At 32.5% G+C, this 72,089-nt stretch overlaps 2 protein-coding genes and 1 long non-coding RNA gene across 3 annotated transcripts; all 3 read right to left on the bottom strand.

Annotated features, from left to right (window-relative positions):
• Positions 1 to 33,722: 33,722 nt before the first annotated feature.
• Positions 33,723 to 40,171, bottom strand: LOC143078629 (putative methyltransferase YdaC). The gene is made up of 3 exons (XM_076253479.1): positions 40,081 to 40,171; positions 35,366 to 35,498; positions 33,723 to 34,159 (listed from the first exon to the last, which is right to left on the bottom strand). The coding sequence occupies exons 1-3, from the start codon at positions 40,084 to 40,086 to the stop codon at positions 33,738 to 33,740; spliced, it is 561 nt and encodes a 186-aa protein (XP_076109594.1). The 5' UTR covers positions 40,087 to 40,171; the 3' UTR covers positions 33,723 to 33,737.
• Positions 40,172 to 58,676: 18,505 nt separating this feature from the next.
• On the bottom strand, positions 58,677 to 63,973 carry LOC143079961 (uncharacterized). Its single transcript, XM_076255593.1, has 4 exons — positions 63,789 to 63,973; positions 63,023 to 63,173; positions 61,500 to 61,685; positions 58,677 to 60,227 (listed from the first exon to the last, which is right to left on the bottom strand). The coding sequence occupies exons 1-4, from the start codon at positions 63,944 to 63,946 to the stop codon at positions 60,057 to 60,059; spliced, it is 666 nt and encodes a 221-aa protein (XP_076111708.1). The 5' UTR covers positions 63,947 to 63,973; the 3' UTR covers positions 58,677 to 60,056.
• Positions 63,974 to 64,354: 381 nt separating this feature from the next.
• LOC143079960 (uncharacterized) lies at positions 64,355 to 66,237 on the bottom strand. Its single transcript, XR_012979562.1, has 3 exons — positions 65,770 to 66,237; positions 65,116 to 65,280; positions 64,355 to 64,500 (listed from the first exon to the last, which is right to left on the bottom strand). It is a non-coding gene; the product is annotated as an uncharacterized LOC143079960 (long non-coding RNA).
• Positions 66,238 to 72,089: the final 5,852 nt, after the last annotated feature.

Raw genomic sequence — 72,089 nt, 5'->3', positions numbered from 1 at the left:
CGGACGGAGAACATATTAATCTATTAGTTCTAAAAAATGGGTAACAATTGTATCGAAAAGAGAAAATCGAGTGCACCTTTTTATGTTAGGGTGTGTTTGAGTTGAATATTTAGTCTTGAAAATGTACAAAGCAAGGATATTTGAAACATCATCTCGCTTCAGATTCTAATATTTTATATATTAAAGCTACAGGTTGACTTAATAACATAAAAAAAATCACAGTACTAAAAGATGAAATATATGGGTCAAGTGAAATACCTATCTAATGAGTCATAAAAACAGAGAAGGTGTGTTCGAATAGCTGGGTTTTTTTTTTACTAAAAGTACTTGACGACAGTCTTTCAAGTTGGATGATGAAAATGCATATCTTCGAAAAAAAAATCAACTTTTTGTGTGTGATAACTAAGGTTTATAGTCTTCAACCACTAAAAAAATCTAGTCTGGCCTTCCACAAAATATTTAAGGCGAAGTGTACGTAATTAACCTACACAATGGTTTTTTTTTAAATTTCACATATGAATTCTGCTTGTAAAATTACACCAGAAATAAAATAAAAAAAGGGGGTAACCGTTTTCGTTTTTGAGATACGAGCCGTTGAAATTAATAGCATGTTACGCCACAAATACAAAGGATATATAGGGAAAATCATTAAAATTAGCAGATATTTTTACTTCATCAAAATTTTCTATTTTGTTGGTCAATAGAATTTTTTTTTAAATTGATATACGTTTCAAAAATGAATGACGAATCCATCGGTGCAAAGAAAGTCCTTAGCAACCGTGCTAGTTTTTACGCTACTCCTTGTTGAAGTTTGTTTTTTTTTTTGGCCGGTGTTAGCCATTCTTCCCCCATGCCAGTTTTTCCTCCGGGGGAAAGACTGGCATGAGCCAATATTTCCCCCGGGGAAATTTTGGATCATTGCCATTCTTCCCCCACGGAAATTTGACAATACGTATACATATAGTAACTTTTCCCCCATGCCAAACTTTCCCCCTATATTATAGATTTCTCTACATGTACTTAGATACACGTCTGAAATTTAACCGAACAGTGTTAGAAAAAGGTTTATTTATACAAAATTTTAGTTCTTTTGCAATAACACAGGTATGTCTACATGTCTATCAGTCTGTCTATGTGTCAACTATTAAATCTGTCTTTCTTTGTGTCCCCTAGTCATTCTACATTCTCAATTGCAGGCCTGTCTATATGTCGACAAGTCTGTCTATAAACTACCGTTTATTGTGCACCGTACCAACATTTTTAGGGAAGCCAATTGTAACGGATATTTTACAGGTTTTTTTTTTCATGCGTTGTGCTGTCCTCGGTTGGGTTCATTTGGGAGGGTTGAGTTTATGCCCAGCACATTGTTTATGTGCCAATGCCCATTCCAAAGCCATGCTCATGTAGTACAGTGGCTGTTGTTCATGGTTCATGTCTTTCGATTTGTTTTTCGTAAATTATTTTGTTATCAATAGAACGAAATTCATAACAGTGTGGTCGACAGTAAAACGTTTATTAGTAATTGTACTGAAAAGTTTACCTTTAACTTGTTTGTCGTGGGCGATGATTTTATGCTCACTCAGTCTATCGGAGGCCTTCAAGTGGGGATTTAAATAATCATTTGTTACACATTTTGATACATAAAATGAAACTTTCTTTTCACATATCATTTAAGGAATTTATTTTAAATAATTGTTATACCATCACTTACAACAGTTTCACTTTTAAGAATATTAATGTCCAGAGCTGATATCAATAAATAATAATAAAAAAAAAAATTTATTCATGGTAAAAAAAAACAAAAAAACTTTTAAGTTAATAGGGACCCGCGTTATTTCAGAAAATATGTTATTGATTAAGAGAACAAAAACTTCTACGTTGTGATCATTTAAGAGTGGCCTTCTATTTATTCAATGCTAACCATGTGGGCTTTGTTTTTTTTTATATACCATAAATCGATTCGTTCATTCAGATATTTGTCAGTTTGTCTTGGCTCTTCAAGTCCAACACACAACTTCTCACGAAATTGGTATTTTTCTTACAAAAATTACATCCATGTGATGTATTCTTTTCATGGAGAATGAATGTTGCACCTTATTTTATTTGTTATCGTTTTTTTTTTTTTTTGTGTGTATCATTGACGTATAAGACAACCTGAATCTTCTTCATTCAAATTTAAAACATACGAGATGGCATTTATGACACAAAATAACTAAATTAAACTTACAGCAGAAGAAAGATAATGAACATCGCTTTTATAGTCTTCTAAATATCGAAGACGCGTGGTCTTTTTAAAAATGATGTAAATTTATAAAGGAAACAACAAACAAAATAGTTCAAATATTTATATTGGAAAAAGTAACGGTGTGTAAATCATAACAATTATTTTATTTCAATGAAAATCAAACTGTTGAATTTTTTCCGCTGCGGGCAAATTTTTAATTTTGGTCGCATTTTGAAAATCAATAAATCTTGTATTCTTGTTGGAAGCTGCACTGTGTAGTTTATACCCGTTTTTTTCAATGCCACACAAATCCAACACAGACAAAAAAAATGGTATGTTCAAGAAATAATTGATGCAAACTATACTTTATTGTAGTTTTAACATGGGTAGGCATTATATTCGTGATTATTTTTGCCCGAGCGATATCGAAAAACTATTATAAAAAGTGTCCTAGTTCAGTGAAAATGTACGTCATACTTATTTCCTAAACAAATAAATAAACAAACATTAATTAACATACAACACTACCAAAGGCCAGAGACTCCTTACTTGTATGATTTTGTAAAACAAATGCATCTTTTTAAAACAGTCGAAAACAAAATTGTCTGTCCAATGGAAAAGTCGAAGCCCAAAAAAGATGAACAGTGCATTATAGAAACATAGAAGCTGGTTGCAAAAGTTGACGACAAGATCTATTTTATAACTTGAGTATGGCCTAATACTATTAACCTGAAATAAATATATTTATAGCAATTCCCTTGATACGAAAGATCTACATGTTGCCTTGGGCTTTTTTTTTTTTCTTTTTTTTTTTTTGCTCTTTGGTTGGGTTTTTGTCTCAATGACAATTCAATTTTCATTCTTATCATAGATATAACTGCATGTTAAAATAAAAATATGAAGTGTGATAGGCAATCAGACACATTCTTTGCAGGGACCAACAGGCGTTATCAAGCTATAGGTCCCCGTATGGCCTTCGACCATTAGCAAAATACACACTTTATAGAATGAAAGCTCCAAGAGGTCTTGAGATGAAAAAAACAAACATAAAAGATGAGCGAGAAAAAAAATAGGGATACCGCATGGAAATTGGAAAATGGTCCGCAACATTAATTTAGTCAACTCACTTAGTTGAAATTAAAGACCTGGCGAATTTTAGCCTTTTGCAATGGATGTGATGTATGTTTTAAAAAAAAATCATGGTTTGTTTGGACATTTTTATCAATCAAGTCTTGTTTTTAAATTATTTGCAAGTAAGTTTTAAGTCATGAACAAATAATCACTCACAGAAAGACGTCAAATCCATCAACAAAAGAAAAAAATTAATAGACGACCGACAACGCACAGAATATCATGTATGTGTTCCGGACTATATGAGTATTTGGACCATACGCATATATCATGACCATAAGGGTATACTAATATGGTCCAACCACACACGTATGGTCCAAATACTCATAAGGTCCGGAACATATTTTATTTGCGATCACAAATGCACGAAGACGTCCATTTCTATGTAAATTGGGTCGATTTTTTTATATAGATAAGATGAATGCGTTTCTGTTGCCAAGTGTTTTTCACAAGTATAGTAGCAGTATAGCAGAACGGTTTAAGTTTCCTATATACACCAAATGATACATTTTGCCAATACAATAACGTAAATGCATGCAAATTTCACAAGGTTTAATCCAAATAGCTTTCTTACTATCCAAGAACTTTCAAGTACGAAAAAGACAGGGCAGAAGTATATTTTGTCTTTATGTTTCGTATTTGCACAACTTTTGAAAGTGGATTATGCATTCGTTCTAAAATAAAATTAGACCAGATAAAAGTTAAATGATTACATAACTCGACAATCGCAATTGTAAAATCCGAAAAAGATAATCAATCAATACATGCATTCAGTAAGTCATTCTTTTTTCTGAAAGAACATGGCTTTGACGTTAAGCACGATATTGCGTCTCAAATGGTAACGTCAATTTCTTACGTTTTACGGCGATTAATGATTATTTGGGATAAGTTTTTTTATTTTGCTTGTAATTTTTGTTTTGCATATCAATATGGATACTTCTTAATGATTAGTTGTACTGAATATGCATGAAATATTTCCCACTGAAAGTAACGTAAGCAACAAACAACAAAATATATCGTATTTGGGTAATGCATAAATCTATATGAAATGAGAAGATATATACGGTATGATGAGTGCCAATGAGACAACTCTCTACCAGAGACCAATTGACATAAAACTTGATAAAATACAATGTTTCCCAATTTAGATCCGAAAAGGAGGAAGATATATATTTTGCTTTACTATAAAAAGTTTGTCGGGAATTACAAGTTAAACGTGTCTTGCTTATAAAATTCCATTTACTAATAGCGGTACAATTAGATTAAAAAATGAAACGATTGTCAGAAATAAAAGGCTATTTATAATTCATCTCATGTACATTATTTACAAGCTTTGTATGATGTGGAGAGGTGTATATAGCCAATGGCCCGCTTTAGGCCCAATTTCATTTTTACTTTCAAGTTCCATACATATAAATCTTATTGCAGAGAAATTTTAAAAAAATCGAAGTTTTACGCTTCCCAAATTTGAAAATTTGAAAAAGAGGATTTTTTTATCCTCTCGTGATACTAATTTTTTCACAACTTAAGAACCTCATCTAAACGAACAACCCCAGTCATCGGATTTTTTTTAATACTTTGTGGTCCTATTGATAGTATCTGACCATCAAGACAATTCTGTCTCAGGAAATATACAGACGGCGATCCACCATAAATAGCGTACCCCGAATAGACAATTAACGTTGAAAACGTATGAAAATCGTCCAGTGGACAAACTTGCAAGACATTTCATTTCTTTGAAAACAAAGTCGTTTTGACTACGCAAATTATTAAAAACTATGTAGCTGTTTTGCAAAGTTAAAGCACAATTACGGAAAAGCACTATGTAGCATGCAACTAATCTAATTTTTCAATGAATAGCGTCGCAAATGCCAATTTATTTGTAAAAAGCGGCAAAATCCGACATTGGACATCTTGCAAGACATTTGCCAGAAGCCGTTGCATTTTTATATGAAGTGTGAGTGCTGCAAAAATTCGATTCTGATATGGTCTGTGTATGTACATTTGTCAGCATAATTTTCACAAACGAAATATCATATAATCTTATATTTTAAAACCTATAAATTTTGATAACTTAACGTTTTCCAAAATCTGACCATAATGACCACTATTTGTTTTTACCAAAAAATAGCGTTGATCGTTACAGGAACGCATATTCAGTAATATTGTAATACTTTATATATAAAGCATATCATTCATTTGAATTTTCGTGGATATAACACTGTTTTGAAGAACACAAACACCCCTGCTAAAGTTATTATGCGTATAGTCTGTTACGTCTGACACGCATATTTTTGACGTTTTGTCAATATGTTGTCCTTATTTTAGACTATAGTAAAGTATGATAAAACAATTTGCACTTTTTTTTAAATAGTATTTACCTGTCTAGTCTATGGATATAAGTTTTATATATCTTAACTGTTATGATTTTATAGAAAAGCTGTTTATTAGTGTGGACTTGTTGAATACACAGTATTGACGCAATAACGTGCGTAACGTCTTTGCGATATCTTATTATGAAAATTGATTGTCGAAACATAACAAAAACACAAGTAAAGGACGTTTAATTAATCAATATAAATCAAAACACAAATTCCTGATTAGTATTTCGAATTATTTTATATAGGCGTTGAGAACCTTTGGTGACCCCACGGTTTAAATGTTTATATTAAGGACGTCGTGAGCAATGGGCGTTATAGACGAACGTTCACCTAATCTGTCCCAGTCAATGGGATATTAAAGTGCGCCAATCAATGTCCATAGCCACACTGTTATGAATTCGATACTAAGGTCCTTAGTTTTGTTTGAATTGTTTTCAAATTTTTATGGTCGGGGCATTTTATAGCCAACTATATGTGGGGTTTTTTTTATTGTTGGAGGCTGTATGGTGGCCTTTAATTACTTACTACCACGTCAATGTAACTCTGGTGGATATTTATATCATTATAGTGCTAGATCGTGGTCGATCCTATGCACCTTTAGGGCAGGCGGGATATATTTGTAGATCTTGTACAGCTCACACTAATGGGGATAGTTCCTGTACTTTCACGTCTACCATGCTGGTTACGGAGAGGGTGTACATATCTCCTCTAGGTTTGATGAAGTTTCATCCGTCTGAATGAAAACTTTAAGGCGACGATCAGAATTTTTCTCTACCCATGCCTTTAATGGGTTCTTTTACTTTGTGGTACAAACATGATTTATCATGTAAAGTCATTTCATTACAGTATGTTAGAGACCTCAAAGACGCCTGTCGAGGAAAAATCTTCAAACTGACCAGAAATGGTTTAAGTAATTGTATTAATTTGGTCAATGATACCAAGGGTTAACGAGAGAGAATGGATCTGATGATGCTGATCACCACATCAGAATGTGGTTCGTGTGTATAAATATAACATGAATGCACATGTATATGATATCAAATGTATATTAATACAGTCCCTGTAACGTAAAAGTTAACACTTTTTTCGTTCGGGAATCGTACGTACAGCGTTCGGTAATCGTTCGTATAGAGATCGGTCATCGTCCGTACAACGTTCGGTCAGCGTTCGTTCATCGTTCGTTCATCGTATGGTAAATGTCACCGTTGAGGGTTTTGTATAACGTATGCTTCATGGTATCGTTAATCGTTTTATTTGTCGTATGGTTTATGGTATCGTTTAGCGTTTAGCGTTTCGTTTATCGTATGGTATGTAATATCGTTTAGCGTTTCATCAATCGTATGGTATATCGTTTTGTTAAGCGTCTGATATACAAGTATGTTAGGGTTTTATTTCAGAAAGTTATTTCAATTATTATAGTTTTGAGTTAAAATGATTTAATATAAAAAGATACGAGATAAAAAAAAACAATTATTAGTTTGGATTGGATTAAATCTCTAACTAATATCATTATGGAATATATATAAAACGAAGGGGAAACGTTTCCTCCCATCACATTTTGACATGAATAACAAGAGACCAAATACCGCGATATAAGTCTATATGTCTTTCTCTCTCCTCCACCAAATATTTCTCTGATCCAAATATTTCCTTGACACAATAAATTATATATAATGTTATATAAATGAGGCTTTATATGAAGTAAACGTTTTATATCTAAATGTATTAGAAAAAAAGACAACACATCCATGGTATTTGTTCTCCTCAATGTCAGAGTCTGATATATACCGAAAACTGCCAGGGATATATAAAAATTCGTTGAAGATATCTATGGAACCAGCGTCGCTTGTGATTCCTGCTGTCGGTGTTAAAACTGTTTTTTTTTTACTGTTAAAAGTGCTTAAGTCCATGTATGAGTAAAATACAGAATTAAAAAATAACTCTACCTTTTTTATATTTCTTTATCATAGAGGTAAGCTTCTGGCCAAGTTTCACTTATTCTGTCGCAAATCATTTACCTTAAATAACCAATCAAAATATTCTAAAAGAAGTTGATTTGTTCTTTGTACGAATACATGAAATATTTGTCACTGGGCGTTATGTTTGCAATCGATGATCAAATACAAATCTACAGGTATTTACATGAAAGAGACTAAATAATATATTTTTTTATTATTATTTTACACATATTTGAAGGATCGAAATGATCAGTTCTACAAATGGATGTTATTTAAAGACTTGAAATTTTACAATTATCACATGCATCTATGAAATTTTTTGTCGACGCACCAAACTTTTTCCTTTCATCGTGCATAGCTCATTTTCCGATTCGCTGAAGGTTTCTAACGATCTTCTTACAAGTTCATTACATTCTAAAATTGAAATCCTACACAAATTGCAAAAACTTTTATTCTCCGGCTAGATTGCGTAAAAGATGAATACTGTTTCGTTTGTGTACACACAATGTTTTGAAGGTCGATATCCAGTTTCGCTAAAAAAGAATTAATTTGCGCCACAACTTAATTACGCCAATTCTTTTTTTGCATCACTTTATTGTAAAAACTGCAGCATTCATTTGCGCCAATAAAACAATCATTTAATTGCGCAAATGTTATAGACTTGTTTTCAAATGTTTGTTCTTAGAGCACCGATGAGGTCCTTTCCGGTATTAAAAGTACAAGAAGAAATACCGCAAAGCGCCTCCTTAGTGCATGCACTTAGGACAAAATAGTGCATTAAGGACCTGATGGAATGATAGAATTGACACAAAAAACATGGCATACAGAAGGAGACTTTCTTAAAGTACATAATTTCAAATTTTAGTAATTTTAGTAATTATAAAGTTATTTAACAGTTGAAGTCAGTATTCTAATGTTACATGAAGGTGTAAATAGGTTAATCGTTTCGAGGTTATTATAACACAGTTAATAAAATAGAGAATGGAAATGGGGAATGTGTCAAATTTCATTTATTGGCGCAATTCATATTATAAAAAAAGAAGAGACGAGCCGATTCAAACCTTTACAATATGAGAAATTACACTTAAACGTTTAGACACACCAGTAAATTCTTCGTCCGGGGATATACACCTGACATTAATCTTCCTTCAGTAACTTTACAATACCCAGCTGTGTCATTTCCGTATATTGTACATGTAGATAGCACGTGTGATACATGTATATACACCAGAAATACCCATTCAAATGATTTATATTTTTAGAAGAACTCCATATCGGGTAACATTAAATATACATAAACATAAAATTACCGGTCTCTAAAAACACCGCAAAGGACCTCCTTTGTGCACAAAGGAGCACTAAGGACATCAAAGAAGTTTAATAAGAGCACAAAGGACCTTAATTTCCCTTTAAAGCATTAAAATATTATAATTCCTGAAGAAAAATGTAAAAAAATTAAAATAGTTTCAATAAAAATTGCGATTTTTATGATGTACGATTTGGTATAATCACCGGTATCGGTTTGGAACCGACTTTATATCCGGGCTATATGATACGCTCATGTATATGTGAATTTTTAAATAGTTTTAATATGATATTAATGATAAAAACGTCATTTATTATTTTTAATATTTTGTTGTAATATTTTTTAAGAAAAAAAATATGTATTAAGTTAAATTGGTATTAAAGTTGAAGATATACGAACTGCACAGTCATGTGTTCTGTAATGGGTACGGATATGCATAATATTACGACCCTTTTCTATAAGATTTTACTTAGTAATACATTCATGAATTAGAAAATATTGAGAAAACACAAACATATGATATAAATACAGACTGGGTAATAAACCGAACAAAAATAAAGCAAACATTGTTGGTCAAGATTTCGACTCGAGCATTAATAAGGATTGTTTCATGAAGACTTGATAGCACTTGGGATGAAAAAACGTTATAAATTCTTTACAGTTAATTATTAGCGTTAAAAGACTGTCTTTAAAAACAATTACATTCAGAAAATAATAAAATATGTATTTTTAAATTATAAATATATTTAAAAAAACAAAAGAAAACTATAGACATATGCACAATAATAATATACCTACGGGTCTCGAGGCCAATACAGCAAACCTTGAATCTATACCAGTGCCAATACATAAACAGCCAGTTAAAAACACTATAAAAACATAGTGTATTTTGAAGTTTATGAAATACGGATTGACAAATTTAAACTAATTACCTACCTTTATAATTATTGCCATAGTATTCCCTTTGTGCCTTTAGAAACGTTTTCGTCATAGCAATACTGACATATTACCATACATAAGAAAGCTAGCTGGTGATGAAATATGAAAGCAAAACATCGGTATCCTTACATAATTTTCGTAGTTTTGGTAAAGTCTGTTATCTTAAAATATATTACAACAACAAAATATTAAGAATAATAATTGACGTTTTTATCATTTATATCATATTACAACTATATAAAATTTTACATACATGAGCTATCACTTTCCCGGATATAAAGTCGGTTCCAATCCGATATCGGTGATAACATCCAATCGTACATTATAAAAATCGCAATTTTTATTGAAATTATTTTTTTTTTTTTACATTTTTCTTCAGGAATCAGAATATTTTTATGCTTTAAAGGGAATTTCAGGTCCTTTGTGCTTTTATCAAACTTTTTAGGGTCCTTAGTGCTCCTTTGTGCTCCTTTGTGCACAAAGGAGGTCCTTTGCGGTGTTTTACAATTGAAAAAAAATGGTAATAATAAGTTCAAATGTTGTTTTATTAATGCTACTAGGTACATATGTATATGTAAACTTATGTTATTACATTATTTCATGTACCTTTTTTTTTTTTTTACTTCAATCACTTTTTTATCTTATTGACTTATTCGTAAATCGAAATACGCACAAATCTGAATAGAATCATATGGCATTGAATGATTTCTCTAACTCCAAACTAGTTATACATGTACATGTAGATGCCTCTTAAATTTTATTTTTCTCGTTGGGTTGCTTGTCCATTAATTGACGTTTACGCTATATTCTTTTGTTCGGTAGTTGTAAAAAAACTCTCATCTATCAATTTCACGAGAAATATAATACTCGTAAGTCATGAACATTGACACAAACATAAAATAAAATGAAACACTTTAAAGCTGTTTAAATTATGCAGTGCATTTTGAAAACATAGTTTTGAAAAACCGGTTATTTTTGTTAAATACTTTTTCTGTCCCTTTTCTTAAAAATTTGGACACATGTCACTGGTTAATATAGAACTAGTCAACCATAAATAATCCAAAACAACAAATTTGTGATTGGTTTGTCACACTTGCTTATATTATCAATATTACGTATTGTTTTCGGCTGAGACTACTACATCTGTCTGTGCTATCGCTCTGTGTGGGTTAATTATTTTAAGCATAACGTTTATAAATCGACCTCTGAAACAAATTATACATAAAAAAATTATATCATGAGAATTAAGTTAAAGTAAAGATTAAACTTATGCATGGCGGAAAAGAAATATATGAAAACGATAGTTCAATGTACATGCAGCCTTGTAAATGATATTTAAAAAAAATATATTTACTTTATAAAACTTAGGACTTTAATCTAAGTATTGTTGATGGCATGTTGAAGTTTTCAGAACATAGAAACTACACAAGAAAATCTATCAGTACACTATTCTATCAAAATGTGTTTGGTGTCCATTTAACAATATATTGTTTAAGGCAGCAACCATTTGATTTTCTTGGGGGGGAGGGGGGGGGGGGGGGGTGGGCTATGGTTTTTTTTTGGAGAAAAAAGTTTGTTTCCAGTTTTTGGAGAAAAAAATAATTTGTTTTGAATTCTGAAGAAAAAAAATTGTTTGTTATACCCTCAGCTGCCACTATATGTAATGCTAAAATGAAAGAAAAAAATTGTTTTCGGCTTGTCGCGATGGTTGCTGCCTAAGAGTTTAGTGTTTTCTCATTCATTCTGACATCTGTGTCCATGGATCTGAACAAGAAATTGCGAACACGTTATGCTTATCTGTTTACCTTTAATTTTAAAAATGATTTTTCAACAGAATATTATATATATAAAACTGTTTAATTTTTGTTCTTCTTTGCGAAACAAAATGGCCCTAAAGCTAAATGTCATCGTCAGCATGTATAATGGAAGGCGATAAACACTTTAGAATATACACCACCTGCTGGATCTTTTTACCTGGGCAAATATCTTATTACGTAACAAGTATGAATGTAAAATTCTCGATATGGTATATTCAGGTGAATATACATGGTATCTCTGGACTGGGGAATTTAAGATATTTTGATCTCATAACGTAACATGTAAATTTATTTGTGCTTTATGTAAAAAAAATGCATTTAGCCATTTTATTTTCAAAACTTCTTTAAAATGAGTTGACTTTGAGCATATGTTTACTTTCAAAACCAGGGACAAATCACTGATTTCTCAATTTTAGACCAATCTCATTATTTTCAGCAGTGGGCAAAGTATTTGAAAAGAAATTGTATTTAAAAATGTATTTAATCACTTAATTAGTTATATTTCAAATATACAAAATGCGTTTCTGTTTCATATTTGCCTTTTGAGAATACTAATGCAGGAGTTCCACAAGGCTCTGTATTAGGTTCCCTACTATTCCTTATTCATGTATATGACATAGCTGGTAATTTGAATAGTCTAACTCGATTGTGTGCTAATGAAACATCCCTTTCTTATTCAAGAACTAGTCCTAACACAATAGCGAATGTCTTAAATAGCGATTTAGAACAAATTTTAGCATGGTCTAAGGATTGGTTTATTGATTTTAATCGGAACAAGACAATTACTATGCTATTCTTGTAATTATTCGCCAGATGATATTAAAATAAGAACTTCAAAATCAAGTAGTAGAATTGGGGTCCCAACCTTGACCCGTTTATAATCCGCTTGTATACTGATTAAACATGTATTATATGGTATTTCAAATTGTTCTGGTTTTTTTTTCCGTTTGTTTGTTCCTGTCGTGTTTATTCTGTATTTCTGTCTGTTATAATTTTTTTTACTTCTAATGTAATGGCGTATTTTCAACTCATAAATTTTTTTTATCCTTTTAATTTTAAAAAGACAAATAATTGTGAACTCTTCACGGAAAGGTGAGGATGGTATTTGGTTGCTTAAGGTCTAGTGGCCAATATTTCATTCATTTTTCTGATGTCAACCAAACCTCACAGCAAGGATTTTAAAAGGATAGAATACTGGCAAATGCAAAAAGATTATTTTGACTACCTTTGCTGCCTTGGTCTCTATATGATGATTTATTATGTTTTAAGGGAGACTAAACTCATGTTCTACAAAAACAAATATATTCAATTTTAATGAGGTTTTTGTCTAATCTAATTTCTGATGTGATTTACAAATCTTAAATTCACTTGAATACATTAACCTGTTATCTTGTCGCCTTTACAGCTAATTTCCTAATGCTTGTAGAGTAAAACTTTGGTAGGCGTGCTTGCTCTGTTTGTATTAACATGAATTCAAGCTTTGTAAATAACATTGACATCTTCAAACAATATAGAGGCATATTTCAATCTGTATATATTATATTTAAATTTGATTGGAAATTATCCAAATTACAATTGTAAATGATACAAACTAAGCAATCAAGCTAACCAAAGTCTCGCTTTACATGCATTAGGAAATTAGCTGTAAAGCCAACATAAAGATAGCCGCTATATCCTGAGAAGAGACCACGATGAAATTTGAAAGTTAAACAAATCTTAGTTTTCACGGGAACGAATATTTTGTAAAAACGTTGTAGTGATCAGATCATCAATGACGTAATTTAAAAAATAAGACGACAAGGTCGGATATCGTTCTAGAGGTCTAATAGCAAGAAAGTCTCCTCACTCAGCTTGTGGTTATGTGTTGGTGGTGGATAGAGTCACACCGACTTACAATTGACTATTTCTCAGCGGTTACAATTGAAGATCGTTGTCGAAATCAACACTAGGGAGATACCATTACATTTTTACAGGGTAGGGGTGTTGGAGTTGTGGCCAGGATGAAAAATGTTGTCCTGCATTTTTCTTTCAATGTAATCTCAATGTAAATGTAGTCTTGTTTTTTTTTTATTTTACACTCTATTCTGTCCTGCCTTTCTTAGTTATTAATGTATCCTGACTTGTTTTTCATAAGTTCATCGTGACTTTTCTTTTTGGCAAGATGGCCATACTGTCTTTTTTCTCTTAACTCCTGTCATGCCTTTTTTTCTTTTCAATTTTCATACGTCAGACAAACTTCTTCGTGCATGTGTCTTCATATATATTTCAAAAGGGATAAGAAATGTCTTAATTGATAAGTTCTACATTGCATTTAAAACATCCATTGAAAGAACATTGTATAATTAGAAATCATTGTCCGCTGTTGGAAGTTCAGTTTCGCCATTTTTCGTGCTTGTCATAAGACGAAATTTCCGGGGTTTCGATTGTTAAACTCATTAAATCAAACTATAACGAACATATTCCATCTCAACCTGAGAAAGAGTGGCTCATTTACATTAATTTTATCGTTTTTGAGCTGTTGTACTTTCAATGCTATTTATAAACGCCGAGTAAAATTTTAAATGTTTGGTATACAAATTTTTAATTATTCATCTTTAAAAATATTCAGAGGACAATGGGACATATCGAAGAATCTTTGAGTTCTGACGAAAATTATAGTGTTTTTCTATCTTTCCACAAAGTATATAAAAGTACCAAGCGTTTTTTTCAACTTTGACAACCTTATTCTGTAACAGATCTTGGCAGTATTTTCCAACGGCAATTTTCAAAGTGCTTAGACAATTCCAGTGCACCATTACGATTCAAATATGATGTAATGGTATAGAAAAACCTTGCAGTTTTGTAACTGTTGACAAAAGCATGCTACATTTTAGAAAAATGGCTGTTAAGATTTTACCTATATCTGCCGTCGCCATATTGGGATAGTCGTAATTCCAGTTCCGGTTATCAGTTTAATACCAGTGCAGTTGAGAAATATGGTGCAGTTATTCAAATGCAGATGTAAACCTTATCAATATTAGACCCAATCCCGCAAGCAGCTGTGGTCATTCTGTTGAGGATAGTATTCACTATTTTTAAGTGTCCTTTTATCAACGAAGCAAGAGAAATATTGTTTTCAAAATTTTGTCCAAAGACAAGCACAATAACTCCAAAGCGAATTGCGAGAAGTGGTTTCGTATTTCGTTTTGGTTAAAGACAAAAAAATACTAATAGTTTATGTAAAATAACGACTCTCGTACGGTGTCGCGTTTATATCTTTTTAATGCATAGGTGCAATTAGATGCAAACAATAATGACCATAAAATATCAGGTTTGCGAGATCAGACAGTAACCTAACAACTAAACAATTGAAAACCTAGATATCAATGTTTAACATTCGCCAGCAATGAGCAATTTTCATAAATAAAACATGATTGAGGTGAATACTTTGCGAGTAAAGAAAAAGACACTACCATATATTTGTTATTAACCCCAGATGCTTGATGGGTTCAAATCAGTATTCAGGAATTACCACTTTTCAATACATCACATTACAACAGAAATTAGAAAATACATGTAGAGCCTCGAAGTATTTCTCAGACATTGTTATGTTCCTATTGGCTTTATAAATATTTCGATTTGAGCGTCACTGATGAGCCTTATGTAGACGAAACGCGCGTCTGGCGTACTAAATTCTAATTCTGGTACCTTTTGATAACTACTATGTAGCTTTCTTTCTGGCAAACACGGTTTTATAAATGCTGACAGGCACCGACCATTGAAAAACAATCGATCTGTTTAAAAAAAGAAATGAAAATAATTGTTTTTTTTTTTTTTTATGGCAAATAAGAAAAATGACCGTTTGATTTAAAATTGTTTAAAATTATTTAGAATAGATTGAAATAGATGGAAATAACGTATTTTGATGTGAAAAGGCTAGACTTTTTTTTTTTTGCCGTGGGGATGTGACTGAGTGGTTTTGTTTACAATTATTTCCCATTATTTCCCTTAGTGAAAATCTGCAATAATTATTGTATCATCATCTTGTTTGATTTTCACATTATAACAAAACTGAGAATATAACGGATGAATTTATAGTTAGCTGTTTAATGTCCAGTGGTAACTATTAGATGTATCATTAGGACATTTACAATGTTAATATAATAAAATTAGATGTATGTTTCATTATAATACGTTATTCTGAATGGCTACACTGCAATATTGCCTTATTCCTTAATCAATTTCATTACACAATAAAATCTACCATTCATGATGACACGAGGTCCCACAATATAGTGCAGAGGTAAATAAAAACTTGATAGAAATCGTGTTTTCATGATCCTAGCTAAACAATGTATTTATAAGTATTGAATGCTTCTTTTTGTAACTTCATAGGGTTGTAAAAGCGTTGACCGTGCGCAATTTTTTAGAATAAAGCGCTTCCGCGCTTCATACAAAATGTACTTCGGTCAACGCTTTTACACCCCAATGAAGTTACAAAGAGAAGCATTCAATAAATAAATATAAACAAAGACATCCTGTGTTAAGCAAACATGTGTATCACGGCATAAGAGATCACCTATAGACCGTGTATATCATATGTATATTTAGGGTGGGTTGCTCCGAATAAAGGAGATATAGATACAGGAAAATAAATAAAAAAAATAAAAATTTAGAATAGTGTATAACGGGCAAAGTAAAGATCAGAGGAAAATGGTATAAGAAAATTAAAGAATAGAGGGAGTGGTCTAGTTTTTTGCCGGACAAATGTTGATGATTATTTAAAGTCAAGTGCATTTATAGGATAAATAATACACAATCGTTTGTACATTGGTAGGGATTTATGTTTAGAGTTGATGAGGCACATATGAGAAATTGTTTTTATTTGAAATTTTTCGAATAATTGTTTTTTTTTTCTCGTCTGATTTTAAAATGAATAAAAAATATCTTTAATCTAAAAACATATGGTTTGATTACGACATATAGCTAAAACTGCTATTCAGTCGATTTAAAATACATGCTGTAAAAGAGAATACATAAAAATACTTAACAAATTTAAACAAAAAGTCAACCTTAAGACCCCGAATATACTTTTGTAAGAACATTAGATTAATTCCGAATTCCATCTAAAATACATTGTTCATTTAAAGAAAACAATGGTGATTCCTTAGGCTATTTTAAAAAAAAAAGATGACTGAATTCTCTGCAGACTGTAGTTTACTCGCACATTCATGAAGTACGTATTTCTACGGCTAAAACAAATCATAGTTGTATCTTTTAATTTGTTTAAATTTATTTCAATGTTTATTTTTCAAACTTTTTATGTAAATAATGCTGGGTCAAGATCGAGTCAGATTAAATTATCATCTATTAAATTATTAATTAAAAACTAAAACATGTATCCAATCTAAATTTTACGCATATTATCACCTATATCAAAAGATTAAACAGAACACAATTTTTGTTTTATATTTAAAAAAAACATGTACGCTAAACTATGCACGCCAAGAAACGATGTACGCTTAAACGATACGATATACACTAAACGAAACGATGTACGCTAAACGATACGGTATACGCTAAATGAAACGATGTACGCAAAATCATACGATGTACGATAGAAGGGCGCTTATGTTATCGTTTATGATATGGTTTATGGTACATGGTTTCGTTCGTACATCATTCGTTCAGCGTCCGTAAAACGTTCGGTCAGCGATTCGTTTGCATTCGTACATCGTTCGGGAAGCGTACGTACATCGTTCGGGCATCGTCCGTACATGGTTCGGGCATCGTTCGTATTGTTAACTTTTACGTTACACGGACTGTACGACTCCGTGAAGCTTTGGAACCGCTAAACTAATATTAAAATTGATATTGTTTTATTAGGATAAATATTTCTAACTGACGTCGCCGATGTTATATTACAAGGGGGAAAAACTAGTTTCTTATGCCGCAAAGGGGGAAAATTGGCCTGATCCTCGTTTTCCCCCTATAACGCTGAGGGGGAAAAGTTGGATCATGCCATTTTTTCCGGGGGGAAATATTGGATCGATCCAGATTTTTCCCCCGGAAAAATTGGCATGGGGGAAGAATGGCTATAGGACACCGGAACATTATATTTATTCGGCGACGTCGTGGTCCACAGTAACGTCGCCACAACTTCTACGTCGTAACTCTTTTATACCGTACAATGTCGTAGCAATGTCGTGCGTGTGTATCACCTATCTTCCTATGTATTACAAATGATCTAGCGTTGTAAATTTATAAGATAATAAACTAACTAATTTTAAAGAATATTTCTGTAGCCAAAAAATTGCAAGTTTGTAATTAAATTTACCGCAAATGTAAGAAAGTTACCGCAGATTTTATTCACCTTTTTTTAATAATTTTTTTATGAATCAAATATCGAGTTTTAGTTTGTCCCGGTTAACACAGTGTTGTCAGAATGATTTGATCGGTTTTAATATTAAGATCGGGTATACACTTCGTTTTCCATCTTACTTCTGCATGTTTGTATTTAGAAAAGTAGACCTATTTTCTGCATATAATCATCTTCGTCATTTCTGCATGGTGTTATTCTGGGGATTTGCACACAATATATTCTACATTATAAACCCATTTCATAAGTCATGTTTACACACATGCTAGTGACGCAACTCTGCAAAAAAAATATTTAATTTTACAAAATATCCCGTCGCGATTCTTTAACTAATGACAAAGAATGATGTAATGTTTGCTGAATGGAGTTTCAGTAACATAAGAAAATATTTATTTGTTCCATGCATTATTTGTTAAAAATCCACACCCACGGATTTAAATAATAAATATAATGCATACTATGGCTCTTCAACTATTTCCGATCGGTTCTTATACATCCGTGGCTTTCAAATGTTCAGCCATTAGTGTTCTATATCAAGGTTAATCCAGAAAATCGCCTCGGACGCTTGAATTTTAAAACGTGTTGATTTCATTTAATCTTCAGAATTTTTTAGGCCGTAATGAGGTTAAAAAGAAGGACTCCCTAATACATTTTTACAAAATAGAAAAGATCAGAGTAGTTGGTATAACTTCCCGTCGCAGATATTTCATACACATTCAAGATGAAAACATACACCTAATATGATACTTTTGAGATCGACTTACCTAGTGCAATTACGACAGGAACATACCCAGTCCTTTTATACAATAACATTGTGTATAGGGAAATGCTTTAGCAATGTATATATAGTGTAATGCTTTTGATTAATTGGTGTAAAATTAATGATATAGAAGAAAGTACCAAAGGCGAGCTCATGAGAATGCATCATGTTCGATGCTTTAAAAATTTACCTAATACAATTTTATAAGAATTTACTCAGTGTAATGCACGGCGATTATTCATAATGTATTATAATTGCTACACGGGTTTACCTATAGCGTAGTGCCGTACGAATATTGTCTCTGCATAATGCAAATGCATAGCTGCCCTACTTATATAATATAAAAAAAATAAGAAGATGTGGTATGACTTCCAATGAGACAACTATCTGCCACTGGTTAAATCAAGTCGATGTAAGCAAACACTACAAACAACCATACTGTTTTCAACAATTGAAGGAAAAAAACATAACATGTAGGCCACAAAAGACTCAGCTGACAAAATCAACGGCCTTATATAAAAATATATACAAAAAAAATACCATGAAATGATGTTGTGAGGTACAAATGTAACAGAATTAAACCTAAGTGGATTACAACCAGCTCTCTGCTTTCACCTAGTTCATGATCATACAACAATATAAGACTTTGGAGTTCAAATCATTTACATTCAACGTTTTTTTTATCGAATACTTTTATTTTATTTTTTTTTGGGGGGGGGGTGTTGGGGTTCAACATTGAGGTAAAAAAGATATATTCGATAAAAAAAAAAACGTTGAATGTAAATGATATGAACTCCAAAGTTTTATATTATGAGACTAGTAAACCACAGGCTTCTCAATTCTTTTATGATCATGGACTAGGTGAAAGCATAGCGCTGACCGAGTGCGAGATCCTCATTGATAATCATCGAGGTCGTTAAACATCCCTTGCAGTAAATTTTGGTTAAATATTGTAATAGGAAAATGTACTTTATTTGATTTCATATAGTTACTAATTAATACATATAAAATCTTCTGTGAAAAATATTTTATAGTTAATTTTTATATAACTGCTATATACTTTAAAGCCAAACTTTCATGTTCAATTTGTGAACATAAGAAACAACAAATAAACTTTTGTTTCAAGTTAATGTCACGTTGTTCTAAGTGGCGTTCTGATAGTACAAATGTTACTTAATTTTGTTTGATAAAGGTTAACAAATTAGGTCATAAACTATGGACAATGGTCAACTACATTTAGGCATTATTATTGAATAGGGTTAGAAATTACAGATTAAGATAATAGATAAGGCTCATGACACGCACAAATTAGTATATAAAGTTATCAAGCCGCTATAATGTTAATAGCGAATTTCTTGATATTTTAGGTGAGTGTCTTGGTTCTGAAATAATTTTCATTTAAATTATTTTTCTTTTAATTTTACTTTGGAAAAAAAAAAACAAGTTTATAAATAACTGATATTTTAATATCAAAGGTTTAATTAAATAGTCATTACTATTGTTTTTAAATCAGCCCTTAAACCATTCATTGCTACGGCTAGCAATATATCATCAATTCAAATTAATTCAAATATTTATTGTCATATAAACTCTGAACAATAAGTTTGTGACAAATAATATAAACATACACAAAATACATTTAACAAACAAAACCATGAAAACAAAAAAAGCAAAAAAGCAAAACAATCTATCTATATGATATATAAATATATTTTATAAATAAATCAAGAGTCCCCTGTCCTCAGTTCTAATGCCTGTTTAAAATAGGACCCTAAGCTTTCTACTTCTTTTGAGGTTGATGGACAAAGAAGATATTTAATTTTTTCATTTTCTTGCCAGGACATAAAATCTGGCATATGTTTAATTACATTTCCTATAAATTTATCTCTTAGTTTAGCAATTTTTTTGCAGTATAAAATAAAATGGGCTTCATCCTCCATTGTATTACAGGATGTGCATAGTCTTTTTTCTCTAGGTATTTTTAAATGTCTTCCTTTTTCTATCATTAAATTATGATCGCTAATTCTCATTTTTGTTATGTTCCTTCTCTTTTCAAAAGATTTACAGTTTAAGTAGTTTTTCATTTCTAAATTTTGCTTTAAACTTTTATATAAATACAATTTACTTTTTTTATCTATTTTTTCAAATTTTTGTTCAAATTTTTAACATATTTGTGTAGAAATTTAAGAATTGATGTTTTAAGGTTTTTTTTAACAACTTTGAGTAATTTTTTCTTTTGTTTTCCTCAAGAATGGATGCGTCCATATTTACCTCTTTCAAAATATTTTTAACATATGTAAACCAGGTATAGCAACCTGAATTATCTAAACTTTTAGAAAGTAAAAAGGATTCGTATAATAATGGATTAATTTCAGAATTTAGTAATCTTGATAAGTAAAGTATACTTTGAGTTTTTATATGCAACTCGAGTGGGTATCTCCCTAGCTCTGTTCTCACAGCTATGTTTGATGAAGATTTTCTTGTTCCGAGGATATATTTACAGAAAGACAAATGTAATTTTTCTAAACTTGATTTATCAGTAAAATTAAGGGGGTCTATATTTGTTTTGGAAATATTTGCACGTTTTTCTGCTCTAAATTTTGTAACATAAGTATCCATATAAGTTATTTCTGAATTATAAGTGGCTATTGGTTTAACTATAGAATCAAAAAGACTGCAAGCTACTTTAACTGGCAGATTATTTAAGGAACCAGTATAAGTTTTAATGGCAAACATCACTTTCCTTGCTTTATTTACAAGCTCTTCAGAGCTATGCAATAAGTTTCCATTTGATTTCACAAGAATTCCAAGAAATGAATACTCAGAGACATTTGACAAACTTTCATTTTTATATTTTGATAAAGATGTTTCCACTTTTTTATTATTTTGCTGCAGAATCATTGTTTTAGTTTTATTAATATTTAAAGTTAATTGCCATTTTTCACAATACTTTTCTAAGTTGTTCAGACTATTTTGTAGGCCTTCTTTACTTTCAGATAATATTAAAAGGTCATCAGCAAATTGTAAAGATCCTACTTTAGTATCAATTAGTTCTAATGGACAGCTATTTTCATTTGAAAACTCTGCATCTAAATCATTAATAAATAAATTAAATAAAGTAGGACTCAATGAATCCCCTTGTTTAACCCCTTGTGTGATTTCAAAATATTCTGAATGCCACTCTTGATGCTTGAAGGCAGATTTTGTTTCCTCATACTGTCCTTTAATAATATTAAATATTTTTTTCCCTGCTCCTGCCTTATACAGTTTATAAAGTAAAGCTTTTCTCCAGACAGAATCAAAAGCCTTTTTAAAATCTACAAAGCAGGCATATATTTTATTTTTATTTTTGTGTAAGTATTTGTTTATTAAAGACTTAAGCACAAATATACTATCAGAGGTTCTGTGATTTTTTCTAAAGCCAAATTGAGTATTACTTATAGTATTTTCCATCAGTTTAATCAATCTTTCATTTAATACAGCATTAAACAATTTTGGTAAGCAACTTATCAGAGATATTCCCCTGTAATTATTAGGATCAGTTTTTACTCCTGATTTATGCAATAAAATTAAGTATGAGTATTTCCATTTTGATGGGTAAATACCTGTATTCAAAATAAGGTTAAACAGTTTAACAATACTTTTGATAGACACATTTTTACTAAATTTTACTATTTCATTTATAATGGTATCTGGCCCAGGCACTTTTTCTTTTTTTAGCTTACTAATAACATTTTTTATTTCAGAGTATTTTATTGGAGCATCTGTTTCTCTATTAGATATTATGTTTTTTTCAATATTAACAAGTTGTTTTTCTATTTCCTCTTTCCATTTTATATTTACAAATGTGGGTTTTCCTTGGTCCTGAATATGCTTCGTAATTATTTCTTCATCTTTTAAAATTAGCAAGTTATGTGAATTTTCAGTCCATTTATATCTTTTAAAATATTTCCATTTTTTTTCTATATGACTTTTAAGGTCAAAAGTTTGTTTTATATTACAATTTAATGTTAACTGAATCTGTACATGATCTGACAAGTAAATAAAATCATCAGTTTTAAAGTATTTCACTGAGGACAGGAGACTTTCACTTATTAATGCATAATCTACAGCACTGTATCCATTTATTGACATATAAGTATAGTAGCCTAGGCGGTGTCTTCCTCGAATGCCAACATTTTATATGTTACCTATTCCTTGAATGCCAACAAAAATATTTCAATGGATGTTTACATTATTACAATAGGTGTTTTTATAAGTATTTAACTGTAAGAGATAAATAGTGAACTTGGTGAAATTGTAACATTTTATCACATTTTGATAAGAAAAGTAGCAAAATTTAAGAGTTTAAATTATCAAGAATATAAAGAAAGAAAGAAAATGATTTTTTTTTACTATTTCATGAGAAAGAAAAAACATTTGGGAATGAAAATGTTTATTATCATAAGACATATATATAAATATAATATATATTAAGTTAAATATAATTATTTCAAACTTAAAGAGGATATTAGAGATTTATTTAATTCCATATCATTTTAATAATTATTTTGTTAAGAATATACATGAACTCTATGAATATTTTAATTGAACAATTAACTAAACTTTTAAAATCATCACTAATAATTGAGTCCATTTGATAACTTCCAAGCTGACAATCTACAAATTTTGAAGAAAATCCATAAAATAGGGTAACAAGTATTAAGTCTAAAGAGGCATGATTTTTTTTAGTTGTTTGTGGCTTTGAACTAGCTGTCAGTAACTGCAAGTTTTCTCAGAGGCTGTACTTAAGTGTCTTTTTTTGTTGGGATATACAAGTACCTGGCCACGTCTACTCTGTGTAGTATTTCTATTTGTTTCCATCTGATGAGTTAAGCCGTTTTCATCTGATTTGTATAGTTAGTTCGACTATGCGGTATGGGCTTTGCTCATTGTTGAAGACTGTACGGTGAACTATAGTTGTTAATTTCTGTGTCATTTGGGCTCTTGTGGAGAGTTGTCTCATTGGCAATCATACCACATTACTTTTTTTTTATAAGAACACCAATGATTTGCGAACATGATAAACCCCTTACCAATATCATTTCATGAATCACTTGCAAAAAAGGGTGTAGTATTCTTACCAAGAACATAGTAATATAACATGTGATACAAAGTTTCAAGAAATTCGATCAAGTAATATGGTAGGATGTTACAGCACACACAACTATAGAAATATTGGGAAAAAAATTCTTCAAAGTACAAAGCGGCTGCACATTTGTGTAAACTTGAATTCCTGACAAAATGCACATATTAACTTCGTGACGCAACACTTTTCAAAGTTTCATTTTAAGAGAATCCAATTCGTTCAAGCAGTATCAGCCAAAAAAAAAAAATTCAACAACATGACCAACATGAATTAGATTTTACCTATCTGTTTAATTAGTATGATTGTTTTGATAAGCATGCACTTTTGTTGTGATAACTTCTTGCACCTATTCCTCGAACGCCAACATTATTTTACAAGTAAATTGTCGGTAGATCAAAGGATGTTGGCATTCAAGGAATAAACCGCCTAGGCTGTCCCCTATAAATCTGCCATTTAATATGCGTAACCTTGAGGCAATACATAGTTCTAATAAGGATTTACCTTGTACATTTGTTACATTATCTTGATTGTTTCTAGAAATTTCAGTGTCAACTTCATAATAATTTGGTATTAGATTTTTAGCATCAAAATTATTTATTTGACAAGAATCTCCTGTAATAAAATCAGGACATTTACCAGTCCTTGCATTCATGTCCCCCATTAAAAGTATTTTTCCTTGTCTTGCAAAAGTACTGATCTCATTTTCTAAAAAGCTATAATCATTTTCAAAATAGTTTGAATTTATAGGGGGAATGTATAATGCACATAAATATAAGTCTTCTTTGAAACCAAAGAATTCCTTTTCAAGTTTTAGCCATAATCTATTTTGTGATTTTGTACCATTAATATTGGTTATACCTTTTGCTATTTCTTTTTTGTAATAGACAATAATTCCTCCACTATGTCGACGTGCTTTTTTTTTCTTTTTGCGTATTTTTTGAGAAAGTATTATAATTTGATATTTTATAATCTTTACACTCCCCTTTCCAGGTTTCAAGTAATATATTTATGTCACTTTGAATTTTATCTATAAAAAAATCATCTTGAATTTTGTCCCCAAGGCCACGCACATTCCAAGCAGAAATAGTTAAATAGCGTTTATTCTCATGAGTTCCCATGATCAAATTCCTTCCTTTTTTTGTTGTTGGTAAACTAAATGTTTTTGTAAAATAATTAAATAAATGGTCTGAAAATAAATCATTATAAGTTTCATTGTTATAGTTTTCATTTGAGTTTTTCTACTGCCAATTATTGACTCAAGAAGATGACTTTGGTTTATCTTTAAAATATAAAACTCTCTTTGTCATATATATGATATATTCATATTTCAAAACATTTACCATACATTTGTACATATAAGAAATATCAAGCAATAAACAATATGGCATCATTTAAACAATATCTGAGGACAAAGAAAGATAACTCAAAATTTTTGAATAAGCAAGTAAAAAATGTTTGTTTTTTTTCTTTTCTATTTTCTGTTTTAAAATTATTTCTTTACACTTACATCCAAATATATTGATTAAACATGTTGAATTCCAACTTTAAAATGATTGTTTATGAATTACTTTTTTAATATATATTAAATATGGTAAATTTTCTCATTGCCTTATGATTTATGGTAAACAATTAACATATAAAATAACACTTTTAAGTTTGAACTTTCTCTTTTGTCAGTTTGATCTGTTATCCAATTTTACCAACCTTCTTATTTTTAACTGTTCCCAGGTATATCATATGTATACACATTATAATATCTATCATATTTCTTTTAATATATCTACATGATAATATGAAAAATATTAAAAAACTTAATTTCTTACAAATATTCTTAGGCTTATCTATTTTGCCTAGTTTAACATGTTTAACCAAAAATCAAATATTTAAAAATGTCAACAAAAAGATCTTTATTTCTTATTACTTAATAATGTCCATCTCTCATTCCACTAAACATGTATTCAAACATTTTGTACATGTTGTCCCTATCATTGTTCATGTGCATGTGACTAGTATTTGTATTATCTGTATATCTGTTATTTGTATTATCTGTATATCTGTTGTTTGTACTATCTGTGTATCCATTGTTTGTATTCTCTGTATATCTATTATAAGAGTTATGCTTGTCCTGTCTGTAACCCTGATATCCATTTGTATCTCTTTTATTGTACCCACTTCTATTCTGGTCATAATTTGACCTCACTGAATAGCCATTGTTGAAGGACCTTGGATAATTTTTATCATATCTAACTGATAACAGTGGGTTTAAAATTTCCTTAACACATCTGACATAAAGCTTTACACCTTTAAAATTTGGATGAATACCATCATAGAAATCTGAATGAATCATATTTTCAAATTGTACATAGTGTAACCCAGTATCAACACAATAGTCTCTAAGTAAAATATTGTATAGACCAATTTTTTCATTATATGCATCAGCTTTGTTTCGGTCACCAAGATAATATCTTGGTAAAAGTTCCCCGATCACAACTGTAGATTCTGGTAGAGTAGATTTAAGTTCACGAACAAGTAATTCAACCTCTTGTAGTACATCATCTGGTGTTTTTTGTTCCAAATCATTTGATCCTATTTGTAGCAAAACATTTTTAGCATGTACTGTTCCCAATTTCACAAATTTTGTTGCTCCCTCTACAGTTTTATCTCTCAAAGTAGTGATTTTCACTTGTTTATTCTTGTACATTTTTTTACCATCAAGGTCTTTCACAATTGATGATCCTATGACCCATAAATCCACTTTTTGTATGTTTGTGTTTTTGGATTTTTCAATACTATTTCCAGACTCTTTTTCTATCATACTTTGTGTATTGTTATCAGACTGTGTAACACTTTGTGTACATCTTGCTTTAAACAGATCTTTCATTTCAGAACATGTCTTGTTTACCTCTTGTATTCTCTCTAATGTCTTGAAATTTGTGTTAACACCTATCCTTAAATCCATAAAATGTCTATTTATTTCTTCCAGGATATTTTCCTTCATTTCTTTTGTTGAATTTTCCAATTGTTTTAGCCCACTGTTTTCTACATGTAAATTCTCATGCATTTCCTTTAATTGAGGATTTATTTCTTCTTTTATCTCTTGCACTTTCTTTTCTATTTGTGTTGTCTTTATATTCAAACTATCTACTATCTTGCATATTTCACTACCTTGATCCTTAACTCTTTGTATTTCTTTGTAATTTTCAGCTAATTTTGAATTATTCAAAAGATTTTGAGCTTTATTTTCCTTGTAATTTTCATTTGTTGAAGCAAAATCTAGCTTCTCAACTGATTGGTTAATCTTGTGTATTTCTGATTTTATTTGGTCTATATCTTCAAATTTTGTTATGATTTTTTTCACACATAATTGTTAGATTATTGATTTTTTCATCCCTGACAATGTGTTCATTCTCTAACTTATGGAATGCTGATTTTAGTGTTTTTATTTCATTTTCCTGTAATTCCATTTTCTTCAGTACACCTTCAAGTGAATTTTCATCTTTGCCATCATCTTTATTACTTGTATTATCTTGGTTATCTATGTTTATACATGTACTAGTTTTACCCACTTCAGGCTCTTGTATGAGATCATCATTTGTTTTGTTCAAACTGTTAATTTGTGATTGTTGAATATGATTTGAGTTTGTGATGTTTACCTCTTTCACTATACTTTCTTCCTCTACTTTATTGTTTTCTTTCTCTACAAATTCTCGTTGGAAAAAATTATCATCCATTTCTATGTTTTTTATTTCTTTAACAACATTGACCGACTTATCCCCCTTTGTACACACTAAATTATTTACAACTTTCTTGATTCTTGGGAATTCAAATTTTACCCATTCAGCTGTTAGTTGACCCTGTACTAATGCGGTATTTGTTGTATAAAATAAAGTAATAACAAATTTTTTCTTTTTATTTATTGTTACATTTGCTACGGACTTGAACAGCTCCTTTTGCGGAATTTTCCATTCAAACGTACGTTTCTCGTCGTTGATTGTCACTACCCTCGATTTTTCGTCGTGGTCTGTCCACTTTACATCTGCTTTGGTTTCGTTCCCCAAGTCTATAAAATATCGAGTTAATAATGCCCTCCTCCAGACAAGCACGCTGTCCTTATTCAATTTGAACGAAGCTTGGTTGGACGACTTTGAAAAGTTTATGTGTCCGTCTTTATGGGGCGAGTTTCCCCCCTTTTTTGTACTATTTGCCATGATTTCAATGTTTGTAGCTTTGGATTACATTGACTCCAATTTAACGCCTTTATATTTTGTATTGTATTACCAATTGACTTATTTTCAACTCTCAGTCCTCTCTGACCATTTTCAGACCATCTATTTAACTTCTTACTCGTAGGGGCTACATCGTGTGTATGACATGGAGGCCGCCATTTTACTAAAAATCAGATATATTTCTGTTAGTAGCTAATTTTAACAATCTAGATAAGAAATTTAGTACAGACTCATTTCTTCCTTGATGGGTTTGTAAAATTGTTATGTCTAAAAGATGTTGTTTATCTTTAAAACGATCTCTGAAAGCAGCGATCAAAAAATCAAAATGGTGTTTCTTTGAATCGGCTACTGTGTCATACCAAATTTTGGCATGACCTTCTAAATGAAAAGGAAATGACTCTGCACTCTTTTTCTTTGACAAATCATAAAAGCTACAATATTGATTAAAATTAGTTAACCAAGTTTCCGGATTTTGAGTATTGTCACCTTTAAATTTTTCAATTTTCAAAATTGATGACATGTTATAAATGTTCGTAGGAGGTTGTATTGTCCTACCTGTGAAAGTTGTTGACACAGCTGCTGTTACTCCTGCCCCTGTACCTGCAGCTGTCGTTACTGGAACTGTGGTCGATGATCCTATTGTGGATGTGGTAGCAGTCACAGTTGAAGCAATTGGTGTCGTTGTAGAAACTGTAGCTGAAATTGGTAACTTAGGATAAAGAGATGAAAAATGTTGTGGAGTTTGTAGTTGATTGGTAATAGGTGCCGGTCTTTTAGCCAACGTGGATGGAATGGATGGCCGGTGTACAATTGACGGTCTTAAAGGAGTTATACTGGTTGGCAGGGTAGGTTGTCCTGTCCACGATGAAAGAAAGTGATTTTTGGTTGAATGAATAGGCGATGATTGGAAGAAAGGCTGGTCTTCGACGTAAGGTATTGTGGTGTCGTTATCACAATCATCAACTGGATACGACGGTGGATGATCGGCTTTGAAGCTGACAACGTTGTCTGGTTGTTTAGTAAAAAGGTCTAGATTATCGAATGCCGATTCAATATTGCACTGGATTTCCTGGTGATAATTGGATGGTGTCTTCCCTGGTTTTAGTGGTTTCTTTCCATTGTTAAACATTGTCCTCTACCATTCTATTATTATCTTCTGTGAAAAATTAAAGCCAAACTTTCATGTTCAATTTGTGAACATAAGAAACAACAAATAATCTTTTGTTTCAAGTAAATGTCACGTTGTTCTAAGTGGCGTTCTGATAGTACAAATGTTACTTAATTTTGTTTGATAAAGGTTAACAAATTAGGTCATAAACTATGGACAATGGTCAACTACATTTAGGCATTATTATTGAATAGGGTTAGAAATTACAGATTAAGATAACAGAAACGGCTCATGACACGCACAAATTAGTATATAAAGTAATCAAGCCGCTATAATGTTAATAGCGAATTTCTTGATATTTTAGGTGAGTGTCTTGGTTCTGAAATAATTTTCATTTAAATTATTTTTCTTTTAATTTTACTTTGGATAAATAAAACAAGTTTATAAATAACTAATATTTTAATATCAAAGGTTTAATTAAATAGTCATTACTATTGTTATTATAATATATTTAATTTGAAATGTTTATAGTATTTTATTATTGTTTTAATTGATTTAAACTTTAAATTTGTACTGTGAAATTATATTGTAATTATTGTGATGTTTCAAATACTATATAAATAGCGAATTTCTTGATATTTTAGTTTGGTTTTCTTTGCCATTGTTGTCCCGGCCTACTACCTTGAGCCTCCCCTAGATTGCGCCAAAGGGCATTACAATTGTCGGGTTAATAAATTCCACAACAACAAAACACAATAATTCTAACACAATATAAATTTTAAAAAAAAATCTTTAAAAAGCTATCGAAATGTAATAGTCTGAACACATTTCACCTCTCATTCCACCATAATAAATTGCAGTTACAAGTGTCACAAAACTTTCCTGACCTCTTTTCTTAAACCGTAATAGAGGGAGGCGGGAAGGAGGGGTCCAGATCCCGAAATCCCGTGCTTAAAAATACGAAATCTCGAGATCCCGAATTTAAATAAATTTCAATGCCGACATCCCGAATTTCGGAAATAGAATTCTCGGATCCCGAAAGGGTCAATCCCGATATCCCGAGCTTAAGGATGTACTAAGGTGAGGTTTTGGAATTTGTGTCAAATGTTTGGACTCCTTGGTGTTTTTCCATACAATACAATGTAAAATATTTTGCCCCATTACACCCATTTATTTTTTCATATAAGACTTAATAGCCCATGAAAGGTCATTTACCAAAATTTTAAAAGATTCTTAATTTTCTTTCTTTTGTTTTGAGACTAATAATACCAATGCAAATATAAGGTAAAAGTCTGAGTCAGCCTTTTCCCGCCATATTTTAAATCTCAAATATCTCGAAAAGGAGGTCCATGACCTATCAATATTTTTAGCTTATTTTTATCCTTAATTGATGCTCTACCAGCTTATAGTATCAATTTTGACTTCTTAATTTATTAAATTTTCACCTAACCTCACCTCAGTACATCCTTAAAAACAACAGATCCCGGAGTCCCGATGAAGGTCCTATCCCCCCTCCCCCCCCCCCCCTTCGTAATATTATATTCTATCCATTCATAATCTTGAATTGAGACTTGTTACTTCAAAATTACATTCTCTTATTTTGAATGATGCACACAGGCACAATAAAAGAAAACAGATTTCGCTATATATCTCGAAATTGGAATTTGATAAAGAAGAAATGACATGTTATAGTTTATCTTACATGTGTACTTTCAATTTCAATTTTGTTCTAAATTTGGATTTAGTTTTCCCATAAATTGCGGACGGAATAGAAGACACCTGTTTATTTTCTGCACATGTACTGATGTAGAAAAAGTTCAAAACTAGGAGTTGAATGGCATAGTTTTTACTTATTCTAAGATAAATGTAAGAGTGAGACAACTTTTAAGTTACTGAGTAATTTTTTGGGCCTAATTTGTTTATTTTTCGTTTGTTGTCTTTGTTCTTCCGACTTGTAAGTGTTGCGCTAGTGGTCAAATTATTCTCTTGGTATCGTCTGATTTCTTATATGAATATATATCATGTCATAAAATTTTCAATTGCACAAAATACGAACATTTCAACGTCTTTTTAAATTTAACAATTAAATTCACACGTCTTTCATTAATTATTTGTAACCTATTATAAAAACTTTACGTTGAGTACTGTGTTTTTCGTTCAAGATTACGTCTACGTCTTTTTAAAACGATATTGCTGGGTCATGTCAGGTTTTATTTTTATTAATTTGATATCAATAGAAGTAAAATTGTTACATGTTTATTCGTTTATTTGTTTATAATGTTGTTGTGAGGTGTTGTTTTTTTTTTTCGTTCTGTTGATATCATAAACACGAAATGCTTTCTCATACGCGTCTAAAACAAAACAAAAGTTTTTAAAGTCAGGCTGCACACGGAACAACGTACAGAATGCTTTGATTTCTAATAGGAGTAGTTTAATTAAATTTCTATGAGGTTTTAAGACAGCACAGGCGTGCTTGTTGGATTCATGATAAACCGTAAAAAGTAGTTTCTCTTTCGTGTGTTCTTTCTTGGAGTAAGGGAGATAACTTTCGTAACTAACGAAGAACGTTTCTAATCCCGTATTCCGCTAGAGGCGTGCAATTACGTACACTTCGCCTTAATTAGAATTTTTTTAAATGTTTATGAATTTTTAAAAATTCCACCTGGCAACCAATTAGACAATAGTTTTAAGTTGAATCAATTGAATCAATGCAGACAAAATCATTAACTGATGCTCATTAGCAAGTAGATATATTTGTTTTTTATAATACAACTGACATATAAGGATCGTGATGGTGCTATGCGGATAAATTTATCGGTTTCCAAGAGCAAAATTGGCAGCGCGTCATCCCTACAATGGCTTCCATTTCTACAATAGTGAAAATTAACTGGCGTAATGGGGAGATAATTTTGACGAAGTAGATTCCTGACTGGTACAGTGAGAAATTCAAACAAGTGTAATTTTCTGATTTCTGGTTTCAAAGATCTGGTTGAAACTTTTACCCCCACTTGAAATATATTTCATTCAGTCAAGTAAGTCTGGTATTTACGTTAATTTGTACACCAAGAGGGTAAAAAGATTGTTTTAGGTTCACCGAGTGATTTTCCTTAGTGATGCACTTTAAAATCTCTTGATTAAGGCAAAGGTACAAAAAATGTAAGAATAATGAATGCGCTGAATTAAATTCTAAACCATTTGAGAATACCGATGTCAGCTGAATTAATCATTAAGCAATGTACAGATGATCAACTTACCGTTTAATTCAGTATATCCATCAAATTTAAAATGCGTTCCAAAAAGTTCTCTCTTCGAAAATTGCGACTTCCGGATAACGTACAGAATAGTATCTACACTGTGTAAGTGATATATAATTAATATGCACGTGCTACTTCATGTTGCTACATGCATATAGATACAAAGCGGAGCTGGGTAGAAGAGGTCAATTTGAGAAACATCCCGGGTGTTGTTTTGTTTTAAAGTAGGTCGTACACCCTACCCAACCCTTACCCAAAAGTTTAAAAACGCATGTCTACGGCAAAACATTTGTCCACAATAGGTGAGAATGAAAGCTAGGGACCGAGATTCTGCTTGATCAAAATTCCAAGTTTGGGTATAGCGCGGATATTTTTTTTAGCTATTATATATGATTTCCTTTCACACCATATTTTAAGTAGAAAAAAACTGTTCGTCCAATCAAAAGTACGTGAAATCCACCAGTCAAAACAGTTTGTGTAACAAAAATAGTGTTAAAGCACGAGCGCAACTTTCTATTCTTGTAACTTGTAATGGAGAAAAATTGCTATTTTTCAGGAATTATTTGACAGGATGCGAGAATATGCAAAGCTATTTCACACAATATTGCAACTTTGCAAGCATTTCAATTTTGAATAATTTCATAATTATTTATGATGTTTTTTACATTCTAAAGTGTTGACTAGCATGCAGCATCTTGTTTGGTATATTGAAAGCGAATACTCTTGACGTCTTTAAATTAATGAACAGGAAATGAAATTCATAGAACAGTGTCTTTGACTAAATATATACAAAAACAGATCAGTTATTGGTTATGAATTAATAAAAACGTTTTAGGTACGTTTGAATTGTATGCAACGTTTAGGTTTATAGAAATATCTGATAAGTGGCTGCTAGCGAGTGGTTTCTAGCTTGAACCTTGTCTTGATTTCGAGGGTCTAGCTTTGGATCGTCACCAAAGATTTCGTTTTTCTGTGAACATGTATTTGATAGCAATCATTAATTTTGATTTGCCATGAACTGATGGACATGTGTGGTTTTAAAATGGAGAAAAGAAAATAATGCAAAACACCGTTGTAAATATAATATCTTATTATTAGCTGAAAGCACATGGTACACAGAACCTTCCACCTTAACAGCTTTAACGTATTAAGTGAATGCAATAATCGCTTCAAATTTCTTTCCGTTTTCTTCAAAAGTATCCAACATAACGTCTTTAAAGGATGCTTTTTCTAGTGTTTCAATAAATACTAAATGGCCCTGAGGTCCATACTGCAAAAGTCCTTTTTCGCGGGCATGTTTGATTGACTTTATACACAATGTTGTAACCATGAAGGAATTGGGTTTCAAAACCCTATAAAGCTCTCTACAGCATATCAACAGATCTGGCCAGAAATGAAAGCAATTACAATGAAATACACGGTCGAACGTGTCATTTTCAAAAGGAAGTAGAGAGACACAACCTTTTTGAATATGTAGTTTTCCTTCCCGAATTTCTACTTGTAATGTCTGTTTGGCTGTGCTTATTATTTTGTCGGATATGTCAATCCCATACACTTTACCTTTATGGGCTGAAAATATAGAATTATAATATTTGTAAGCGAGTTTGGTAGGTTGTCATTGATAACAGGTGCATTAGATGTCAAAACAAGAATGTGTCCATAGTACACGGATGCCCCACTCCCAGTATCATTTTCTATGTTCAGTGGACCGTGAAATTGGGGTCAAAACTTGAATTTTGAATTAAAATTAGAAAGATCATATCATAGGGAACATTTGTACTAAGTTTCAAGTTGATGTAACTTTAACTTTATCAAAAACTACCTTGACCAAAAACTTTAACCTGAACTTTGCACTATCATTTTCTATGTTCAGTGGACCATGAAATTGGGGTCAAAACTATAATTTGGCATTAAAATTAGAAAGATCATATCATGGGGAACATGTTTCTTATGAAGCAATAAACAATAAAATTGAGAATGGAAACAGGGAATGTGTCAAAGACACAACAACCTGATCAAAGAGCAGAAAACAGCCCAAGGTGTTAAACAAGTTTTGAGAAATACACGGAATCGTTATGAAGTATTAACAATTTGGGACAGGAAGCTATCTTATAATATGTAAACTGTTACCATCGATCGCGATATGACTTCCGAAGATTGTCAATGGGCATGTGATCACGGTTTAGATGTAAAAGAGCGTAGGATATTTTAGCGAAATATAGTGGTCATTTTAGTAGTCTTCATTTTTTGGCTTAATGTCCTACGCTCAATTATATTTAAACCGTGTAACATGATTTTCCCCCTATTTACATATGATAGGTCAACTATATTTGGTGTATCAATGACTTGTCCATCTTTCGGGGTTCATCAGACCTTGACCCCTTTTTGAAGTAAGTTTATACGATACCTTTATCTTAGAGACTTTTAACAAAGCAAAATAATCAGAACCCAAATAAAGGGTGAACTGGAGTGTTCGTAAAGGTTCATATGTTCTGCTTAACTGACTGCTGGCAGGGGAAAGTTAGAGGGCAAATACATTCCACAGAAAACTATATTAAATAATCATTTGTCTCTTAATAATATAATATTTTGTCACTCTTCTGGTCTTTACCTAAGCTATGAATAAAATGTTTTGCCCAAGCAACTTCTATTCGAAATAATCTTCCTTAAATATAAGAAAAAAGTATTATCTCAATCATTGAGAATTGATTCTAAACTTATTTTTTTTTTAATCGAATCATCATCAATCTGTATATCAAATAAGTATAAACTTGCCTTCAACATATCTGCACGCAGAAGTTAACCCTATTCCAAGTCCGAAACCTACTTCTAGTACCTTATGGGTCGGTTCGATTCTACAAAGGTTAACCGCTTTCTCTTCTAAGTAAGTGTTCTTATTCAGAAATATCTAAAAAAGTTACTGCATGTTAGTTCACAGTTTCAACATTCGAAATATAAACACATTTGTATAAATATCCTGCCACGTCCGGTCTGTGTTTTTGTTGGTTGTTTTTCTGCTTTGTTTCGATATGAGTTAAGCCATTTCAACTGGTTTTTATAATTTGTTCTTATATAATTCTGTTATACTACTGTCCGAGGATATGGTAAGGGTTTGGCGCCAGCAAACTAGTTTAACTGAACCACATTCTGTATGTGCCTGTCCCATGACAGTATCCTGTAATTCATTACCATATCAGTTGTTGCCGTTTGTTGCAGTATATCATATTTGTTTTTCGTTCGTTGTTTCGTACATAAATCAAACCGTCATTGCTCTCGTTTGAATTGTTTTACATTTGTCATTTAGGGGCATTTGAAAGCTGATTATGGGGTATTGGTTTTGCTCATTGTTTAGACCTTACCATAACCTATAGCTGTTAACTTCTATGTCATTTGTCTCTGATGGAGACTTGTCTCATTGGTAATCATACCACATCTTCATGTTTCAATACATATGATATTTGAAAAATCAGGTACAGAGTAATGTTCTAATAAAAATTCAGAACAAGTCATTTTCACTTCCTTTTCCTAGCAGAAACATGTCTTTTGATTATTCTTTATTAACATCCAAAGTTTACACTGAAACCACTCAACATCTATGTATGAAGCTGTGGAAATTCGAGGTTCGTGACTTGAAGTCATAAAACTTTACTCAGTGCTTGGAGCACAAAAATTGTGCTCGAAACATGAAATCCAGCAATTTGATTGGTTGATTTTCGAGTCTGAGTACAAAAATCATGCTCGAAAGTTTTATGACCGTGATGCCTGATATCATTTCTATTTTCGATAACCGACTGAAGATCTTAACACTGTCCAAGAGGATTATACATTTTCTTGAATTGGAAAATGTTTTAGAGCCTTACAACTCAAAGGCCATAAACACAACAATCAAAAGGGTATGTTGTCTATTTTATCTGACTGACATACAATCCCAATAATAACGATTATAGAATGTTTAAACCAGAAATTTATCGTCTAAATGTATCATTTTTATCAAGCAAATAACGAAGTACAGGCCACTAACCGGTGACACATTGTTGGAGATGAAGAATCACTAGCAACGGTACAGAATCTATTAAAATGTGTTTTGAATGGGAAATTTGAAACATAAAGCTGACTATCCAAAAAGTAAAACATTTGTGAGCTTAAATTTAAAAAAGGCCTATACAGAGCAGCTAGAGATTGATTGACTTATTGTTAGTATTTAAAACCACTTTCAGTACTATTTGGTCTATCATGGTGGACAGTTTTATTGGTGGAGAAAGCCGGAAAGGCCGGGTAGAACCACCAACCTTCGGCAGGAAAACTGACAATCACTGTCAACTAAGAAATGGAATCGAATGCTTCTGCCTCGTGCGGGGTTCGAACTAACAACCTCAGCGTTGACAGGCTAATGATACAGTAGATTCACTTTTTTGACATTGAAAAATCCATATATGCTCCTGATAGTGGAATCATTCAGATTGATAATGGGTGCTTTTGTATCCCCTTAGAATTGTTTCAGTATACGAACATGGATAGTATACACTTCACATTGCTTATTAACATACAAATCTTGAAGCCGATGTTTATCATAATTTAATACAAAAAGACAGAAAATACGAATATCTAATTGAATTACAATGAATAAAATAATAATATCTGATAACAGAGTACATGTGGTTATTATGGCTGGAACTTGTGTTGTAGATATGGTGTGCATATAAACTTTTCAAAAAATTGTCTTTTAAATATTATGGGCATTTGCAATTGCAGATTTTGTGTACATGCAATTGCTTAACTCTGTTGTCAATATTTAGGAAACCGAGGCTTGATATTCCTGGTTTCCCAATGTTTGTATAGGACTTACTTGTTAATTAATCTAACAGTTTTGTTCATGGGAATTTTAACTTTGTTTTTTAATTCTGTGATACACCGACATACCAAGAGAAGTAGTAATATTCAACATGATCAAAGTTACAGTCAAAATTTGCTTCACACACCTACAAAGTTAGGACATTGTACAATGTTAAACCATCGTTATAACTTAAAAGTGAAAAAGTTTTACATGGGAGAAAAAAGAACAGAGATTTATATAGCAAATGCAGATATTTTTTTATTGGGGTACTTTTAGAATCTTAAACGGAAGTTCGAGCTACTGCAATGTTGGTTGATTCTGGTTCTGTTCTTTTTGTGATATCATTTTATCATAAATTACCTCAAGTTGTGGAAATCGATTTAATAATGTTTACCTTTTAAGTTATTTCACCTAAAAATGCAGTGCTTACTGTCGCAAGTAATGTAGGAAGGAAAAATTGGACTGAAGTACATGTATACGGTTTCCATAATTAGTGTGCAAAACTTTTATCATAGGATGTTTAACTTTCATGGTGCATATCATCTGTTATTGTAAAATTTCTATATCTTAATTCAACCCCAATACAAATATATCTGACACTATGCAAGTAAATCGAAACATTTTTAACCTTGATTAATTTGAATAGAATTGTATTTTTCTTGGCACATAATTTGTCGAAATACACTCCTTCAATTTCTAGAATCTTGGCTTGAGAATTATTTTCCAAGTCTACTCAAGTTGCTTGCTTAAGTTGTTTAACTTCTGATATACATTTTAAAATATAGTAATCTACTCCTGAATTGTCCGTAAAAACGGCTAATATAATCCCGGGTTTTATTAATTCAATGAAACGGTTTTCGTCGCTGTTTTGGATTTGTCTTTCAATTACCTCAATTTCATGCACAAGTTAATATTGACGAAAAGTTCCGGCTTCGCTAGTACATGTAGTACAGGAATAACTTTCAGTTATAACATGAATAGCAGGACAAATTGCGAAGTAAAACATTCCGTGGACTTGTATTAAGTCTTTTAATATAATTGGTGAATGCACCTTACTGAAGTGACGACTTTAAATGATCTATTTCGTAGTCCTTCCGCAACATAAATTAAAATTCGCATTTTACATTTAGAGGATTGTCTTGGTGTTTCCAATTTGTCTTTGCAAAAGTTGAACGAAGTTCATGTAATGAGATTTAATTTCCCTTTTCACGATTCTTTTTAATAAATCGATAAAAGCTATAAACGATCAATAAAAATTGCAAAATTCAACCTGTGTCGAATCTATGTCCCGGCCGGAGTCTATACATGTAGCAACATGCACTATTCTTTTTTTTTCGGCAGCCATCAACATTTTTTTCCAAATTTCACCAAACGATTTGTTTTAATTATTATGAACATTTAATTGAAACTTTAGGACATGTAACGTCGGAAATTAGCGTTTTCCAGATTTTTCGACGTTTTTCGACGTTTGGACAAAATGACTACCGTTTTGTAATGTGTTGAAAAAAAATATTCCTTTAAGACCCAAATATGTAGTTAATAAGAAAAGAATTTTGGCATTTTGTACTCTTCGTGTATCTAACTTTTGTTTTGATCAATTATAAATAACTTATTGAAATATCAGTTAAAAATACGCGTTAACTGCTTTGAAAAATGAAATATCAACATGGACAAAATGGCTACCGCTTGAAAAACGACTGTGTAGAGAAGTTTTATAAAATCTGCAATATTTGAACTCACGAACAATGAGGCAAATATTTGTACTTTTGGTAGATGTTATTATTGTCTTACTCTTTTTATTCGTTTTCTGCTATATCTAATTATAAAATTCACTTTCAGTCATTAAGTTACCGAAAAACGCCGTTGGACATTTTTCTTATTCCAGCTTAATATGCGGCCACCGAGTCAAATGAAAGTTGGCAAAATAACGGCTTTGACGCCACAAAGAACCGACACATGCCGTTGTTCCTGCCAAGTTTCCGGAAGATCAGAGAATAAGAAATATGATCACTATACATAAGAGTCAAAACAGTTTTTCATAAATGTAACGTTGGACATCCGTTTTTTTCACATAGCTTTGTTATTTTAATCCTCAAATATACTAGATATTACTTAGTATATGATCAAGAGCTATAAAAACATAATTTAAAACATATATTGAATTTGTTTCAATAGTGGTTCGTGTTTGCTAACATTTTTATTTTGTTTTGCGGAGGAAATTTCGAAGATTGTGTTACAAATCCTAGGGGTTGTAGGAACAGCGTGCGTAACGTCATGTTCTTTTTTCCATTGCCTAATTTACAGACGTCATCTTTGTTGTCATTTACGGTTTTGGAAAAGTATTAAAAACCAAAAGACTGAGGTTGACAATGATGATTAAAATTTACTACGTAGAAGGTTTTATAATATAAGATAAGGAGATGTGGTGTGATTGCCAAAGAGACAGCTATCCACCAATACTAAACGACGGAGATATAAGCAACATTAGGTCACCTTTGACAATTAGCGAAAGCAATACCACATAGCAAGCTATAGAAGGCTCTTGCATAACAAAATGTAAAACAATTCAAAAGAGAAATCAACGCATATATATTCTCAATATGTACTCATGTAACTAGAAAAGTTGACACTGATAATGATATTAATATATACCTGCCTTCATAACAATCCAGCCAAAGAATCCAAACTGTGGATGTTTCAGATTTCTCGCAAGACCATTCTTCACTTTTATTTTCAAGAATAGTATGAAATCCTACGAAAAGATGGATACATTAACAAATAAAGGGAAAAAACAGAAGTGTTGCACATTTTTACGTATATGTACGCAAAGTGATTCCCACCATGATTTGACTTGACAATCGTATTTAAAACCGTGTGTTCCGGAGTGACTGATACACTTTATCAAAAGGGTTGAATACCCTCAGCCAATTCTGAATAATTATGTTACTCACTTTCTAGTTTATTTACTGTTTATCAAATAGTTATGAAGTAAACATTATATCTAATTGAAATTTACGAAGACATATTTCAAACCAACCACACACTAATTAATATAAAAAAGAAGATGTGGTATGATTGCCAATGAGACAACAATCCACAAAAGACCAAAATGACACAGACATTAACAACTATAGGTCACCGTACGGCCTTCAACAATGAGCAAAGCCCATATCGCATAGTCAGCTATATAAGGCCCCAATAAGACAATGTAAAACAATTCAAACGAGAAAACTAACGGCCTTATTTATGTAAAAAAATGAACGAAAAACAAATATGTAACACATAAACTAACGACAACCACTGAATTACAGGCTCCTGACTTGGGACAGGCACATACATAAATAATGTGGCGGGGTTAAACATGTTAGCGGGATCCCAACCCTCCCCTAACTTGGACAGTGGTATAACAGTACAACATAAGAACGAACTATAAAAATCAGTTGAAAAAGGCTTAACTCATCAGATGGACAAAAATACATGTGGACGTGGCCCGGTACTTATATATCCCGACACAAAAAGACACAATGGACAGATCTGAGAGTACTCGCAGTTATTTGCCAGCTAGTTCAAAGCCATTAACAACTAATAAAATAATCATGCAACTAAGACTAAACTATCAATCCGTACACATCCAACAACCCATGAATTTAGTGTAAAGACGTCATAAACAGTCAGAGAAAAACATGACCTTGTGCAATGCCAAGTTACAGGTATCGACAGATTGTAGATCCATGAATATGTATATGCATATAACATACTAGTAATATTTAGTTAGCTATTAATTTACTGATAACAAAATCAATATTTATACCAATAAAAACAATATTCAATGATCTAATTACAGTGTTGAATAGGTAACCTTTTAGAATAAGTTTATTTAAAGGAGCGACAAGTTTACATGGATCATTTCTAAATTTCCGGGCAGGGTTAACAACATTTCCGTAAAAATGAGGATGTGCTATCCCGTTTGAAATAAGTTTTCTACAGGTACAACCAAACTTCAAAACCAAATCTTTATATCTATGGAAAAATTTTTAGTAATTTATGGTAACGATATCCCTGGTTTAATAATTTACCAGTAATACATGCGTTCGTTAAAATCAAAAACGTCACAAAAGACACCATATTGGTTCACTTCTCTTTTTGTGTAACCGCCAGTAGAAGGGTGATCACATCGAATGTCGGAGGTCGTAGATTATATCCCCGGCCAAAGCAAAGATAAGATAGTTGCTATTTGCTTCATATCCGCTAAGGACGCTATATTTAGGAGTAAAAGGAAAGACTAATCGGTTAGGATGGGCAGGGTGACATGTCTGAGTTAGAACTCACGGCATTACCTTTTGACATAGCATGTTGATATTTCGGCTCAGCGTGCTGGTCTAGTACAAAGCAAGGTTCAAACATGATATTCTTGTCCTGAATATGCAGTTAATTTCCCGCAGGTCCTTATTAACATCATTTTTCTAAAGTCTAGATTGAAATGTACATTACGACCACAATTCATGTGTAAATACAGATGTATGTTATATGTAAATATTGGTGCTAATCGCAAGAATTTAATCAAATTAGGCAGGAGAATATCTAAAGATATGTACGATTATCACTTGGAGTGTGCTAGTAATTAGACCGTTAGACCGTTGGTTTTCCCGTTTGAATGGTTTTACACTTAGTCTAGTAATTTTGAGGCCCTTTATAGGTTGTTGTTCGGTGTGAGACAAGGCTCCGTGTTGAAGGCCTTACATTGACCTATAATAGTTATATGTAAATATTGGTGCTAATCGCAAGAATTTAATCAAATTAGGCAGGGGAATATCTAAAGATATGTACGATTATCACTTGGAGTGTGCTAGTAATTAGACCGTTAGACCGTTGGTTTTCCCGTTTGAATGGTTTTACACTTAGTCTAGTAATTTTTAGGCCCTTTATAGGTTGTTGTTCGGTGTGAGCCAAGGTTCCGTGTTGAAGGCCGTACATTGACCTATAATAGTTTACCTTTTTTTTAAATTGTTATTTGGATGGAGAGTTGTCTTATTGGCACTCATACCACATCTTTTTATATCTAGTAATATTGCCTCAAGATCTGAATTAAGAAGATTTCCCCTTTTTTCTTTCATTGCCACACAGTCACTTTTATATGAAGACCGACTTTTGAGTGAAAACTCATCTGATTTACTTAAAGAGTGTTACTCCTTTTCTAAATCACTTCATAATCAAGGTATATACTCATGGTTCTCATATGTTAATCATATTAGGTCTGATAATAATATTAGCCAACCTGAAGATGTTACTAAAAACAAAAGCGAGGACTGTAAGAATTTCAGTAAAAAATACTATAAAAATGAATTTAATCAAAGATGAAAAAAAACACATATGGCAATAAAATATCATCTCTTGACTACAATAGCAAACTTCTATTGTTTAAGAATATAAAAACTGAATATAAACAAGAATTTTATTTGACATACCCTAATCTTGATACAAGAAAAGTAATATGCAAATTTAGAATAAGTGATCATTCCCTTGCTATTGAAACTGGAAGATATAAAAATATCCCACGCCCTCAAAGACTTTGTAATAAGTGCAACGTTCTGGATGATGAATCCCCCTTTTCGTTTTAATATGTAAAATAAATGATGATTTAAGACATGTCTTTTTTAATGATTTCAAAAACTCAATACACATATTTTTCTTATAATAAAATGCAATATTATATACTAAATCCAACCACTAGTCAGCAAGTGAAATCTTTAGGCTCCTTTATGAAACAGTCTATGGAACTGAGGACAGGGGGCACTTGAGGTCATTTGTTAAGTTTAATGTTTTTATTTATTTCTATTTTTTATGTAAATTTTACTGTCGTCATTATATTGCTGTTATTACATGTAAATGTCATGCCTTTGGTCCTCTTATGGGTGTAATTTGTGCTTTAATAAAAAACAAATATCAAAACATTTCTCTAGTATTCGAGCCCGTTTAGTTTAATGTAATTATATTCCAGCACGCCAGTATGTAATTTATTGAGTCGCTCCATGCTGCGACATCCGTTTATTTGAAAAAAAATCATCGACAAGAACCTCCATAATTTTCAATTTCAAATGAGTACATTCTTACTAAAGATTTAAGGTTCGTTCTATGTATGCATGAAATATTTGTCATTGGATGTTAAGCAAAATGTTGAGCAAGCAATAATCAATCAATAAAGATACATAGAAGAGAACGTAGACTCCGAACAGTTTTGCATTATCACGGTAGGTATTATAGTGTCCGGCTAGGATCGTGGTTTTTCGAGTGATTCGGTCCATTTTTTTCGAGTGTAGTTCGGCCTTTTCGAGTGATAAACATGCGATTAATTCAATTAACGGATATTTCGTACTTATAGTACTTTTTAACATTACACCACCCATCTTAAATTGAATACTATACATGTTTTGATCAACAAAGAAGCACAATTTCCTTGTATTTAAACAAAAAATTCAGTGTTTGTTATTGTCCGGTTTTTTCGAGAGCAACTGTGAAATCGTCCGTATTTTTTGACAAATGGTCCGGGTTTTTTACAGAAAATTTGAATAAGAAAAAAGGTATGCTGGCCTTTGTTAGTCTTGTATTATTATTACTTTTAGTTTCTTGTGTACAATTTGGAGTTTAGTATGGCGTTCATTATCACTGAACTAGTATATATTTATTTAGGGGCTAGCTGGAGGACGCCTCCGGGTGCGGGAATTTCTCGTTACATTGAAGACCTGTTGATGACCTTCTGCTGAACATTGTCTGCTCTATGGTCGGATTGTTGTCTCTTTGACACATTCCCCATTTTCATTCTCAATTTTAGACTTTAAAAATGACCTTTTTCTAGTTTCTAAGTGTAATTAAGTGAAGGATAATATCATATATTCCGAATAAATCGTTAAAAGCATATTACTACGTTGATCAAAATGAAGCTTTCAGTTTTCAATTAAATGCAAATTTTCTGTTCGAAAAGCGTTCTACAACTACTTTCCAGTGTTCATATAGCAATTACTTGATCCCTTACAAAACGGTCTTTAGAACAGAGGGCAGAGGACTCGTATTCATTTTAACTTCATTTCATACTACATTGTACTTATAATTTAACAGTTTATGATATTTCGTGTGGTACCCCGGAGATTAAAAAAAGGAGAAGGAAACCTAATAGACAGCAGTGAAAAATCAGAAAAATGCTATGTAATAAAAGATATTCTTCAAAAAGAGGCCTGCACCCCATTTTTTTTAAGTAACCGAACTGGATTATTTTATTATAATGCAAAGATATCAGAAAGTTCTCAAAATCATTTTCTTTGGTGGTCCTCAAAGAAAATATTCTGGTCCTCACCATTATTTCTAATGCAAAATTTCGATGGTTAAACCCTTCGGACTATTTTACTATTTATACCCGTAAAACGGATTGAAAGATGTTTCAGTTCTAAACCAATCAAATCATCGCTTCTTCCAGGTAGTTAGGTTTAATGCTAGAAGGTGCTTTTCAAAAAGTTTCATTGTCACAGGCGCTCGTCTATGTTATGTACCATAAAGGTATATAGGAAAAAAATTCTGAGATGAGCGCCTGTGTTCATAGTATATGGATATATATGTAAGTATGCAACGTATACCAGACGTTTCTTAATCTTTTTAAAATAAATCTGTTACCAAACTTGGCTGTGTACATCTTCGCTAGCCAAGGGTTACGATCCACTCCCGCTCTCTCCACTCTTGGCAGATTAAGCCAACGTTTGTGAAAACAATGTTGCGCCATCTATCGGAAGATTAAAGTCACGTCCATTCCGAATACATTATTCTTGACCAATGGTAGCACTTGAACTCTTCAATTTGGAGGTCAAAAAACGGTAGCTTCTAGATTCCACACACTTGGTAAAGCCGGAAACGAAAATATACGTCAACATTCATGCATGTGTGCATGAAACATACACAGGAACTTCTATTAGTTTATTAAAAACATTCAAGTTGTCACTAAATATAGTCGTATGTTTAGGGATGTAAAGACTTGTTGCACAATACACAAATGGCTATTGTTTACAAACACCTTCTACATTTACACGTGATCATGTTATAGACGCTTTTTGATTGGATGCAGCGAATTTCGACTGCAACCAATGACAATCATTATCCTGTGTCTCCGAAATGTTATCTCAATCCGTCAAGGGTAGAGAGAGCGGGAGTGGATCGTAGCCCTTGGCTAGCGAAGATGGGTTATGTACTGATTGATACAAGATTTATTTCAGTACTATAGTAACTGTTGTAACTAGCTTTGAACAAAATTCCAGTTTTTGCAAATACCCTTAGTTCGATGCTTTGCGTTTATTGTTTTAATGTTAGTTGACCGGTTGCTTTTGTGTGTCTCGTACCGATCTTTTGAGTTAATCTGGTTGCAACTGATTTGCGCAGGTTGTTCTTATATTGTACCGCTACACTACTGCTTCAGCTTCGGGAAGGATTGAGCTCTCACAATCTCAGGTTAAGGGATGGTTGGGATCCCGCTAACATGTTTAACCCCGCCATTTTCTGTATGTATGTGCATGTCCCAAGTCGGGAGCCTGTAAGTCTTTGGTTGTCGTTTGTTGCTGGGTTACTTATTTGTTTTTCGTTCACTTTAACTTGTACATTAATTAGGCCGTTAAGCCCTGGTCACAACGAACCCCCGACAGCATCCTGGCGCTGTCGTGGGACGAAAATTGGACATGCACCTTTTTTGTTCTACGATTTTTTGTCGTGTCACTGTCTTGGGGCTGTCGTGGAAGTGTCTTACAACCGTCGGGCGACTGTCGTGCGATAAAAACATTGTCGTGAGTATCAACATAAACCATTTTAATCAAACAAGCGTCGCACGACTGTCGTACGACAATCTCACGACTGTCGCAAGACAACGTCGTGATACAAATACCAAATATCGTACGATGCTCGCACAACATTGATTGTCTGTCGTACGACAGTGGAACGTTCGTCGGCCAACATACTTTCGTTTTATTTAGAAGAATACAATTCGGCGGGAATGAATGTATGGAAAAGCATACCTTTTACCGTTTAAAGAGGATGGCTATTCCATCAGAACGAGTATACTTGGCCCTGCTGAATAGGCGCCTGACTCTTACAAGGGCAAAATATGGTTCTTTAAGCGTTGATTCGAGCCCGTGAACAGTAAAGGAACCAGTGAAACGACCGACGTTGGTTGGAAAGCCATGGATCGAACGGCGCTTGGTGTGTGGGCAGTATAGTACACTGATGCAAGTGTTGGAGCCGGAATCTGCCTGTGATTTCGTTAGATTCATACAGATGGAGCCTGGCATGTTTCAAGAGGTTTCTATGAGAGTCGCATATCAGTGGCACAACAGTCGTACGACAGTGACACGACAGTGACACGACAGTGATACGACAGTGACACGACAGTGACACGACAGTGACACGACATGAAAACCTGAAAATAGCCCCAAACAACTCACGAGTGTCGTACGTCGTACGATTATCGCGCGACTTTCGCACGACTGTCACACGACCGACTTGCGACAAACCCACGACAGTACAATTACATTTTTTTTCTGTCTTGTACCCATCGTGGAACCATCGTGGACATGTCGTAGCTGATGTGACCACTCGAAATATTTTTTTGACATTTTGCACGACAGTGCCACGAAAGCTATTTTATAGATCTTCAATGACAAAAAATCGTACTATCTGTTGTGACTGGGGCTTAAGTTTTCTCCGTTGAATTGTTTTACATTTGAGATTTCGGAACCTTTTATAGCTCACTATGTGGTATGGGCTTTGCTTATTGTTGAAAGCCGTATGGCAACCTATAGGTGTTAATTTCTGTATCATTTGGTCTCTTGTGAAGAGTTGTCTCATTGGCAATTATACCACATCTTCGTTTTTATATCAACCCCTGTCATATTCTTTATGACCCTGTCCTAAGTCAGGAGCCTGTAGTTAAGTGGTGATCGTTGGTTCATGTCTCAACTCATATTTGATATTTTTAAAATTTTTTGTTTTGTTTTGAATAAATAGGCCGTTAGTTTTATTGTTTGAATTGTTTTACACTTTTAATGGCCTTTAATAAACGACTCTACAGTAGCGGGTTTTGTCATTGTTGAAGGTTATAAACTTGCCTATAATTGCTTACATACACTTCATATAAGAATATTTGCCTCTGACATTAGCAATCATATCCCATCTCTTCGTTTTATATTATATTACCGACTTTTTATCTCGAGTTTTCCTGAACATTCATGACATATTTGTCACTGGGCGTTAAAAATTAGAATCATTTAAACTTGTGTTAATTAAGGCAAAACCATCTGATATTTGTTTATTTTCTTGGGATGGGGGTAAGAGAATTTCGTATATAAATATGGTTGCCCGGTAAGAGCAAAACAAAAATAGGCATGATTAGCAACAAATTAAAATGAATAGTAATGCCTTCTTTCCTTGTTCATACATCATCTATTGATTTAAACTGACTACAAGCCCAATCATTGAGTGTTGAAAGTAGCGTTAAACAACAATGAATCAAAATCCCTTCCCTAGAATTTCAAAAAGTTGTCCGGGTAGTTCTGATATTTATCCATCTTATCATCCTATAGGACACAGGGATGTCCTACTAAGTCTGTCATACCATAAAAACGTTTAAAACACAGCTCACATAACAATATATCTTCATTCATAAATTTATTAATGTCATTTAGACTAAACGACGCCATGTTTGTTTTGTGCCTCTTCCGTCTAAACCACCTACTTGAAAAGAAAAGGTGGAAGAGGGCCAGAAGATCTTCCCAATGCAAAAAAATAGAAATGGACCTCTTCTGGCTCAATACCGAAGAACAAAATAACACGCCCCTGGTTTCATTATTTTTGGTTTAGCGGACGGTGTCGATAATAGTACTGTCTTATTTGTAACGGCAAAGTTTATTTTTGAGTTATTTGGGTCACAATTCCCCCTGTCTTCTGTTTGTTTTTTACCAGGTCCTCGTTGCCTAGACATCTCATGAAATTAAGAAATTTTCCATGAAACAATCTGAATCCAACTTGCCAAAAATTTCTTGTAATTGTTGTGTACCTCATTTTGCAAATATTTTCAACCAAAAACCACTTAACGACGTCTAGAAACCGCAAAAAAGGAAATGTTATTCTTGGGGAACTTGTACTGTTTCAAAAATTTAAAAAAAACTTTCTAAATTTTCTCGTCTATCATCAGAAGTCGGAACATGAGTCAGTAGTGAAGAAATTGTGTTGTCACTTTACTTTGAAATCTGTTTAATGTTGGTTGGTTATCACTTTTTTATTGTTCTCTTCAGAATTTTGATGTTTTCCAAAGTTCAATTTTCACCTGGTAAAATACGTACCATAGAATCTTCTGGTCGTAACCAGATAGATTGACCAGTGCTCCGAACGAATGACATTGTAATGTTTTGATAGATATCAATAGTGTCCATTTCTTAAGCACTTTTCCCTTATTGAAAGGAAATGTTCCTTGAAAGTACTTGATTTGACATTTTTAGTTATAGTTTTTTAACGTAAATACACCAACACATAATATTTTAAGCTATAAAAAAATGTGAATAATCACTCGATAAAAAACGGACAAACTCGAAAAAGCCCGGACTGCTCTCGAAAAAGCCCGGACATAACAAAAAGAATTTAGTCTCAAAATGTCGTTTTCAATGCAATAAGAATATGTTTTGTAAAGTGTCTGTATATCTAAGGATACATAGATTCCATGTATGTATTTCCTTCGACATTTACATTGGTATGTGTATAAAAATGGGTTTATTCTGTATTTTGGAATAAAAGCATTGTAAGGCTAAATTGAACTTTTTTAACGAAAAACAATGTCAGAATGGTAATAACTTTTTATTTTAAACACTAACAGACCTTGTATAACCTTGTATATTAACCTCATACGACAAGCTTGTGTATCAGGTCTTGTCAGAAAGGAAGTCTGTTTGTTTACATTTTTTTATCACAATCACTCGAAAAAAAGTGGTCACACTCGAAAAAGTACGAACAAATCACTCGAAAAACCACGATCCTAGCCGGACACTATAAAAAAAGAAGATGTGGTATGATTGCCATTGAGACAACTATCCACAAGAGACCAAAATGACACAGACATTAACAACAAAGTCTGCGTACGGCTTTCAACAATGAGCAAAGCCCATACCGCATAGTCAGCTAAAAAAGGCCACAATATGACAATATAAAACAATTCAAACGAGAAAACTAACAGCCTTATTTGTATAAAAAATGAACGAAAAACAAATATATAACATATAAACAAACGACAACCACTGAATTACAGGCTCCTGACTTGGGACAGGCACATACATAAATACTGTGACGGGGTTAAACATGTTAGCGGGATTCCAACCCTCCCCCTAACTATACCTACCGTGATTATAGAAAACAAGTTACAAAACATCATTTTGAAACGGTTGCAAACTCCTATTAAGCTGATAAAGATGTGATATAAAAAGTGGCAAAAAGTTAAAAAAAAAAAAAAAAAAACATTATTTTTTTTAATTAAATTTAGAATTGTATGAGATTTTTTTCTTAGAAACGGATGAGACCTTTATTACAATGGTTCTGTCTTATATGCAGTAAAAATATCACAAAAATTTGAAATCTTTCATCTTGATGTTGAAAATAGTATCTAGCTGAAAAAGATTATTAGAAAGACTCCTGAAACTGACGTAGCATAGGAAATCTTAGATCCATACCAGACAAGCATGAGAAAATTATTACTAACCCGAATAAGAAAAGCCAGACATAATACTAAAATATCGACCATGATTCTTATGTCTCCACTGGTTTAAAGATAAAAGTTATATAATCGTTATGTAAATACATAAAAGTCAGTACTATCTCTCAACAATGGATAAAAGGTATAGTTGAATAACCTACTTTTTTTATAGCCGAAATGTACTTTGCTTCAATAAAGAAATATTTAATATATTATGATAAAATATATTATAGTTCTTTTAAAGTTGTTTGAGCGATATTTAGGATTTTTAAAGAAATTTAACATGCAATAGGAACTCATAGAACTGCATCTGAATATAGAAAAATCATACCTGTATACCACATTCACTTCCACAGGTACAATCAATTAAGATTTGTAAAATACGTCTATAAATGTATAGATTGCTTGTGAAAAAAACGTTATTTTTTCAAATAATTTCAAATCACTTTCTCGAAAACCTGTCGTCAGAATTCTGTTTAAAAACGATAAGTTATTTCTATGAACATTCTTTTTAGTAGAAATCTGTTAGTCTCGAGTGAAAAAAAGCATCCCAAGGTAAAACGTAACATCATCAGCCGGCTGCAAAATCGTTATTGTTTATGTATGCTTTTATAAATCTTACAACAGTGCACTTGAACAACGAATTACAAATGCATACGTACAATCACGGTAGGTATAGTGTCCGGCTAAGGTCCTGATTTTTCGAGTAAATCGGTCCACTTTTTTCGAGTGTAGATTCGGTTTTTTCATGCGATCAGATCGATTTAATGCTATTTCGCAAGTATAATAGTTTTATTCATGACTGTTCATCTTATTCTGAATACTATGCATATTTTGAGCACAATTTCCTTGAATTTTGCTTTAAAATCATTTTTTTTACATTAGCCGTGTTTTTTCGAGAGCAATATTTAAAACGTCCAGGTTTTTAACAAACGGTCAGATTTTTTTAAAGAGAATGTGAATAAGAAAGAAAGAATCTTTGCATTTAAATATTTTTTCTATTTTATACCTGTAATTTAGTGAAGAACAATATTATATATTCCCAATAAGTCACGAAAACATATTACTATATCGATCAAGTTTAACCATTTTCGACTATTGCTAATTTGCTGAACTGAAAACGTTTTACAATAACCATGCAGTATCACGATATATAAGAAATCATTGTGTCCTTTTTAAAACGGTCTTTAGAACCGAGTTCATCATACTGCCTTTGATTTACAGTCACTAATATTTTACGATTGATATATATATACTAGTCAACAAAAGTAACGATACACAAGTTTGAACTCAAATTTAGCATAAAATATAATAAATAGGAAAAACTGTTGAATTATCCAATAAAAAACATTCATTTGCAAAGCAAATGCATAATAGTAAAAGAATCTGACCAAATTGGAAAGTGACAAATACCGTGTTATTGAATACAGGGGTCAAATTTATTTTGCGGAAAATGTAGACAAAAGTCGGCACTTAATTTCGAAGATGAGAATTAAGTATTCAAATATCTGCAAAGGAATTCAAAATTTTAAGAAATATTGACTTACCTTGAGGTAGTATTTTTATTGATGACAGTCAGTTGTATAAGAAGACACAACAGAATAAGGAAGCTTTTCATCATCTTTAAATCGTGGTATCTCTCTCTCTGACAAACACAGAATAAGACTGGTTGCTGCTAAGAACGTTAACGTCACAATCAGAAATGGTTGAAACGCCATCTGATAATACAACGTTAACCAATGAAAACGTAACGTTATCATTGTATTTCGGTACCTCAAAATGTCAATTTTATAGAGACAAAATTAGGGGACTTAATATTATGTTTTAAACTTTCTGAACTATAAGAATTAATTTACTTTTGAATTTTTAGATATGATAATAACGTTTCATTCACATGTACATGTAGATTTTTAAGAAGCATGATCACAAAACTTTTCTGAAGGTTTTCATTTATTTTATTATAAAATTCGTGAACAAATGAAAAGAAACACGTAAAGATTTTCGGCTGAATCACAATATTCAGATTACTAGATTATTTGTACGTATGAAATCAAATGTATGGAATACGTCGATGAAACAGCAATCTGGGGCCGTGTCAATGAAAGTATCCTAGGATATGTCCTAAGATATGTCTTAGGACGTTATTTAGGATGGTCTTAGGACGTGTCTGAGACATGTCTTAGGATGTAAAACAAAGCTGTCTTAGGACAGTCCTAACTACGATGGTCATAAGACCATCCTAACACATTTTTTTAATTGAAAAAATATGTTAAGATTATACTTATTCTAATAAATAACGTTGTCTAATAATATGATAAAAGATATAAATGAATTTAATACGAAAACAAAAGTAAATAGTCACGAAACTTTATTAAATGCGATATTTATTCGTGCTGCAATTTTAGTCGATGAACTAGTTTTGTCCTTAGGTCCACTCTATTTCATTACATGTATCGAATGAGGATTAGTTTTTAAAAAAAAGACATATTTTCCCCATTTTTAAATTAGTTTTGCACCGTTTTTAGTTAGTCGCAAACATGTTGCTTTAATGCTTGTATGTTTTAGGCTTCAAAAAAGGCAGCACGAAATAATCTAATGTAATACAATTAAATCTTTAACAAAAATTGAAAAACAAATTGTTGTATTAATTTAATTCTCATAACAGTATGATAGTTTAATATTGTATATGTATATTTAGTATTGAGTTTATACCATATTTGTTGTTTTTATTACGTTTTAGGACATTTTAACCTTTAGGACTATCCTAAGACACCTATTTGTATGTCCTAACTTTAGGACCAAATTTAGGACATATCTTATTTTAGGAGACTTTCGTTAACCTGACTTAGGACTGAGACGTGTCCTAAGACCATCCTAAGACATGTCCTAGTCCTAGGACAGCTTCGTTGACACGGCCCCTGGCAACATAAATAAGGAATCATATTTCAATATTCAATGTATTTTAGAAAGAAAGAAAAACGAATTTGTATAATCACATATATATGAATACCGCGCTGAAGTACGTCCATTATTCATTTTTCATTATTCAAAATTCAATAATGATTAATGAAATAGTTCATTATTCACTATTTGATGAATAATGAATAATGAAACAGTTTATACTTTAGTATTCAAGTTGAAAAGTGAATAATGAAATAGAATCATATGTTTTGACTGTGACACTATATCCCGTATTACGGAGTTCGTCAATATGGTGTTATGTAACAAATATTAAAATTATTATCAGACAAAAAAATCAAAACACTTTTTTGAAATTTTAAACTTTGTTTATTTATCTAGTTTTGGAGGATAAACTAGATGGTTTCCCTAACTATTTTTAACAGAAATATTTTGGTTTAATGTATGGACGACTTGGATATCATAAATATATAAAAAATACTCTACGTTTCCTTCTTTATTTTTACTGGACCTTTGCTATTCCTCATCCCTTGATTGAAGATATAACGTGCCGATTGTACAGCAATGACCATTAGAGGTGTTACGGAGGACCTAAACGCCAAAATACGCGTGAAAATTTTTAAAAAAGCCAATTTTGAATAATGAAATGATAATTAAATAATTGAATGGGCTGCTGTGGCCCTTCAGTCCTTTATTACAGATATACCTTATACCTCATTCGAAAGATTATTAAAAGAGGAACATGAAAAGATATATTATCAATATGTTCTGCAACGCATATTAGAGGAGTAACGAAGGACATAAATATCGATATACGCATGACAATTAAGATATAGATTATTTTGAATAATGGAATGGACTGCTGCAACTGGTTACCCTCTAATTAAAGAAAACTTTATACACCATTTGAAAGCTTATTTATAAAGACAAAATGGTTACAAACAATATATGCCGCAATGACCAGAAAAGGGGTCACGGAGGACCTAAAGGCCAAAATACGCGTGAAAGTTAACAAAAGCCAATTTTGAATAATGAAAATGATATTTGGAATAATAAAATGGACTGCTGGTACCCTTCAGCTACAAAGTATTTCCATTCCATTATTCAAAACTTGCTATTCTCTAAGTTCAACGCGTATTTAAGAGATAACTGTATTGTATTTGAAGCTTTAAGGACGTCCATCGGTAGTTTTACTGTCGCAAATTTAGTTTACCTGGCGACGCGGAGCGGAGACAGGTAAACGGGTATTTGCGACAGTAAAACTACCGATGGACGTCCGCAAAGCTTCAAATACAATACAGTTATCTCTATTCTAATGCAAAACAAGTTTATAATTAAATTTCAATCATTATTTCAGTGTAAAATGTTCATTAAAGAAAATTCCGCGAAAAGATGTTATGTTCTTTGGTCCCTACACTAGGTGACGTCATAGGTATGCTTCCGGCGTCAAACATAAACACCGGCCGTTTTCTGGCTTCTGTGCCGCTTCAGAATGTAATAAAATTTGATAAAAGAAGATTTTTAGGCGCAACAAGTGAGTTTTTTTGTTTTTTATTGTAGAAATAACATGTCAATACATTCCGAAATTCAAAATGTCGGCTTCCTTAGTTACAGACAAGGAGATAGAGAATTTTACGCTTGCTGTTATCCAATCAGAACAATTGTTACAAAATAATTGCATTAGAATTTTGCATTTAGGTCCTCCGTAACCCTTCTAATGGCCATTACGGGACATACCGTGCTGATTATAGCCATTTTATTCCTCTATCTATAGCTATAGGCTATACAACTCTTGGTTCCTCTTTTGGTACGCCTTTGAATGACGTATACGGTACCAATACACAGTAAGGAGTTTAGTTTCGTATTTTGGCCCCGGATACTTAAAGCGATTAATTTTTACATGTTTTATTGTCTATTTTCTGTTCATCTCTTCGTATTTGCATAGCTTGACTGGTCATAGGTCATGAAATTAATGTAAATAAATGCCTACAAACGCTTTTTCTACACAAAGTTTTTGACACAATTTTACCAAAAAATGAGATGAGAGACATGTGATTTTTATTTGATTTCTTGATAGGTATAGGTAAACAGTTTCAAAAAAGGTATTACTTCAAGCGATTGAAATTCTACTTTGGGAAAATATGTGACATCTTTTCTCCATTTTTGCAATATTGCATAACAAATAAATGCAGAGTGTGGCTATGGATACACATAAAGAAATAACATTTTACCATTTTAACAAGTGTGGACACAGATCAGTGTGGATATTATATTTGGATGTTTGACAGTGTTTCCTGACATAGAGATTAAAGAGTTCTCTGTTTTTTTCCAAAAAGGTTTCTATGTTGAACTGTGGTGCACAATGACAGCCAAACGTGTACCAAACACTAATAAATGGCATAAATGTTCAAGACTGTCGAGGTATTCGAAGGAGGCACAAATTTAATTCAGTGCCAACCGTTTATAGATTTAATTTAGATAAAAACTTCTATTAATATAATGTCCGTTCGTTCGTTCATTTGTACTTCCGTCCATCTGTTCCACTTAAGGTTAAAGTTGTTGGTTAAAGTTTTTGGTTGAAGTAGTTTTTGATGAAGTTGAATTCAAATCACTTGGCCACTTAACAAAGACTTTAAGCTCAAATATGTTTTCAATAGTTATGCAAACAAAAGTTTACGACATCTAATGTTGAGTAAACAGACATCAGACAGATATGCCTTTTTGGATATGTGTCCATGGGACACAGATGATACATTTAACTATGCTTGCATATATAAGATAAAAGCGGAACATAACTCAGGAACGGTAAAGTTACACTACCCAATTTTGTGCTTAATATGTGTTTTGTGGTAATAAGCATTGTTTAAAAGATTCATAACATTTGTTTGAGGCAAGCGAAAGTTAGAGAAAGGAGAAAATCTAGCAACTTTTCCATTTATAAAAGGGCATAACACTACAACAGTAAAGGTCAGGCCAACAAAATGTTTTAATATTTAATTTTAGAATCAAAAAGGAATAACTGCTAAAGGAAATCTTAATTATGAAAGACATTAATTGTCTTCCGCAGCCAAGCCGTATGATGACCATAATTTAATAATTAACAATATTACAGCTAACAGTTATATAGACTATTGATCATCAATTAAAAAATAATTAAAAAGAAAGGAATATGTACCGTATGTAAACACTCATTGTTCGGCAATTACCCTGTCTCATTGGTACATGCATTTCGTATAGCTTTACACAGTTTGACCTCTAACACTTTTGATCAGTCAGATTGTCAAATAATATGCAGAAGAGTCGAATCGATGATCAGAAAAATAACAAATATCATACATAATAAATCAAATAATACTTTTCAAGGGAGTGGAGAGAAACCCTATTTTTTAAACCATGTTTTTTAACATAAATTCCCTGAGTGATGGAGATTTAATGATTAATTATAAATAACCTGACGGAGAGCTTAGTCGATTCTTAAATTGAGGGGTGTAACTGCGATGGAAAAATTTGAGTCGTCTGCATTGGTCAAATGTTCAACCTGGTTGGAAAATTTCGAAAATGTGTCAGGCCTATTTGGTCAAATGAATATTTCTTTTGTTTATATAAATAAATATTATATATGTCGATTTCTCATATAATGAGTCATTTGATGGTTTCAGTCATCTAAGACTTTCTGTAGTTTTAAATTGCTCATAGGTTTAAGAATTATATGGGTGCTTTGAAATTCTAACAGTAAATGAAAAATTCTAAATTCATAAAAATTTTAAACATAATTCTAGACAATTTAATTATTTATAAAATGGATAAAAGAGTCTGATATCTTGACGTTGTAGTGTGTCTTTTTTGTTGTAATGTTACAATACTATTTCAGGATAGGGTAAAATTTTAAACCTGCTGCATTTATTTGCACCTGTTCTAATACAGGAACCTGTTGTTCAGTGGTTGTTGCTTGTTGATGTGGTTCATAAGTGTTTCTTTTTTCTTATATTAGACTTTTGGTTTTCCAATTTGGATTGTTTTACACTAGTCTTTTTTAGCCCATTATAGCTTGCTGTTTGGTGTGAGCCAAAGCTTTGTTTTGAAGGCTCTGTGTTGACCTATAATTGTTTACTTTTTATTCATTGTGACCTGGATGGATTGGAGAGTAGTCTCATAGCAGGTATTTAGAGTCCAAACAACAAACTGACGTATTGATACTCGACTTCAGTAAAGCCTTTGACACCGTACCCCACATCAGACTCCTCCATAAACTAGACCACTATGGAGTCAGAGGAGACATCCACGGGTGGCTGAAGTCTTGGTTAACAACTAGACAGCAGAAAGTACTAGTAGACGGCGATGAATCATCATCTGTAAATGTAAAATCTGGTGTACCACAGGGCACAGTGCTTGGGCCGTTAACGTTCCTCTTGTATATCAACGACATAGGTATTGACATTAAATCATCAATTAGATTATTTGCAGATGATAGCCTAATCTGGACTACGTAGCTGTTCAATCAATGAGCTATTGTCTTCAACTCCAGCAGGACCTGACCACTGTAGTTAACTGGACTAAAAAATGGCAAATGATTTTTAATCCAACGAAATGTTTTGTATTACGTATAACAACAGGACGACAACCAATAATCTACCCATATGAAATGGAGGGACACATCCTTGGAACAGTCAACCACAATCCGTACGTAGTGGAGCTATCTAGCACTTTATCATGGAATGACCTCATCGGAAATATCACTACAAAGGCAAATAAAACTTTAGGCTTTATACAGCGGAATCTTAGTAAATGACCAATGAATATAAAGCGTCAGGCATACATAACACTTGTACGACCAACACTAGAATATGCTAGCAGTGTCTGGGACCCGCATCTCCAAAAACACATAAAACAGCTAGAAATGGTCCAAAAGAGAGCAGCCAGAATCATCAGGCATGAGTATTCTCGAGACCCGGGCATAGTAACATCTTTATTAGAGGACCTTAAACTACCACAATTACAGGAGAGACGAAAAACATCACGTTTACTCCTGTTTCACAAAGTAATCCACCAACTTATTGCTATTCCGATTCCAGAATACCATCTTCGCTAGCCAAGGGTACGAGAGAGCGGGAGTGGATCGTAACCCTTGGCTAGCGAAGATGCCAGAATACTTGATGACACCAGCAAGAATGACACGTCAGTTCCATCAACGACGATTTGTCAGATTAGGATCAAGTTCTGAACAAAGAAAACATAGCTTCTTCGTAAGAACCATCACAAACTGGAATGAACTACCACCTAGCTTATTGGACATTGATGACTATGAGGCATTCAAAACCAACCTCATAGCACACAGATATCCGTTAATCAGCACACACGTTTTTATCTGCACTGGCACCTGTACATATGATTTTAAAAGAACACATTTTGGATAACACAACTTTAATTTTAATACATTCGTGTGATGAGTCAACCGACTCTTTACGGATTACCCATGTAGATGTAGATGTAGATGTAGATAGCCACTTATACCACAACTTCTTATATCTATGTATTATGTTTTGTAAATCTGTATGCAAAATCAATACATGTAGCATTTATTTTTATTAACATGGTACTAGTAACTTGAAAACAAACTTCAATAACATTTTATGTTCAAGATGTTTAGTCATTTCTTTCATATGACCATCAGTTATAATATCACATGACCATCAGTTACAATATCACATGACCATCAGTTACAATATCACATGACACCTGATAAACAAACTCAATTTTTTTGTGGTGTAGTGTCTTTGACCGTTTATGTGTCACACACTTCTTTTTGCCAAAGTCAATGATACACTAAAAATGATCTTGCCATTTTTCATCTCTATAAAGTCGACAATTCCTTCACAAACTTCTAATATAACTGGTAACTTAAGGGTATACGATACAGTTTTGAACCTGTATTTACAAGTTGATGAAAATTTGCATATAGGCTATTTTTTACCTCCTTAAATCAAATATGTAATAAAAAATATACCTTCATGTGCTACTTTTTGAGTAAAATGAGTTCGAAATTTTGTATATTTGCTCAAAATTCAGATTTGTGTCCGTATTTTCTTTTTCGAAAGAAAGACATAACTTTTTTGTTTTAAAAGATAAACACAAAATGGTTTTTGTTAAATAATCGGTAATTTCTGTATTTTATAAGTATCATTAAAAATTATGCAATTTTTATTCCGAAATAACTCTACATTTATCAAATGTTCATGGATAGAGGAAAAAACGTCATTTTTTGCTGCATGTTTATCAAAATTAAAAAAATTGCGCTATTTACAGTTTTTTAAAATTTGGGTCACATAATCTCCTTGCAAAATGAAACAAATTGCTGTTTTAAAAAACAGGGGTCCATGAACTCGTTTTCAAATTAAATCAGTTTGAATGATAAAAATCAGTCGAAAAATGCATCTTTTCCCGATATGTCACAGTTTGACGTCGCGAAAATAACATTCTACGTTAGCAACGTCATTACCTTCTCTGTAACTGTATCGTATGCCCTTAAGAGCAGTTTTGGACTGTGTTTCTCATTATTTTGATAACTAAATTGTCTCTGTAGGAGTTTTACAAAGAATATAATTGTTATCACCTTCTATAACTTTTTATGTTTTTTTTTTCTAATGAATAGTCTAAGCACTGCTCCTTGTTCAACATCCTAGGACAAAGTTCTTTTTTTTTTACCATGCTGACTTGGTTATCTGAGATTCACTGTTGGATTTCTAAACCCCTTTTGGGTCACAAGCTTCAAGGATTTGGCACTATGGTCTTTTTTCTCATCACAGTAGCAATTATTCTTATTTCTGTTTTTTGAAATAGGATAAATAAAGATAAAACATTTGTCAACGAAGTGACATTTCCTCTAATTTCAGTAGTACTATCAAGTACCAAAATTGGCCAACTTCAATGACAACCCCATGTACATGAAGAATCTACTTAATGTTGTTAAGTCTTATCATTGCTTCCATTAATACGTCTCTGTCAGCCTTTTTCAGGAAATCTTTAGGTTTGGAATAATATATCGTTGCTCTTGAATCAATTGGATCCTCAGAATAAACTTGTGATAGGTGTTTAGGATCGATTTCCAATACTGTAAATATCACCTGAAATAGAAATATGTATAACCTTGATTCATTTTATGTGTTTTAACACCACTTATAACACTCATGCTTTATCATGTTTATCATGGCAACTACCTTTTACTGATGGAAGAAGCTGGAGTGTGTGAAGAAAAATACCACTGTGAAGAAAACATTTATATAAACAAATCACATAAATGAAAATACAAGTACTTTATGTCATGATGAGAAATCAAAACTAACATAGTACAGATAACAATGTGTGTGTTTACTTCATATTGTTCAATATAGTTGTATCAGTACTATTAAATGAGAAGACCTCATTTTGTGTGTTGCTTCTCTTCCTTCTGCAATAAATCAATCATCATGCCTCTGTGTCCTAGTCTATGACTATACTCCTACATGTGTAATATATAAAGACTCTTCATATAAAAATTGAAAACAACACATTTAATAATAATTTCAATGCGTCCGAAGCGCTTTTCTGGATTTACCTTCATCAGGAACGCTCAAAGCCAAACAATTGAAATCCGAGGATGTAGAAGTACCGAAACAGTTGGAAAGCTATACAATATAGCAGTAATGGACGGGGAGAAGAAACTTGGAATTGATAGTAAATAGCAAATACACTTTATTTATGATATAGGTATGTTCATAGTATACAGAAATGTGAAAATCATGGAATTTAACAGGAAAAAAATAAAAAAAATAACGGTCCTTGAAAAAAAAGGGAGAGGGCTTAAAATAATTGTCCTGTCTCCAAGTACCTATGAATTTTTATACCTTTTTTGAAATTTTCCAGACATAAAATCTAATTCATCCTACAACAGTTAACATACTATTAACCAAGCTCTAAATGCCCATAATTATGCGGGTGTGTTCTAGTATTGTATACAACAACATAATCCAATATAATTCATTAAGACAACCAATGATTTCAAGCAGTTTTTGAATATAAATTTTTTACTGATAACTTTTAATTTTTTTTTATTTTCCTGACTTTAAAATTGGGTTTATTACTTAGTTTTGATAGACTTATTATTTTTTTAAATTGTAATAAGTGGTTTATCACAATTCTGTTATGCATGTTTCAGTTAACGTTATTGTCAGTAAATAAAAAATCAGTTAAATTTCAATAATTTTTCAACTACACATGCATAATTATGCATGCATTGTGTTTGTCTGAAACCAGGACAATACAAATCCTTTATATTATTCTGTCTTTTACAAGTAGGTAGTGGAGTTGAGTTATTTCAATTTTTTCTCTTTTTATTATAATTATTTGTTTTTATATACCTCTGTTCCCATGACTATTATTCCAGGAAGTAAACGTCTTCCTCGTGTAAGTTTGTTGTTATAGTTCTGCAGATGTAACAGTAGTTTACCTCCGTGCTGTCCCAGAGTTTTATGGTCTATGTCATCACATATGCTGTTCTGAGTAACCAATTCCTCATGTAGCCTCCTAGATGGAAATATTTTCCCCTTTACAAAAAAAACGGATATAAGAAAATTTTGAGATGGCATCAGTGTTCTCCCTAGGGCCTTTTAGCATCATGGTAATGTGATGCTACATGTATAATCTTAAATGAGATGCTATCTGATGTGGTTTTCCAGGGGTTTATCTGGGTATTTTGGGAAAAAGGACCCTGGCCAGTTTTGGGAATTTTTTAACGCGGTTTTCAATGAGATTGGGAAAAACAACCAATATACCAGATGTTAGTTTTAGTGTGTTTAATTCATTAAACATTTTTTTGTTGGTGAAAATAAAGTAAGGACTACACCTTCTTTGTTTTTAAATATAACAACATGACATTTGAGTATCAAAATAATGAGTTCTAACTTCTTGAGGATTGTTACATTTTTTTGATTTTGACATGAAAATTTGTGAACTGAAATATTTTGAGTTCTGTATAAAATATATCCTGTTTCTATTTTCTTTTTTTATATATCTTTTAGTTTTCAATTTTAGTGTTGCTAAGTCAGCTGTCACATGTTTGGTTCTTTAAATTTTTTATTTACTGTTTTTGATTGACAAACCCGGAATTATATACTTGTCCGTTTCCGGATTTGATCTGGTTTTAGTATTTTTCCACACTTCCTGTTTATTTATGGCAGCCATTGTTTGTCAATGTTGTTTGTCTAGAAATGTTCAATATGTTTCAACTTGGATTTACACATTACTTGTTGGCGATTTTTGACATAAAGATAGCGGTTGAATAAAATAAACATCTCTGTCATTAATAATAAAGATGGAAATGAATTTTGTGATCATTTGGGAATTTTGCTCCCAAAATTGGGAAAAATGTAGAGTTTTTGCCGTTGGGAATGGGTCCGAAAACCGGACCCTGTGGAATGCTAGAAAAATCCATGTTTTCTTATAGACCATAATATGGATGTGATGCTATAATTTTTAGAAACAAGATGGTATTTGAATTTCCCATGTTTACCTGGATGCTAAATGAAATATCTGGGGAGAACATTGGGCATGTATGGATATAACATATATACTTGTTAAAAATACATGGTGAGGCAATTTGTTTGCATCTATAAATTTTAATGGCTACCGGTATGCCTTCTGACTTGATATGACAGTCTCTGACTACTACCAGGGCTAATAAATATGGGAAATGCCATGTAAAATTAATCATTAAATATTTATTTTAAAATACATTTATATCCTTCTAGGTACAAACTATTCATGTTCAAAAAAGATGTAAAGAAATTGAAATAACTTAAATATACTTATTTATTTGTGACAAGCTTCAATTCAAAGGGTAAAATAGATTTGGATTTTAGAGTAAATAATATATACAATGTACCTCTACAACTGAAACAACAGCCACTGAATCTGCTTCTGGATAGTCTTTACGGAAACTGTCAAGAGATTCTACTGGAACTATTAAGATGTCAGTTGTTGATGTAACATCTGTATTACGTACTTCCATTTTATTCTTCCACAATGATCCTGGTCTAAAAGAAAATTGAACTTGACTGTTAATTAATTCCTTGATTTTAATCTTCAAATATGAAGTTACTGTTTAGAGCTATGACATGCTTTAACAATCTAGATGGATCAGTGTAAAGTGATACAAATTCAATCTAAAATTCTTCCAAAAAGCTTTTTCTGCTGTATCTCTTAGCTTATTAACTTACATAACTTAAATAAAGTAACATCTTCCAAATTGAAATTAGCTGAAAGTCAAGTGTTTCAAGTGCTACAGCTTCAAAATATGACAAAAAATCTATCTTTTTCTTTATGTTCTTCTTAGTCCTTGCTATGCCTGATGGCACATAGGAAAGGATAAGTAGTAAATGTATATACATGTACCTCTATAAGGTCATTTATATTTTCTTAACTCACATTGTCATTTTGGTCTCTGGTGAAAACTTGTCTTATTACACTTAATCAATTGTGTAACCTTTGTAGGCCTTTTATTAAAGTGTAGCAGAAACACTGCAGAAAAATGCAATTTTCAAACATCTATCTATGGGCCAGCTGATTAGATTTCAGATACCCACAAGAAATTATTGTGACAGTTATATAATTAGCTTAAAATTCTATGCCCCAATGAATATGAGACTTACATAGTTTCAACACCACACATTCTGGCAAAAATGTTAAAGACTGTAACATATAAATCCTCTGTTGCAGGACACATCCTTTTTACAGACTTGTATCTTCCCAGTTCATATCTCAAAACCTGGGCAATAACTTTAACAAATTCTTCAGGGACACTCGCCATCCTTTTTCTGCAAAAAATAGAGTACAGAAAGTTATTTTACTGTAATATACAACTATAAATTGGGTCATTCTATTGCACTTTAGAAAAATTCGCTACCAATAGGACTGATGATGGCAATTTGTTTGCATCTATAAATTTTAATGGCTACCGGTATGCCTTCTGACTTGATATGACAGTCTCTGACTACTACCAGGGCTAATAAATATGGGAAATGCCATGTAAAATTAATCATTAAATATTTATTTTAAAATACATTTATATCCTTCTAGGTACAAACTATTCATGTTCAAAAAAGATGTAAAGAAATTGAAATAACTTAAATATACTTATTTATTTGTGACAAGCTTCAATTCAAAGGGTAAAATAGATTTGGATTTTAGAGTAAATAATATATACAATGTACCTCTACAACTGAAACAACAGCCACTGAATCTGCTTCTGGATAGTCTTTACGGAAACTGTCAAGAGATTCTACTGGAACTATTAAGATGTCAGTTGTTGATGTAACATCTGTATTACGTACTTCCATTTTATTCTTCCACAATGATCCTGGTCTAAAAGAAAATTGAACTTGACTGTTAATTAATTCCTTGATTTTAATCTTCAAATATGAAGTTACTGTTTAGAGCTATGACATGCTTTAACAATCTAGATGGATCAGTGTAAAGTGATACAAATTCAATCTAAAATTCTTCCAAAAAGCTTTTTCTGCTGTATCTCTTAGCTTATTAACTTACATAACTTAAATAAAGTAACATCTTCCAAATTGAAATTAGCTGAAAGTCAAGTGTTTCAAGTGCTACAGCTTCAAAATATGACAAAAAATCTATCTTTTTCTTTATGTTCTTCTTAGTCCTTGCTATGCCTGATGGCACATAGGAAAGGATAAGTAGTAAATGTATATACATGTACCTCTATAAGGTCATTTATATTTTCTTAACTCACATTGTCATTTTGGTCTCTGGTGAAAACTTGTCTTATTACACTTAATCAATTGTGTAACCTTTGTAGGCCTTTTATTAAAGTGTAGCAGAAACACTGCAGAAAAATGCAATTTTCAAACATCTATCTATGGGCCAGCTGATTAGATTTCAGATACCCACAAGAAATTATTGTGACAGTTATATAATTAGCTTAAAATTCTATGCCCCAATGAATATGAGACTTACATAGTTTCAACACCACACATTCTGGCAAAAATGTTAAAGACTGTAACATATAAATCCTCTGTTGCAGGACACATCCTTTTTACAGACTTGTATCTTCCCAGTTCATATCTCAAAACCTGGGCAATAACTTTAACAAATTCTTCAGGGACACTCGCCATCCTTTTTCTGCAAAAAATAGAGTACAGAAAGTTATTTTACTGTAATATACAACTATAAATTGGGTCATTCTATTGCACTTTAGAAAAATTCGCTACCAATAGGACTGATGATGGTAATCAGATACAGAGAGTCAGTCAGATACCTTACGATTAAAAAAAAATCTACATGTCAACATACATTTTTGTAAATTACTACGTTTGTATTTTAAGTATGCATTACTTAATTCTTGATGTGTTCTACCCTCTCAGTCCCTCTGCTTGCCAAACTTTATCCATTTCCTTTTTTTCCCCTTATTTTTTTTTTTTGCCAGAAATTCAACAAAGCAATTGCCTCGTCTGCCTCATCGGTGCTAACATAATAAACATGAAAGGAGGTGAACATTCAACAAGGTTTGGGCGTACATTATTTTTGGTACATTTGTAAAAGGAACCAAATTCAACACTGAAAAAGTATTATTCATACATCCAATAGCAGGATCTAAATAAAAGTTCAGACCTTGATGAATAATGTTGACGTATTTTAAAAAGTTCTCCTTCCAACTTTGGTAGAACTTCATCTGTCAGTACAAACTGTTCCGGTGTTTGTTCATTTTCGGAACTCTCTTGCAGGGAAATATCAAAACAAAGTGTTTCTTTTAAATCACCAATATAGTCTATCTGTTCGCCACCTAGTGACCCAAAGCAACCCGTTCTAGAATTAATCATATCTAATATATCTAATGGCGAGGCATGATATTGGCTGTTGTAGTAAATTCCTAATTTTTCCAAACAGAGCATGTCCCATTGGCTAGTTAATTTAGGCAATGAGTCTCTGTCGCCTACGTAAAAGTCATTAGAACCGCTGCTGGATACAGAATTCGAACGAGAACGTGAAAAACTTGATGCCATTCTTCAAATTCCTGCAACAACAAAAATTTGCCGCAATATTTTCAGCAGGGAATAAAAGTTAGGGGAAAAGAAATCAATTTGATAATGCTTGTTATTTTCTGTTGTAATTTTCATGCCTCCAAGTAAGGAGAACCACTGACTATAAAACAATGTAATGAATCCTCTATACTAATTACACTATAATGGATAAAATAAAATAAAAATAAAATAAGCTTTATTTAGAGTCGGCAAGGTATACAAACAGAGATAAACATAAGCTCCAATGAGCTTTTAACCGACACATGAGACATTTATAACAATACAACACATCATAATACACATACAATAAATACCACAGCACAAAAATGAAGCACATGAAATGAAACATCAGCAAATCGTCCATAAAAATAACACAAAATAAGTTTTATAATATCCAAACGTCTAACTTAAGGGCATCCGATACAGTTTCTCGATAAAATGTCATTTTCTTAATTTTTAAATATGTTGTAGGCCTTGGCGAGTTATAAAATAAAACACAAAATAAAACATGGGTCACCGTGCTCGTTTTCGAGAAAATTGAGGCTAAAAATTGGGGATTTGTGCAATTTTGCAAAAAAGTTAAACAACGTTATAAAATTTTTGGAGCAAATATTCTTTGTCGTAAATGATTAAGATCGGGTTCAATTTGAAGCTGTGATAAGTGACAATAAGGAAAAAAATAAATCCCTACACGAATGACTATACAATTTTTCAAGCTTTGCTTGACATTGCGAACCAAATGCTCAAAGTGGGATTTTTTTAATCCAAAAAATATAGAAATAAAGTGTTTCTGAAAATGTCATTTTTATCATTTTTCTGCATGAACTGCATTTTGTCATGCTTTCTCCAAATCAGAAATAAAAAATATATGTCACCGTGCTGGATTCTATGATAAACGCGATTTATCCTAAAAATTGCGTCCCCCCTTTGTAACCTCAACGTTAGCGCTAAAGTGCACGACGTCGCTGGCAGACTTTTTCGACGTAATCGTTGCAAATTACCGGTGACATTTTTCAGATGTATAAATATTGCTTGTAAAGAGCTAACTAAAAATTGGTAATATTGTTTTCGGGAATAAAATCATGTGAATCATAAATACATCTCTTTGTTTGTGGTCTAAGTGAGAAACATCGCAAGAAAAGTGATTACAGACTGTTGATAATTTTTACGGCTTTTTAAATCAAAGACTCGGCAATTTAAAACTTGACATACAGGTTACATGTACTGTACACACTCGTGCATTAATTTATGTATTAATTTATAGCACATGTTGACCTCTAGATGTTGTTTTTTTGTTTTTGTTTTGTTTTGTTTGGTTGGCTGCTATTTCATTTCAATACTCCTTTAAATCCTGAACATGCATGAAATATTTGCCACTGGACGTTAAGCAAACAACATTCAATCAATTTATTGGACATAGTCTTGGTATAAAGCTGGAATTTAAGATAGCGCCTTCCTCATATTAAAATGATAATTGACATGCATTAACTATACGATATTTAAATTTGTTGAAGATCTCACAGAAACAGTAATGTGTTTTATTTCTTATGATTTTATTAGACTGTTATCCTTTTAGAATCAAATGCACTAATATAATGGTGTAGAAGTTAGCATGCGGGAGAAACAGAAATTGGATCATCGGGAAATCCACATTACGTTTCTTATTACGGAAAATTACACGCATTACGTCCCGCAAAAAGTGACGTTTTGCGGGAATTCAAACGCTTAACGTCGCGCCAAGAGTTAACTCCCTTGAAACTGTATCGGATGCCCTTAATGGGCTTTTAAGAAGTTATTCATGGTTATTCAAGTTCTGGAAAGCCGACTAAGCAGGAGGAGATTGGTTGAATGTATCGTGCCATTTTGATTAACTAATTGAATAATTCAGTAAATAATTGTTTGATTTTTTGAATGATTGATTGATAAATTGTTTTTATCAGATGATTTAACGCCAATTTTCAAATTACCGGGTGGGGGTAGGTTGGAGGTACAGGTACAAATTTAATGCGTTCAAAAATTATAATGCAATAACCTCTGTATATACAATCTGAATTCACTAAAAAAAGAATGTTATATGAGCTGTCGGATTTTTCGCATATGTCAAATGTGTAAAACTGTATATCTATATATCCTGAGTATTCAAATGACCATGAATTTGACGCATTGATAGGTCTGGGTAAACAAGTCTTACCCTTTTCATTCATTAGGATATATAAGAAGACATACATCAATCTTGATTCAATGTATTATATAACTCACGTTCAAAGATTTCTGATAGAATGACAGTGATGTGAGATTCAAAGGGATCATTCTATCAGAAATCCTTGAACGTGAGTTATAATACATTGAATCAAGATCGCTAGATGTATATAGTGTTATGAGAAAATTATTATCTAATTTGCGGCAGGTTTCATCTGACCTTTGCCTGTTTAATTTTGTTTGTCTGTTTATTAAGCACAAATAAATTGTTGGAACTAAACTGTCTTTGTTTTCAGCACGGGCTCTTCCGATCTATACTGATAACATTCACAGTTAAAAACCAACAAACAAGCAGCTTGGAACCACATAAACAGACTTTACCAGACAATGAAGATGAAATTTTTTCACTCGATTATACTTAATTATAACACTCTTATACTACATAGGTAAATCCACCACCAGTGTAAAATCATGGGACCATCAACATTTAATAACCAGCCTATTAAACAACAAATGGACATCAGCTGGGCGTAGACCCATAACATTACCAACCAAACCAAATAAAGATCACTCAATGTTAATATTGATCCTCCTACTTGCAGGAGATATAGAACTTAATCCAGGACCAAGAACAAAACAACAAAGCGTATATCCATGTGGATTATGTGAACATCCAGTTACATGGAACTGTGAAGGAGTATGCTGTGATGACTGCAGCATCTGGCATCACAAATGATGCATAGAACTATGTTCCACAGATTATGATTTATTACAAAGATCAAATGTACAGTGGTTGTGCTGCAAATGCGAGACCATCAATGTATCAACCTTCACTTTTCACAGCTACGAGCTCAACACTTCAAACTATTATGAACCTCTTATACACAACAGTACTTTTGAATCCATCACATCAAATGCATTCAGTCCACTCAAAACCAGCAGCCCAAAAGGAAATAACTCCACAAACATCTCACCACCAAAAAGCAGTAAAAGCAAAAACAGAACCACCAGCAGTAATGTGTTCAACATTCCAACAAAGCGTAACCTAAGAATACTAACACTAAACTGCAGAAGCATCAAAGACAAGACTTCTGAATTTGCAGCAGCTGTAAACTACATCAAACCGGACATCATCTGCGGCACAGAATCTTGGCTTAAAGGAGTTAAACCAGGAAATAACCCGACCCAAGACGCAATAAAATCAAGCGAGGTATTCCCTGAAAACTACGTAGCATACCGAAACGACAGGGGTACACTAGGGGGAGGAGTATTTGTCCTTGTACAAAACGACATCGTAGCGGTAGAAAAACCAGAACTAGTAACAAAGTGCGAGATTGAGTGGGTCAAAATACAACTGAAAGACCAAAAAGAATTAACAATAGGCTCATTCTATATGCCACATAGAAACATGCAGGATATAAAAGAACTTGATAAATCACTAGACCAGATCTCCAATAAAAACACTAATTTCATACTTACTGGAGACTTCAACTGTCCAGATATTGATTGGAACACAATGTCAATAAACCCAAACGCACAAGATAAAGAAATACAAAAAGCCCTTATGGAAGTCCTAATGTCACACTCGATCACTCAGATCCATGAAACACCAACTAGAGGTGAAAATCTACTGGACATAGTGTTAACCACCAACCCATCACTCATCAAAACATCAACAAATGCTCCAGGAATATCTGACCATGACATGATCATAACAGACTGTGATACAAAACCACACTACCAGAGTAAACGGCCACGTAAATGCTACATTTACTCGAAAGCAAAATGGGAAGATCTCCATGAAGAACTGGATATATTATCCAACAAAATCAGGGATATGAACCAAAACAACGCCACAGTACAAGAATTATGGGACACATTTAAATACGAACTCTACGTTAATTTGGACAAGAACATACCATCAAAACTCATCCGCTCTAAAACAAGCTTACCCTGGATAAATCACAAAATTAGGAAAATGTTCAAAAAGAAAACCAGGCTATACCAACAAGCAAAGAGAACAAAGAACTGGTCAAACTACAGGCACTTTCAAAAAGAATGCAAAAGACAAGTCAGAAAGGCTGAATGGGAATACATCAGAACTACTGATACAACAATTCAAATCAGTGTTCACAAGGGACAACGACAAAACACTGCCGAAAACAACAAAGCACATAAAGAACTCAATCCCATTCCTCGAAATAAAACATGAAGGAGTCGAAAAACTACGCAGGCAACTGAATCCATCAAAAGCTTCAGGACCAGACGGTATACCTAATAGAATCCTCAAAGAGTGCTCAAAACAACTTGCACCAGGACTCTCAATAATATACCAAAAGTCAATAAATACTGGAGAACTGCCAAGAGACTGGTTAAACGCTAACATCTCGAGCGTCTTTAAAAAAGGAGACAAACATGCACCAGAAAATTATAGACCGGTATCACTAACATCTGTGCCGTGTAAAATACTTGAACATATCATCTGTAAGCACATACTAAACCATTTAGACAAACACAGGGTACTAACATCACTCAACCATGGATTCAGATCCGGATACTCGTGTGAAACACAGCTACTAGTCACATTGCACAACTTCATGAAATCACACGATGCTGGTAACCAAATTGATGTTGCTATCCTGGATTTTTCAAAAGCATTTGACACAGTGCCACACAACAAACTCCTGCACAAACTAGATGAATATGGTGTGAGAGGACCACTAAATAAATGGCTAGAAATGTTTCTAACTCAGAGAAGGATGAAGGTTGTCATTGATGGAGAGGAATCTGAAGAAGCTACAGTGGACTCAGGAGTGCCACAAGGAACCGTACTCGGCCCCTTCTCTTCCTCTGTCATATCAATGATCTCCCGGACTCAGTAAAATCAACTGTTAGACTTTTTGCTGATGATTGTCTGCTGTACAGAAATATAAAAACACAACGGGACCACACACTGTTACAACAAGATCTGGTTAGCCTATAAAAATGGGCCAAAGACTGGGGTATGCGCTTCAATGCAAAGAAATGTTACATCCTGAGCATTAAGAACAAAAGCCAGAAGTTCTATACCCTTGATGGACACATACTCCAACAGGTCAAACACAATCCATACCTAGGACTACAGATATCGGACGATCTGAAATGGACCACCCACATTTCAAATGTAACTAAGAAAGCAAATTCTACACTAGGCTTTCTTAGACGAAATCTAAGATTCTGCCCAAAAGACTGCAAGAAAACAGCATACATTTCATTGGTGAGATCTACGATGGAATATGTGGCAATTGTATGGGACCCTTATACATCAAACAACATCAACCAATTAGAAAGAATCCAAAAAAGAGCAGCTCGATTCATCACAGGGGACTATAAATCAAGAGAAGAAGGATCGGTCACCAAAATGCTAACAGTACTGGAACTTGAAAACCTACAATCCAGAAGAACAAGCCAAAGACTGGTATTTTTGTACAAAGTGGTTGAGGGTTTGGTCCCAGCTATCAAACCTGACGAATTTTTGGTAAAAAGCAAAACCAAAAGAACAATCAAACCGACACGCTTTGTAGACTTTGAGAGCACAAACATAGTGAACAACTCAGTTAAAAACAACTCAAAGGCAATTGAAACTACAAACTGTAAAACTGAGCAATTTAAGAACTCATTCTTTGTCAAGACTGTGATTTACTGGAACCAACTGGAAGAAGAAATAGTGTG

The sequence above is a fragment of the Mytilus galloprovincialis genome, chromosome 6 (assembly GCF_965363235.1).
Source record: "Mytilus galloprovincialis chromosome 6, xbMytGall1.hap1.1, whole genome shotgun sequence".
NCBI classification, from domain to species: domain Eukaryota; kingdom Metazoa; phylum Mollusca; class Bivalvia; order Mytilida; family Mytilidae; genus Mytilus; species Mytilus galloprovincialis.
Note: the sequence above shows the minus strand (reverse complement) of the source record. Positions and strands in the feature narration are given on the sequence as shown.

What these genes read in the sequence shown, in the direction of transcription:
- LOC143078629 (XM_076253479.1), bottom strand. An exon ending in TGCGTGCAGATATGTTGAAG is followed by an intron (nt 34,160 to 35,365) that starts GCAAGTTTATAC and finishes CTATATTTTCAG; the next exon opens with CCCATAAAGGTAAAGTGTAT.
- LOC143079961 (XM_076255593.1), bottom strand. Translation starts at nt 63,946, where the DNA reads ATGGCGAGTGTCCCTGAAGAATTTGTTAAAGTTATTGCCCAGGTTTTG. An exon ending in CTGTTGTTTCAGTTGTAGAG is followed by an intron (nt 61,686 to 63,022) that starts GTACATTGTATA and finishes TTTTTTGTAAAG; the next exon opens with GGGAAAATATTTCCATCTAG. An exon ending in TAATAGTCATGGGAACAGAG is followed by an intron (nt 60,228 to 61,499) that starts GTATATAAAAAC and finishes TTTCTATTTCAG; the next exon opens with GTGATATTTACAGTATTGGA.